At 35.2% G+C, this 72,089-nt stretch overlaps 1 protein-coding gene across 1 annotated transcript; it reads left to right on the forward strand.

The window, feature by feature from the left end:
• The first annotated feature begins 28,527 nt into the window (after positions 1 to 28,527).
• On the forward strand, positions 28,528 to 46,613 carry LOC149408778 (uncharacterized). The gene is made up of 7 exons (XM_089650451.1): positions 28,528 to 28,636; positions 30,962 to 31,083; positions 33,075 to 34,993; positions 36,933 to 37,056; positions 38,578 to 38,922; positions 41,568 to 41,915; positions 45,690 to 46,613. The coding sequence occupies exons 2-6, from the start codon at positions 31,058 to 31,060 to the stop codon at positions 41,875 to 41,877; spliced, it is 2,724 nt and encodes a 907-aa protein (XP_089506577.1). The 5' UTR covers positions 28,528 to 28,636; positions 30,962 to 31,057; the 3' UTR covers positions 41,878 to 41,915; positions 45,690 to 46,613.
• The last annotated feature ends 25,476 nt before the right edge of the window (positions 46,614 to 72,089 follow it).

Raw genomic sequence — 72,089 nt, forward strand, 5'->3', positions numbered from 1 at the left:
ATCCGGGACGTTAATGCAAAATTTGCCACCGCATGACTGACTGAGGACTGAGCAGTGGAGCCCAGCCTTTCTACACGAGCAGCTCCCAGAGCATCCTGTATTGCATTTACACGAAATTTTTCGCAAAAGGGCAGGAGGTGCGGGATCCATCGTGGTGGGGATGGGGGTGAGTCCTTGAGAAGACAGCTTCCACCCCCATTCAGTGGGATTCAAGTTGACTCCCCGCCACTTCTGCACTTGGAGGTAGCACCTTGCTGCATGGTGGCCTGCAGCATCTTCCGTCGGTGGCAAACGGGCGAGGTTTATGTTTGTTGAAGTGACAAACGTCTTATACCTCAGGAAATCCAAAGTATCCCTCGCGATGTCACCCCCATATAGAGCCACGAAGCACTTGATACCTGCTTCACTCATGGCTTGTGGGGTAGAGTCTGGCCGAAGGAAGACCTCCACTTGCTCAGCAAGTGGTTCACTCTTACTCAGAAGTGTGCTGATTTTGGTCTTTCCTTGGCCAAACGGTGCTGAGGTGGTATCGCACCCGGCAAACGCGTGGGTAAATAGTACCGTTCCTGGTAATTTTCGGGAGTCCTGGTTATTGTAGGAGGTCGTAGAGTAGTGACAGCAACCAGCTTCACCCTTCGTGCTCTTCTGAAGATAGACGTTTGTCTCTTCAGCGCCTAAACCATTGAGAAGAACGAGCAGGTCGACATCTTCTCCCACTATGACGACCCGATCGGCATCTGCTCTTTTTAATAACGCCATCATGACGATCTCTCGATCAGCATCTTCTTCGGCAACAGCCACTTCTACTCCCTCCTTCTGAAAAGCGTCACAGAGAAGAGTTATAAGGCGTCTCTTATTGTTTTCATTGCCCAAAACATGCTCTTGAGCAATTTGAATTACTGTGGATTCATCGAAAGTCAATTCCTAGCTGGAATGAGCTGCGTAGCGCCGGAGTCGTTCCGCTGTTTTGGTGTTTTTTTTTGGTAGCATCTTCGGGGTAGCCGTCAAAAACGATGGAGACGTTCTTCCCAAAGTGGTTTCGGACGTAGGTGGTATAACGCGCCAAAAGTGCTCGAACCGTGCTTTTTCGCTGCCACACGACCTTGTGCAAGAGGTAACCAACATCCAAAATGACGTGAGTGCTGGCATCTATCGGCGTGTGGCTGGAAAGAGGAGTGAAGGAAGAGTACAGAGTAGATTTTGTGCCCTTGCGCATCCCTTGTTCATTGAACAGAGACATCGGGAACGGGGCCAACTCATACTTGAAGTCATCCTGTAAATCCTGTTCAGATTTCTTTGCAATACACACTCGCTGAAAAATTGTGAGCGGATCCACAGCCACTCTTCTGTTTTTGTCCGGCAGTTTAACGGTAGAGGTGATCAATGCCAGCGTGGTAACTTTATTTTTCCGTTTTATTACTACCTTGTCGTACATTTTCCCCACAATTTTCATTACTCCTTCCGTTCCAACTCTCTGGGCTGTGTGGCAATTAATTTCAGGACCTGCCAGTAAACCACTACTGATAGAAATTAAGCTGTCAGTTTTGGGAAATGGAGGGAACCAGTTTTTTAGTTTTTCCACATCACTATTATCTCGGATGATTCGAGAAGGTCTCATGTCTCCATGCTGCTCTCCAGTATGACATGATAAGCTGCAAAAACTTTCCAGTTCTTCACAAATGTTCAACATAATCACCATTCCTGTTGTCCACCTTGCCAGAACACTTTCGGAGATTCCTCTTCCTTGAGTCAACCCACCGTAGGTTTTCATGGATCGCATCAGCTTCTGCTCAATTGTTAGGTCTGACCACAACCCAGGCCAAAACTTGTCAGACCGGCAAATGGTGAAGGATCCTTTTGTGAACATGTCGTATTCACTTTTATCCATCCGATCTTATAGAGCCATCATATCCTGAAGATAGAGGTGCGCGCTCTTAGCATACAAAAAATGTCCAGCTGCGTGGAAAAAAGGGAGCATCTTGTGGACAGTGTACAAATGAAGGTTCCAATCACCAACACGCTCTGCCTGGATGAATAGTTTTATCAAAGTGGTCATACGAAAGTATTGGACCCACAACTGTGATGTTGGACCATTCGCTTCAATTTTCTCCAAGGCACTTTTAAATTTTGCCTTTAGTATTTGGTAGGTATCAATTTCTTCTGCTGATATAGTGAGAGACCTTTCAGTGTCTCGCAGCAATTTTTCAGTCTCGTCTCGCTCCTCAGGAGTTATGTCAACCTCATAAAAAACAATGCTGGCCAGTGTGAGGTTTGCCAAAATGTGGGCTCGAACAGCGCGTGAATATGCGTGCCCATTCATATGGGTACCCATGGGTATAGGTACTAATGGGTACTTGAAATTTGAAATAGTCGTAATTATATTATAACCCTAGGATAAACCCACGATGATTAATGGATTTACTTCACAGCACAATAAAACCATAAAAAGACGCGAGAACAGTTTATTTGCATTTCACCCAAAACCCACTTATGACTGTTTTTGGTTATCTGTCATTTTTGAGAGAACCGTTTAGTCTATAGATATCAATCTAGTCTTTAATAAAAGCTTATTAAATTTACAACAACTTTATTTCATACAATATTTGACGTGAGATGCGTATTTTAGAAATTATTTTACAAAATAAGTGACCATTTCGAAAAAATTTCACTTTTTGGAAAAAATTACCTATTTTTGAAGAACTGTATCTTGAAAACCAATGGCTTTATATAGCTTGCTTTGGTCTCAAATTATAGCAAATTTAGTTTACTTTAAAAGTATCCATAAAGACTACACCGGTCAGACCCTTCCTTTGCTGAGATATTGAGCAAAAACTGAAAAAATCCGAAAATTTCCTGGTTTCTTAGGTCCACCGCCGCTCGCACAGCACTTTCGAAGTTGCAAAATTTTTTTTTTAATACTGGTTTAGGTCCAAACAACATTAAAAAAATCAGAATGACTGGACCTTTTGCAAGCACGGATGTACATCTTGACTGGACTACTTGTCAACCAGCGGGCATAGGGTAGTTTACCTGGGCTTCACTTTAATAAATCCAGGAGACCAGGATCCATTTATGACAGCAGTAGTAATTTCTTGTAAATATTTCTGGTCTGTACTGAGATCTGTGGATATTTGTGGAGGTAGTTCACCTTCTATCTTCTCAAAGTTAGCCAACGGCAGTGTTTCACATATTTCTAATGCTTTACCAATTCGACCTGCAAATGATTTAGGTCCTGCAGTAGGGCCATCCAAATAGGTAAACGAATACCTCAATGGTAACTCATTGGCGTGTAAGAGACAAATTATCCATTGCAATGGTCGAGATAGTCTGTTTTCCCTTTATTTGTGTTTGTTCCATCACAGCCAACAGCCATTAAACCATCTAGTGATATCTTTTCAGTCGTTTAAAATCTGTGGATAGTTCTTTCAATATTTCTTGCACTGCCCGATGTTGGAACCCCATACCCAACATAAACAGTACCTGGTTCTTTTATAATCGAAATATGTTCCTCTTGTATAATCACTCTAAGCCTCTTCGATATTTTTAAAACAGTTTTAGCCGTCTTGTCTTTCCTTCCATCGAAATATAATGAAGGAATTTCTGTTACTCGTTCTTCGGTTATAATTTGCTCGGGTCTCATTCTGTCTTATTGTTCTTAGTTTCATCCTATCTATTATGCCTAATTTCTTGTTTGAGAGTACGTAATCTTCTATTCAGCAATTTTTTACTATGGATAAGATCAGTTCTTGCTAAAGCCATTAGTCAGTTAGTGCGTTGGTCTTCTAAAAACACTTGTTCCTCTTTTGGAACTTTTTTTTTCTCTCAAACAAGTACAGCTTACAAATTCTTGACATTTACTTGCAGCTATGTCAAAAATCTTTCTTCTCTGTACTCTGAACTCTTCTAACTTTTCTTCCTTAAGTTTCTTCAAAGACTTTTTCAAATTATAACACTTCGAGTGATAAATTTTTAGTAATTGTAAGATTATTTTGTGTGTGACAATTGGAATAGAAGATTTTATCCACAGTTCTTCAATTTTCGTTCAAACTACTTCGGCAATTTCAAAATACGTAGGTTCTGTTGTTGTGTTATTCCTTATTTTTAAGTCTTATCTAACCCATTCGTAGAATTTCATCTCTTTTTCATATGTAGGTGGGATATTCTCTTTCAACTCTGCACTTACACCAAATATCGGACATTTTATATTTTGTCTTCTAGAAATCAATTTAATTCACTTAAAAAATGTTTAACAATAAGTACTCGTTAATATAATTGACGCGCGACCTTTCACCTGAGACAATTATCTACAGTAGTTTAAACAAAACAATGCATTTTGTGGATTGTCAGGTGCCGCCCCTCGCTTCGTCCCGCACTTTGCACCTCTGTTACAGCGCCAAAGTATATTAAAATAAAGAAATATTTGATTGCAATAGCTATTTAACTATATTTGGATATGTTTTTAAATCAAATAAACCTATTTTAATAAATTCTGTACTATTTTCTAGGCCGCGCAAATATCCCCTAAACTGTCGTTTTTGTAAATTTTCGATGTCTTGGCGGGGGCTCTTACCATTATTTTTAATTGAGGTAATTGATGGCAATTGGCAACTTAATACAACTATTCCAAATCAAAATTAGAAAAAAAAAATTTCGTTCCGCCCTAATGTTGGTATCATGGGTAATGATATTGCGGATGCCTTGGCAAAACAAGGAGCGTCCAACCCTGTTGTTACCCTCGTAAACCACATTCTCTTATCTGACATTTTTTCCATCATCAAAGAAAGATCCCGCAATGTTTGGGCAGAGTATTGGCACATTGCTAGTCAATCCAAGGGACTATTCTCAATACAAAGGACTATTCCATCAAAACCGTGGTTTCAGCAATTCCCTCATTTTTCCAAAAAAGAAATTTCTTCACTCATTCGAATGAGGATCGGACATTGTTCCGTTCCTTCCCACCTTTTTAAAATTCACGTCCTTGACTCCCCAGATTGTACATTCTGTGGTCTAGAAGTGGGAACTTTAGATCACATATTTTTTGGTTGTCCCTCTCTAAACAAATATCCTCTCTTCTATCAAGCCTTAACTAAAATTGCCTCCCCTCCATTCAACATTTCATCTCTTTTGTGTCTGAACTCGACTCCAATTTTCATTATAATTTTGAAATTTGCCTATTTAAATAAAATTAATATTTAAATTCACCTTTCATTTCTCAATAATTTTAAATGATGGCCAAGAACACCCTTGAAGGGTGAAAGCCAGAAATTTTTATTAAAAAAAAAAAACTCCACTCGAACATAAAATTTGATAAATTGTATTCAAATGTAAATCCATTTTAGACAGTTACAGCTGGAAGATGGTAGCGTATTTATTGAATAGAAATTTGTTAATTTTTATGCCAATTTTATGTGAGAGTCAGGTACCTATTAATTTTATTCTCATCTGTGTCTGATTACATAATTTTATTAGATACATTTATATAATATTACGAATTCATACATTCATTCAAAGACGATATGTTCTTGCAGACAAAGTAACAAACAGTAAAATAGATTGAGATAGATACACACTCGATTTTCTAAAATTAACCATTTTGTCCGGAAACGGAACTAACGTGTTTTTGTTTGATCAATTTTAATCTTATCTATTATTATTGCCAAGAGGGGATTGCCAAGGAGAAGGGATTCCAGTTCACGTGGATAAAAAACACCAGGATATTTGTGAGAAAAAATCCCACTTCGCCTCCCATACCAATTTTCAAGGAAGAGGACCTAAAGAAAATAGCCTGAGTCGATCTGCATTCTCTTCGCGTTGTAAAATGGATTTTTCATACATTAATGTGTCTCCCCATACATTTCCCCCCTCCCTTTATCCACTCCTATTACACTCACCCTCCCTCTACCATTTCACCCTCTCCCACAAACTTTCTAATTCTTTTCTCAATCAGTCAACACTTCTCAAGAATCAACCTGGAATACATTTTACCGCATGTTGGCGACCCCCTGCACTCCCGACAATCAGACCTACTCGACGGACAATCACGGTCTCACACACACTAATTATATTCTCTGTCGTGGTAAGCAAATTACCGTACACTCATTTGTCAACAAATATTTCACTCAAATATAAACTGAATAGTATTATTAACCGCTCTTACCTCAAATATGGATATCTACCTCTATCTAATTATATCAACATCAGAATAATATTATCATTAGCCGAGCCAGAGATGCGTATTACAAGATTTTTATACCATTATTATTTTAAACTACTTTATGCACCCATACCAAGAAATTATTGTATTAGATGTACTTACTTTGTAAAACTGCATGACCACTATAACCGAACTCACTTATTGAAGTTATCATTTATATGTATAACTTACCGCTTACTCACTAATATTTATTCGAACACTCCCCATGTCTTTAGCAATATATCACCAGAACTGTAGAGGTCTTCGTACCAAGACTACGACGATCCTTCAAAATACCTTTTCAAACGATTACGATTTAATTGCCCTCACAGAATCATGGCTCACCAAAGGTATCAGAGACGAAGAACTTTTCGATCCTCGATACTATGTATATCGTAGAGACCGCGATTACGCTTCCACCGGTCAGCGTCTTGGCGGTGGTGTAGTGATAGCTATTAAACAGGAGCTGATCAGCGTTGCCAGACCAGAATGGAATTCTTGTGCTGAAGACATTTGGGTCACCATTCGCACCAATACTACACCTCACAGCTTGGTCCATATATGTTGCGTGTACATCCCCGGAGGGACTCAACATCAATATTTAATCGAAAATTTCCTGAACATGTTATCAGACGTAGTATCAAATAACCCCAATGATTCTTTTATTGTCTTAGGTGACTTTAATCTTCCTGAAATTTCATGGATCCAAACTACGCCATCTGCTCACTTTGCAGCTAGTAACTACTCTACTCACGTTAGTAATTACTTCGTAGACTGTATGCATTTTCTGAACCTCTCTCAATATAACGGTGAACTAAACTCAAGCGGCCATATCCTAGATCTGATTCTGTCAAATCTTCTAATCTCCGTCGAATCTAATGACGACCCGCTAGTTCCCGAAGATGAACATCATAAAGCTCTGTCCATTAGTGTGCCATTTCAGGAAACTCCTTCATTGACAAATGCGAAAAGAAAAGTTTTTCTATATAATCGTGGAGACTACGATTCCATTAATTTCGCCCTTGAACAAGCTGACTGGGCTTCCATTTTTTCTACCTCTCAAATAGAACCAGCGCTTGACGGTTTCTATACGTTTTTGAAATACCTCATAAATCTTCATATTCCTCATAAACTTTCGTGGAACTCGAAATATCCTCCTTGGTACAGTGCTGCCCTTATTAAGGTAACTAAGGAAAAATCAAAATACTTTAGCAAATATAAAAAAACACAAGAACCAGGCTGACTATGACGCATTTTCCCTGCTTCGTAAACGGCACAAAGACTTATGTCGGAAAAGCAAATCCCGTTTCTTGAGTAATATTGAAAACAATATTTCCTCAAACCCTAAAAACTTCTGGAGCCACGTCAAATCTTCTAACGCATCCCAAGGTGTCCCAAAATGTATGTATTTTGGAGAGCTGAAAGCCAATAATGGAACGGAAATTGCAAATTTATTTTCAAAATATTTCAGTTCTGTTTTCAGTAAGCCCTCCGATCCACTTACCCTTGATCCAACTGAAGTCGGGAACCATACATCCAATATAAGCAATATTGAGGTGACACGAGAAATTGTCTTAAAATACCTTAAGGAAATTGATACTCGCAAAGGTGCCGGTCCTGACGAAATACCTTCAATATTTATCAAACAATGTGCACACAATCTAGCCTTACCCCTTTCATTAATTTTCAATCGTTCCCTAACCGATTGCACTGTCCCTGTTATATGGAAATCTGCTTATGTGTCTCCTATCTTCAAAAATGGTAAAAAAACAGACGTTAAAAACTACAGGCCAATCTCCAAACTTTGTATATTTAACAAAATTTTTGAAAAAATAGTCTATGACCAACTATATTCTGCTCTTAAGCCCAGCCTGAATACGACCCAACACGGTTTCATTAGTGGTAAATCCACAACCACAAATCTTTTAACCTTCACAGAGTACCTGCAGGATAATTTGGATAACAGAATACAAGTGGACACTGTCTATACCGACTATAGTAAGGCGTTTGACAAGGTCGATCACTCAACCTTGTTGAACAAGCTTTTAAAGATTGGTATTCACGGTAATCTTTATCGTTGGCTCTCTTCTTATATCTCCAACCGTAGTCAAATAGTAGTGGTTGCTGGATTTAAATCCGACTCTGTTGCTGTTACATCGGGAGTTCCTCAAGGCAGCCTGTTAGGACCATTACTATTTAATATCTATATCAATGATATAGGCCACTGCTTTTTATACTCGCAGACCATTCTATATGCAGATGACATGAAAATCTTCTCACCTATAAACTCAATCGAAGACTGTCACAAGCTGCAAAAGGACTTACAACGTTTAAACGCGTATGTTAATGCCCATTCTCTGGAATTAAATATATCCAAATGCTTCATCGTACGCTTTACTAGAAACAAAAACATATTTATACACGAATACTCAATTAATCATCAACCTTTATCTACCAAATCAGAAATTAAGGACCTTGGGGTTATACTTGATAGTAAACTGAATTTCAATAAACATATTGACCACGTAGTCACTAACGCATCTTCTATGCTGGGTTTCATAATCCGTTCCTGTAAACAATTCAAAGATATAACTACCTTCAAAACACTGTATTTCTCATACGTTCGTAGTATCCTTGAATACGCATCACAAGTGTGGAACCCAGGCTATGCTATACATAAAAATAGAATTGAAAGTGTTCAAAATAAATTTCTAAGATACCTTAATTTCCGCTCTTTTCGATCTCATATTAGTAATGAAGACTCTGCAAAGTTCTTCAATATGCAGACGTTAACTTTCCGAAGAAATATAGCAGATTCGGTAATGTTATTTAAAATTACACACAATTTAATCGATAGTCCTGATCTTCTTCAACGCCTATTATTCCATGTTCCCAATCGCAACAGCAGACAGTCGCTTACTTTTAATCTCCCTCACTGTAAGACCAATTCCAAACAAAACTCATTTATCTACAGATCCACACATTCATTTAACTTAAATTATTACCATATTGACATTTTTAACTCTACTTTACGCGACATAAAACAAAAACTCAATAATCAACAAAACTCAAACTAGAAGTTCAATTCCTATATATTCCCGTCCTTAATCCTTATCCTATATTTCCTCCTCCTCACCCCTCACCCTCCTTTATTTTAATATTTTCTAACTAAAGAAGAAATTAATTTAAGAGAACATCTCTATGACATTGTACACCTTACCATTAACTATTCATCAGTGGAAAGTTCATAATTGGCATAATTAACTATATTATAATTGTATCATTGTATAATTAAAGATTTGCTGTCAACTTTTCCTAAAATGCATAAATAAATAAATAAATTATTCGTACCAACTTTCTCTATGTCGCTTGGTGTTGTGTAAATTGTGAATATGTTTTTACATTACCCCTCATAGGAGACCCTGAGGTCTCTGTCCTATGTCATCTTTAATGATGCTGTGTGGAGGGTCTTTTTAACAAAAAGAAGGAGAGGAAATTCTGGGAAGGGAAAAGGTACGAGGAGTGGGTAAGAGCATAAGGATCAGTATGTCCAGGAGTGACGGACGTATGAATCTATTCCTCCCGCTGCGGCGCAAGGCGGTGGGTCAAGAGAGACCAGTTGGAGAGTTCAAAGGGTCAAGTGGGCAGGCGCACCCGATGAACCCGGGCACCCCTGCTAAATCACCAAACGTAGCGACCCACTTGGGGTGACCTATGTTAGACGTGTTGGTTACCCAATAATTGATTCTCGGGGCGGTGGTACCCAACCCCGCCTCCCAAATTGTAATATACTCTACTAAGGTATCTACTAATTCTGTAATATAAATATTATTGCGCCTATAACTTATAATATATAGGTAGTATATTTGTAGGAATGATTCATATGAATTAATTAAAAGGAAGGAAGAACATGTAGGTAATAGGTAATTTAGGTTTAGAAAATCTGCGTAGGTAATCACCCCACTGAAGAAATAACTTTTCGTCAGAAGAGCATCCCCGAACAGATTACCTAAGCAAATGTTTCTACCAAACTAATAATTGGTCATGTATTTAGAGTCAATTTCAATTTGGGTGGTCATTTGAGCTATTTTTATAATTATTCATTAATTGCCACCCACAAAGTATCCTTAGAGATTCACCAGTCTAATTCTCCGAATACAATATATTGGTGGGCACTTCCATCCCAGAGATAGCGGTAAACAAAACATTGCAGGTATCCTTGGGGAAAAGCGTTAATTAATTTTGGCAATCTTTTGTTAAACTGCAATGGACGAATCAAGACATCCTAACTACCTGGGTATCTGCCTATCGGGTGTGGTCAATGTATTATTATCGATTATGAATTCTTTTTTATTTATTTTTTTTATTTTTTATTATTGTACGACAGACAGGTTAGTCCAATTATGGTACAATTTTATTAAAACTAACAATACATGTACATATATTTTTTAAAACATGGTATAGTGATATTAAACACATCTATATCCGCTGGTAGGGCATTTAGTAAGGTCATACCTCTTGTCATGCTATGTCGGGCAATGACATCTGTCCGACCCTGCGGTATACAGAATAGGTCGTGGCTACGATTTCGACAGTATTTATCAGGAACGAATAATCCACAGCATGACAGGAGATATGGGCAATCGATAAGGTTTTTTAGTAACTTTAATTCAAATACCATGAGTCCGGCATTACGCCTAGTCTCCAGGCTTTGGTAATTTGTCTCCTTTAGCAGTTCCACGTGATGCATGAATTTCGGATATATTCCGTATGATCGCATGTAAACACACCTTAGGAATTTTTTTTGAATTTGTTCAATCATATTTATGTATTTAAGTTGATAAGGTATCCAGACAGTACTGGCGTACTCCAGCTTGCTTCTGACCACTCCGTTGAACATGGAGGTCATTGCTTCTTTGTTATTGAATTGTTTGCAAGTTCTAATTACAAAACCAAGAGTTTTGAAGCAAGCCGAGGTAAGCTGGACTATGTGGTTTGAAAATGTCAGCTTGGGATCAAAGATCACCCCAAGGTCCTTGATGATGTTTACGCGTGTAAGTACTTCACCATTCATTCTATACTGGCAGAATACCGGATTTTGTGAACGACTATAAGTCATAACGACTATAAGTCGACTATAAGTTAATCGGTTTAATTGTTGGCAGATGAATCATCTAAATGCGTTTAAGATTGGCGATTGATTGATTTTATTCATTAATTTAATTCATTTAACATATAATATATCCAGCTAACAATAAATCCACCCTAATATAATAGAACTTCCTTCTTCTTCTGGCGTTAGTAAGATTAAATTGTTAATTTTAATTTTAGTTGTAAGTTGCCAAATATGTAAATACTCGTGTATATGTCGTTAAGATAGTAGTTATAGGCCTTAGTCGTAAGTCACTAGATATAAGTCAGTAGTTCTAGTATTAAATATTTAAGAAATATATTTGTACAGCGCCCTTGAGGTGATTTCTCACGAAAACGGCGCTATATAAATTAGCCAAATATTATTATTATAACAACGCATTTTTTAATATTGAAGTTAAGTTTATTTTCTACCGACCATATCATGATTGAATCGAGGTCGGCCTGCAGTTTCGAATAATCATAATCTGATTCGATTTCCTTCATCAGTTTCATGTCATCTGCGAATAGTAGACATGAGCTGTGACGTATGCAATCCTGAATGTCATCAATCAGAATGAGGAATAACATGGGACCGAGATTCGATCCTTGAGGAATTCCTGACAGAGCTGCGAACTTATGGGAGTCGTATACATTTATATTTACATACTGACTTCTATCTTTTAAATATGACGCAAAAAATGTCAGTAAGGGTTGATTAAAACCTATTTTATGCATCTTTTTATAATTATAACTGTTCACTATAACTGGAATTCATAGCATTTTTCGAAAAAGTTTTTAAAATTTAGGTACCTACCCACTCTTCAATAATGAATAACTAAATCCGTATTAGATATTTTGGGATTTTTTTTTAAAGAAAGACAAACACTTTACGAATACAAACACGTTACAAATAACCTGACAATATTTGAAAATCTCCTACTACCACCACGCTAAGCGGAAAATGTTGATTGTGTTGTGATGGAGGACTTAGCCAGCCGAGGAATCACAGACGCGATGTTAACTCGGCCACTATCTTATCAAGTCATACAAAATTACGTTTTTATTTTTATTATATTCCTATAAAATGTACTAATTCGCTGTCGGTGTAGTGAAATTATATAGTGGAATCATAAATGTAGTTTTTGTCCTATAAAAGACACCGGTGATTTATGAAGCATAAAATACATGTTTTAACCTAATAATCAATCAATGAGAGTTTTAGTGCAAAGGAGTCAAATCATACAATGTCCAGTGTGTTTAATAGATATGGTGTATTCTACGCTCTAAGTCATATCTTCTCCAAGCTTAAACTATATAAACGAAGGAACCTGCCAGGTAAGTATTGTTTGTATACCTGTTTCCAAATACGTAAATAGAGTCTAGAAAACCATTTTTTAACACCTACTTTAACGACCTTCCGTCAAACTTAAACAATGCAACGATTGAGGGAAACTTTTAACAGGTAATTCATTAATAATTTCCGATATTAAACACGGAAATCAATAATGGTAAGGTAATAAAAATTAAATGAATTTGGTTTTCATAAAAAATAAGTACCTATATGGAAATAAAATTCATGTATTGTCTGTAAGTGGCTTCAGAACAGTTTGATAATGTCTTCAGAAGCAAAACAACAGCCACGCGTAATAATAATTATACGGCAGAGCCTGTTTAGAAATACGCTGTTTTTTGTGTATTGAATAATAATATTATTGAATATGTAAAAGAAAAACTTAGTCATATTTTTATAGCGCCCTTGTGGTGATATTGTCATAAAAACTGCGTTGTACAGATGATTCAATTATTATTATTTGAGTGATGGATATATGTCTCTCATTGGCAGGACTATGCAATGTTATATGTATCTTATGATGTTATGATATTGGCCACTGGCCACGAGGGCATCGTTTTCAATTCCATAATTTACGACTTCATATTCTGGGCTGCATCTTCTGCTACATTAATGCTCGGAAATACAAATGGCTCTGGAGAAATCTGACGTCGCGTCGGAGACAACATTGACCGTTAATTGCTCATTTGTTGGTATTTTCCATTCGGACACGTCCCTTTCGGCCAGGGCAGAATATACCCCCGCCCCTAGAGGTAAATGCACCTCAGTTTGTGTTCAGGTGTGCAGGTGGAAGCACGTGGTCGAGCGCGAAGCAATTAAGCGTTTTAGCAACCTTAACACGATTGCCAACTTTTTACGAGTTGATCGGGGAAATAAAAAAGTTTGATTGCCAGCATTTTACGAGTTTATGGGAAATTAAAATATAGACTACGTTTTTTTAAAATTATTTATTATTGTGAACAGTTTATAAATCCAGTGAACATCATTGTGAAACTAATTCGTACCGATTTTTCGATTAATTAAAAAATGGGTTGGAATGATCCCAGTGATAACATCGAAGCCAAAATGTTCGACGATAACACATTCCGATGCCTGGCTGAGGTAAATTATTTAACTTTTTACTATTTTTTACTTGACTCATTTCAATGGGTGTCGGAAAGAGACGGAAATATGCAGGTATTCTTCGTCACTTATCTCTCGTCTCGCCAGTTTCTCCCGTTTTATGACTCTTATGATAATATCCCAGTTGACGTTATTATTACGTTTGCAAATTATTCTCATAATGTGACTTCATCACAAATTATATTTATCTGCTTATTTCCGAAATAGGTGAGAATAAAATTTACCTACAACTATTTATAGATTGAGGTTTTTTTAATACATTCGGTAAAATTGAACACTTTACTTGCATTTTAAAAATATTTTAATAGACCAGCGCCGTTAAAAGTATATATGTACGTATTATAATAATATGAATACTAATGTGTCAGCTTGCGCACAGTATCAAACTCATATTGTAACACTGTTCTTGTATTATAAAAAAAACGTCTCGGTTATAAGTATCTATGTACATATTAAAATATTATGCATACTAATGAGTCAGCTTGCACACAATATCAAACTCATATTGTAACAGTGTTGTTATATTTTTTATAGCACGTATTTGCCACATTAATGGTTTAATAGTTAGGTTAGGTTTACGTAGTTTACCCTTACCAAGTAGTAATTACGTGATTTTGAGAGAATGAGAGCGCGAATGCTTGTGCGCATGGTTTTAATAAAGGCGCCATTGCTATTCTGTGGTTACGGGTGACAGTCGGGTGTATGTAAAGGGCTTATTACAGATATATATAACGTACGTTATGAATCGGAGCTGGAATTCTTAATTACTTACCCTAATATATAAAGGATACCACAATTAATCACCATAGTTTAATTGGTTAATCTGATGTTCCTCTAAGATCAATGTTGTTTATATTTTACTGGCTAAATTCCCCAGCAGAAATCTTCTTCTTGTTTTGAAGGTCAAGTGTGCAAAATTTCATCAACCTCAGAATTACATTTTTAAACAAATCATATCCACGAAATTTCAATAATACATAGTTTGTATATTATGCTGTCCGTACATACTTATCATGAATTTATGGACATCATTGTTGCCTTCCAAGCAGTTGACCGAGTTCAATTATCGGCCATGGCATTTAAAAAAATATGTATTTTATCTTTTACTTTAAAAGTTGTGTTTAACTTTATATGGCGTGATTTTTCACGGATCTAGGAATTCAATCGAAAAACAACAAAATACCAACAACTTGTTTGTGGAGAATTTGATTACAAAAATGTTAATTATATGTATGATTGATGATGTTATTTTCTTTCGTAACAAAATTGTAAATTTTTTATTTTTTTTATTATTTTTTTATTTATTTATTGTTTTTGTGTTTAGTTCGTAGAACTCCATTTAATTTTTTTATAAATTTAATTTAGATTAAATTTGATAATATTATTATTAAGTTCTGCAAGTGTTTTAGTTTTTTATTATTGTGACAGCTGTTTCGGCTTACAAGGCCATTTTCAAACTGTGGTTAGTCCACATTGAGACGACGTATTTATGCTATTTCAAATGTAAATTTTGAAGGTGATTTATTACTGGTTACACCGATGACAATATGATCTATTGTTGATTAAACCAATCTATGTTTTCTCCTCAGTAAATGGTAATGAGTTCTTAATTATTTACTAATGACTTTATTGCTATGAATTATTTTGCTTGGGTTTTGTGAAAATACTGAGAAGTGGTGAGTTAATTATTTTCCGTACTTTATTAATTAGTGTTAAGTTTTTAGATCTGACAATTGGTAAAAGTAATAATAAACATACCTTTGAAATATTGAGAAAACCAACTTTTACAGATACAACAATAAATTCAAATCATCCTTGGTCCCATAAATTATCAGCTTACCAAAAATTGCAAAAGAAATTAAAAAATGTGGTTTAAATATAGCTTTTCGAACAAACAATAATTTAGGAACAAGCCTTAAAAACTCTAAAAGTAAAATCCCTATACTCAATAACAGTGGCATATATGAATTAAAATGTGACCACGCCGATTGTAACGCCACTTACATCGGACAAACGGGGAGGGCATTCTCAACTAGATTCAAGGAACATATACGATGTTATAATAATAAAAACACATCCTCAAAATTCGCAGAACATCTCCTGGTGAATAATCATACCCCACTTAACAACAAGGGTCCTAAACCATTGCATATAGAAAAAAAGGGCATTAGATTAAATTTACTTGAACAATTAGAAATAAATAAACGAACGAATGACCCAAACTTAACACTAATTAATAAAGTACGGAAAATAATTTACTCACCACTTCTCAGTATTTTCACAAAACCCAAGCAGTATAATGCACCCAAATAATTCATAGCAATAAAGTCATTAGTAAATAATTAAGAACTCATTACCATTTACTGAGGGGAAAACATAGATTGGTTTAACCAACAATAGATCATATTGTCATCGGTGTAACCAGTAATAAATCACCTTCAAAATTTACATTTGAAATAGCATAAATACGTCGTCTCAATGTGGACTAACCACAGTTTGAAAATGGCCTTGTAAGCCGAAACAGCTGTCACAATAATAAAAAACTAAAACACTTTCAGAACTTAATAATAATATTATCAAATTTAATCTAAATTAAATTTATAAAAAAAAAAAAAAAAAAAAATTGTAAATTATTTTTGCAGGGTAACATAAGTATTGTACCTAATTAGCTGAGTTCTATGTCGCAAATTTTGTATTATTTTCCTTGAATACATAGGTTTTTATAATTAGACAAATGTATTTTTAACAAAATAGTCACAATCACTTTATTTCGTTTCATATAAAAATAATTAATAACAGTAAAGTTTTATATTTTTTTCTCAAATTGTGGTTGGAACCTTTGGTTTCATAGAGTTGTACATTCTAATTCGTCCCTGGTTAAGATTTTAATACCAAATGTAAATGTATTTACTCTTCTACATTTTAATTCGTCCCTGGTTAACATCTAACGGCTCGCAAGCGTATCCGCGCCATTAGGTATTTAACCCTAGAGGTTTTAAAATGTTTTTACCAACAAGAATGCTCCCGAGGTACCTATCTAAGATGTTCTATATTTTGCTTATTTTTAAAGTTGTCGTTAAAAGAAATACCATTTTAGAAATTAAATAAAAATACCTTTGAAATGTTTCTACTTGATGACATTTGATAGGTATTTCTAAAAAATATTTTTTTAAGATGAAAATGTTAACAAAAAAACTTACCGGAACATTTTGACTCAAAACGTCCTCAATTTTGATAGAATTCGATATGTTTAAAACACATTTATTTATTTAGTTTTTGTCGTTTGTTCGTTTCAGTAATTTTAATTTAGTGTTTTGACGAAAAAACGTAAGATTGACCATGTTAATTTTTTTTCGTTTGTTTTCAAAAAGTATGTCTATTCCTAACTAGCCAACGTGTACCCGGCGTTGCTGGGGGTTATCTTTAGGAGATAGACATAAACCAAAACGGACTTTTCTGTAGGCATTTTTAAGATATACAATTCCGCGGTACATTATTTCGTTATATTTCATAAGGTTTAGCCAGCGTTAACAATGTTAAATATATTTTTTACGACTTTTCTATACTTTTTTATAAATATAATACCTATGCATGTATTGTATATATAAACATTCCGGAAGAAATTCTCTAAATGTTAGTGAAAACTCTATAAAAATCCGTTGCGTAGTTTAGAAGAAATAAGCGCAGAAACAGACATACGCGAATAGCGACTTTATTTTATACTATTTAGAGATAATAAAAATTAAACTCCTCTTTCATCACCTTTCAAAAACAGATTTTAGTTGTTGGATACGTTTAGAAATATTAAATTTATTTCGGTCTTTAGGAAATATAACGGTCAATATTCCAGAGGACTGAGGGGTTAACGAACATAAATAAGAATTCAAAACATACAAATCTACAGGAAAATGTATTTAGTTTTGTTTAGAATTATATTTTCGATTTGTTTATTTTTAATCTTCGTTTGCTTGTAGGGCAGGTAAAGTAATTGTGGTAGTGACTCATCCTTATATTGGATTTTCACGAAATAATTATTATTATGTAGTTCACATTAACAGTGGCCATTAAATTGCAGTAAAACCCATGGCTTTCGTTAAGTAGGTACCAACCTTTTGTGAGTTTCTGTTATGGTTATAATATCTTTCGGCGAAATTTGGTTCCTACCTAATTAGTATTGGACGCATTGCAGTTACCGAGTACTTAAGTGCATAAATAAAACCCACCATATTATAATAAGGCAGGTATGAAATTCAAAAAATTAAGTGCATTCGTTTGGTAAATCACTTTAATAAAAGTATCTATTTTAAGCCTACATTATTATTATTGGATAATTTGTATAGCGCCGCTTTTGTGAGATATCACCTCAGGGGCGCTTTACATTAAGTACTTATTATTATTAAGTACTTACCTGAAATGAATATATTTTTAAGATTATTAGCATTAAGATGAAGCTTAATGCCAAATCACTATTTTGATTAATCTCTGTAACGAATTGGTGTACATTATGAATACCATTAAATATGCAAACTACTAAAAAACATATTTTTTTTATAGAAATGTATGAACGCACAAAGGAAACAACTTTAAAAAATACAGTATTCTAGCTAAGATTATCTGTGACAGTTTCACTTGATTAACTTTTTTTCTTTCTTATAAAATTATTTACGAAAAGAATTAAAACTAGTTTTGTTGTTTGTTTTTGGGGTGTTATGCCGTGTTGCGCTAACTCCTTCTTTAGCCGACGTTTCGGACAGCGTTGCAGTGTCCATCATCAGGGCAGATCCAGTAGATCCGAAGATGTGTAAAGAAGGAGTTAGCGCAACACGGCATAACACCCCAAAAACAAACAACAAAAATGCTTTTGGCCGTGAGAATCTAAAAACTTACCAGAATTTAAACTAGTTTTGTGCTTGAAATCGAACGTTTCTAGACTCCTTTTGTCAAGCGATTGTGATGCCGTATTACCTACGATATAAGGTATACCAAGAATATACACATTTTTGGCTTGTAGCTCCTCTTAACTCCGCAAAGAAGACCCCGAGGAAAGTAATTTCCCTCAGGGCCTATGTCATCTCTGGGATGCTGTGTGGAGGGTGTTTTTAGTGGAAAGGAAGGGAGAAAGGATTAAATTATTGTAAATAGCTGTCATCCCGTACAACGAAATCGAATTTTCATTTTACTTAATTGAAAATTAAAATTAAAAATTCCCAAATGTATATAGTTGCCTTTTATAGTAATTAAGGTGCATCAAAAAGTTTTATTATTCATTATTTTATTAGGAGCCAGTGAGACTGTGACATTCCCAATTGGGGTATGTTTTGAAGGGTGATCGGGTATCTCATGAAAATGACAGTTCATCACTTTTAATGACTATATCACTTTTTAAAGGTGTGTTGTCATTTTGATGAAATATCATCGAACCGTTTTGAAGATGAGGGGGTAGGGATGGGAAGGAGATAGAGAAGTGGAAGATTGTGAAGCATTTTGTTACTAAACATTGCTTAAGGCGATGCACTACGTCGTGTAATATTTTAAATTGAGCCGCTATCAATAATAACCCCTACGTAGATGGCGATAAGGTTTAAATTCCCGCTTAACACCATCCGCCTGTTTTGATTTATGCAAGAAAAAACATGGCCAAAAAGTGCCTTTTATTTTATTTTGTGGATGTTCAGGCATACATATATTTTTTCCGATCATTTTATATAAATAACTTAATTTGCCACATTATACAATAAAATCATAACCAAAAATGGGTTCGTAAGTAGGAGATTTTGAACTTAAAAGCAGTTTTCATAGGCCTTATACATTTTTTTTTCTGGGCTTATAAAAAGACTTACCTAAAAAATACTCGACTGTTTCAAAGGCCAATATGTATTTTACTCGCAGTATTTAATTAAAGCATCTGAAACATTTTCAAACAAAAACATATGATTTTGCATTACTACGTATGGCATCTCCTTAAGTCATTGCCACTCACCAGGGGGATGCTAAGAGTATCACTCTGGAACTCGATACATAAATATTTCGTACACTATATTATTGATAATATAACAAAAACAAACACGAAAACAAAAACAAAAAAAATCTAACGCCGGGATTCGAACCCGTGACCTCTGGGTCAAAGACCAAGGAGCTATATCGGATAATATTTTCATCTGAATATATATTTTTTCATACGAATTATTTGAATACTACATTTTTGCAATTCCGATCGCAAATATGCGTGTTCGCCGTCAATGCGACATGTAACGTCATCAAAATGTAACATTTTTAACTAGCGATTTTATGGGCAAACATATAACTTACAAAATCTCAATATAAAATATTATCAAACAATCAAATTCCAAATGTATTATTTCGATAGTGCGCATTTTTGCCGCTATGATCGCCAACTTGAAATGAGATCCCTGAGGCGTATGTGTGGTAAAACCATGTTTGATCGTGTGAGGAATGTGGAGATCCGCAAATAGTGCAAGGCTGATGTAAGCGTAATGAGTAAGATTAAGAAAGGGACGCTTAGATGGTTTGGGCATGTAGAGCGAATGAGCGAAGATAGGAGTGTAAGGAGGATATATGATGCAAATGTGAATGGTAGCAGAAGTCGGGGACGCCCGAGGAAGACATGGCACGATCAAGTGAATCAGATACTCGAGTCGGGCCATGTCAAGAGTCAGAATAATAGAAGAGTATGTATGAGACGATGTATGAATGTGAATGAGGCAAGGAGTGTGTGCCAAGACCGAGTTGTTTGGCGGTCCGTCCTCTCTGCCTACCCCTGCGGGGAAACGGCGTGATGGTTAGTTAGTTAGTTATGATCGCCAACGTTGAATGTAGCTTACAAGTTTCGCCGCCGCGGCGCTCGAAACGGGATTAAGGCTGTCATTGGCACACCTTTCCAGAAATATCATTAGGGCTGTCTCCTGAGTTTACCTTAGAAGGTTCGCGCCCTTACAAAATCAGTTTGAACACAGAGCTCGTGTAGTGAACAACTAAACATCTCAGTCATATATTCAGTGCTTAATATCACAATTTAATATCGTAAACATGTGTTGTTTGTTTTAAGAATCAAAATAATGGTAAGTCAAAATTATTATTTTCTAGTAATTATTTCATTCAGTGTTGTATATTTTTCGTAAATTCATTTCTCTTTTCTACCCTTCGAATCAAATCTATTACATTTATAAATAATTTGATGAATTATCTAGTATTTTGCGTTGTTTTGGTTTATTTTTTCGTTTAAAAATACATATTATTATGATTTTATAAATTTTTTTTATATATTTTTGAAATCCTTTGTTGCCGGTATAGATTTCCTTTCCGGTCAATTTCACACATTTTTAAATGAAATTTACAGTTTTAGTTTAATTGTTTAAAATTGTGTTATTTCTTTTATCTAAAATCGTTATAATTAATCAAATTATTCCCTCAACGGAATATTTTAAGCAATAATTCTAATAAATTTAAAAATAAAAAACTTTACTACCTTAAATAATTTGGCTAATTTGAATCATGGTGAGATCTCATAATTTTATTTTATATTATATTATTACAAAAAAAACAAAAATATTTTCACTTACATACATATGTATGTTAAGTTTTAATTTTTATTTTTTTCCCTTTACACTCGAGTGTTAGACTCTCGTAATGGTAAACATGTTTAATTAGTATTTGAAATATTTTCGTATTATGTAAAGTTAAATAATTATATTGTATTTTATAAAATAAATTTAAAAAATCCAAAATTGTTAATTTGTTTACGTGAAAAAAAAATTATATTCAATTAATTGATGTAGTGATAAACTGAGAAGTAAATGATGATAAGTGTTTCAATTTTGTTTTTTAACATTTTGACACTAAGTTTTAACGTATTTTAATCATTTAGACAAAAATGCCACATAAACAATTTTGTAATAATAGATGTATTCGTATATAATTATTTTTCTTTTTGCATATTATAATATAAGTTTAAACCTCTCAGGCCTCTTGCATTTTCCTTCCGAGTGTATATGAATATATTTCTGCTTTGCAATAAAATCCTGATAATGAATAAAACATATTCGAAAACTGTTGAAAAGTGATGAAATGCACTTTCGAATTTTTTAGGATTAGAAAACAACCAAAAAATTGAATTCATAAAATAAAACAGGACATCTTACATCAACATTGGTCATCTTACGTTTTTCATCTTAAAAATGTAAATCACTGACAACGAAAAACAAAAAACACTTATTTAGACAAATGTATTTTTTTACAAAATAGTCACAATCACTTTATTTCGTTTCATATAAAAATATTTCACACACACTCTCTTAACATAAATTATTACCATATTGACATATTTAACTCGACTTTACGCGACATAAAACAAAAACTCAATAATCAACAAAACTCAAACTAGAAGTTCAATTCCTATATATTCCCGTCCTTTGCCTCTTAATCCTTATCCTATATTTCCCCCTCCTCCCCCCACCCTCCTTTATTTTAATATTTTCTAACTAAACAAGAAATTAATTTAAGATAACATCTCTATGCCGTTGTACACCATTGTAACACCATTAACTATTCATCAGTGGAAAGTTTATAATTGGCATAATTAATAATGTTATTATTGTATCATTATATAATTAAAGATTTGCTGTCAACTTTTCCAAATAAATAAATAAATAACAGTAAAGATTTATATTTTTTTCACAAATTGTGGTTGGAACCTTTGGTTTCATAGAGTTGTACATTCTAATTCGTCCCTGGTTAAGATTTGAATACAGAGCATGGTATTTTTCTTTTCTACATTATAATTTGTCCCTAAGATTTTAATACAAAATGTAAATGTATTTACTGTTCTACATTTTAATTCGTCCCTGGTTAAGGTTTTAATACAAAATGTAAATGTATTTACTGTTCTACATTTTAATTCGTCCCTGGTTAAGGTTTTAATACAAAATGTAAATGTATTTACTGTTCTACATTTTAATTCGTCCCTGGTTGTACGAGAGCCCACGACCAAAACCATGTCTCATAGCAATACGGCAAAAACCCTATAAAATCGTTAGATTGTATGATTCTGAACCCGACTAGGTGTGTAGTAACGGTCGAAAGTGTAGCAACTGCGTGGGAGGCCATTTCTGCTGTGTCAAAAAAAAGACAGTCGGTATTATAGCAATACGTCTGATAGTGAAAATTTACATAGATTTTATAATTGTATTACGAAAAAGTTTGTTTTCAGACATTTTGCGCGTAGCATATAGCCTGAGCGCATTTTTGAAAATGTCAACAAATTTAGCCGACCTGTATCATAGCTGTTAAATAACTGTTATTCTGTTATTTACAGACTTTGTGGAACACAATAATTATAACGCGTGTTCCAATATAATGATTTATTAACAATTAGTACGGATTGTCTACGTCTTATCTCTGAGCTGTCGGTTTGGTAAAAGAGAGCGAGTAGATGCATCCGTCATCTTTTATACCCCTATCAGTCATCTCGCTCTTACGCATTCAACAAGCAGGCGTACCACCCAAAACCTTTCTTACATCCTCCCCTACTTAAAATTGAATGCCCCTATCTATATATATCATACCCTATTACTACATATTTCATTTACAATTTTATTTTATATATTTCATTTACTAAACAATTAACATATTTTTTTTAATAAAATTAACTATCATATGCCGCGTTTCTTTCTGCTTCCCTTCTCTTGTCTCGTCGCCCGTCCACTCCTCCTCCTGGACTGCGAGCTCCTCATCTTGGCCGAAGTCTTCCCTGCCATGGGTTAGACCTGAAACATGGAGAAACAGTATTAGAGTCACTTCTATTACGTAACATACCTGAGAGATTAACTTCATCCGTCGACAGTTCCCTAGTGTCAGACGTACCGACTTCCGGCTTATCTCCCTCCTGCCATGAAACATGTAATTTCTTTATTTGGTCTAAATGTCTTTTCCACACCATATTAGACTTGTTAATTTTTATGATATATATTTTTCTACCTTTTTTTTCAACAATAACCCCAGGGACCCATAACCTATTACCCTGAGCTCTGAAATCTCTAGTCATCACTTTCTGACCTATATTCAAATCTGACTTATTTCTACCCTTATATTGTCTTTTCTGATTGACTTGACTCTGAATAACCTTTCTTATTACTTTTTGTTGACGAGTAGAACTTGAAGTATTCGTTCTTTCCTCAACCTTCCTAGGAATCAGAGAGTCAAATACTGTTCTAATTTTTCTTCCCATTAATAATACAGATGGTTCACACCCTGTTGTTGCATGAACGGTATTTCTATAGTCAGTTAAAAAGTTACCTAACTTTTCTTTATAATCTGAAGGAAATCTATTATTTTTACAAATTTTTTTAAGAAAATTTTTACAGGTTTTAACAGCATTCTCAGCTTGCCCATTGCTACTCGGGTGGTTAACTGGACTAGTAATATGTTTCATACCATTTTTCTTACAAAAATTTTCAAAATCCTCAGAACAAAAACACGTACCATTATCACTAACTAAAGTTGCTGGAAAACCAAATTGTGAAAATAATCTATGAAGTACTTCAACATTTTCTTTTGAAGACAGACTGTTCACTTCCAGACACTCGATCCACTTCGAAGAAGAGTCTATCACAATTAAAAAGTTTTTATTATGTAAGCTACCATGATCAATATGCACCCTGAACCATACTTCAGGTTCATAAGGCCATACTGCTAATGAACTCTTTTGTGATTCTGGTTTAATTTCTAAACAATCTCTACAATTTTCTGTTATTTTCTCCAAATCTAGATTAATTTTTGGCCACCAGACAAAGCTTTTCGCAATGCCTTTAGTCTTAAAAACCCCTAAATGAGATCTGTGTAACATCTTTAAAACTTCTTGTCTTAAAGACTCAGGAATAACAACTCTATGTTGATATAAAATACACCCATTTATCAATGACAATTCCAACCTTTTTTCCCAAAAAACTCTAATAAAATTAACATTTTGTGCCTTTTTTACTGATGCTGGCCAACCCTCGATAAGAAATTGTTTTACTTGACTTAAAATTTCGTCCTTTTCGGTCTCACTTCTTATCACGTCTAAAGACAAATTAAACCCGTTATTTTCAAAATAATTAATGTAACCAGACTCTATATTATCTTCACAGCTAACCTTTTCAATTGGACACCTGCTCAGAAAGTCTGAACAATTATTTTTCGACTTGACGTATTCAATCGTAAAATTGAACGATCCTAACATAACTGCATAACGCTGTAATCTTGACGCCGCAATCTTAGGAATTTCTCTATTCTGACCGAAAATTCTGACCAAAGGCTGGTTATCTACAGCTAAAATAAATTCTCTGCCATACAAATATTGATAAAACTTCTTAATTCCAAAAATTATAGCTGTTGCTTCAATATCCAAAATCGAATAATTTTTTTCCGCTTTATTTAAAGTTCTGCTTGCGAACCCTATTGGTCTTTCTACGCCGTTTTTAAATACATGGATTAACGTTGCTCCGATCCCATTCAAACTTCCATCCGTGACAAGTTTCACAGGAATATTCTCGTCGAAATGCGTTAAAATCCTATCCGAAGTTAATATTTTTTTTATTATCGCAAAACTGTTTTCTTGTTCTGTATCCCATTGAAACTTAACATCTTTTTTAAGTAAATCGTATAATGGTGACAATATATCTGCCATGTTTGGAATAAAATTACGATAATAACTAACCATACCTAACAAACTTCTCAATTTATTTAAATCACTAGGCGCTGACGCGTTTAAAATGGCTTCTTTATTCCGCTGACACGGTTGAATTCCTTGCTCACTTATTTTATAACCTAAAAATTCAATAACTTTTAAATTGAATTCACACTTTTCACTATTCACCGTTAAATTACAACTTTTTAACCTATCTAAAACGAGACACACGTTTTTTTCTAAGTCGACTTCATCTTTTCCTATAACAATAATATCATCCAAGTAGAACGTCATGTTCCGTAATCCTGATAAACAATTTGCCATTGCTTTAGCAAAAACTGCTGGCGCTGGTGCTAACCCAAACACTAAACGTTTATATTGAAACAATCCCAAGTGGGTATTTATTGTTGTGAAACGTCTACACTCCTTTTTCAAAACAAACTGATTATATGCGGATTTTAAATCAATTTTAGCAAAAACCTTGCCTCCATTCACTTTGGTTAATAATTCCTCAATTCTAGGTAACGGATACTTGTCAATTAATAACTGATTATTCACTGTAGATTTATAATCACCACATAATCTAATGCTACCATCTTTCTTAATCACAGGTACGATTGGACTCGCGAATTCACTATACTGAACTTGTTCTATAATACCGTTAGAAAGTAAAATACTTAATTCTTTTTCAACTTTATCCTTCAAAGCAAACGGCATTATTCTGTGATTACGAAATATCGGTACAGCACAATCTTTTAAGGTTAAATTCACTTCGTACTTGTTAAACTTTCCTATTTTATCCGTAAAAACTTCTGGAAATTTTTTTACTAATCGCTCTTTTAATGTGTTCTGTTTTACACAATTAACGATCCCCGTTATCCCCACGTTAAAGAGATTCATGAAATCACGTCCTAAAATCGAAAGTGACGAACTACGCACGACAATAATCTTTAGTCGGTGTTGTAGACCATTATACTCTAGTATCGGTGTGAAAGTACCTACCACACCAATGAGCGTATTATCAAAACTCCGTAAGCTCACGTTTTCGTGCAATAACTCAATACTGCTGAATTTATTGAGATAACATTCTTCCGGAATTACACTACAAGATGCTCCAGAATCTACCATGAATTTATTATTTATTCCGTCGAGTGAAACTTCTATATAAAATGGCTCAATACTTAGTACATCACCAACCATTCCATCAGATAACAAAATATTCACGTTTTTACGTGTTGTCACCTGTTTACACCGTTTTGCCAAATGACCTTTAGTACCACAAATTTTACATACATAATTTTTGAATCTACATTCTACCGCCGTGTGATTATTATAACCACAAACCGTACAATTACGCTTTGAAACATGATGAAACGGCGAACGAGCCCGATTACAGCTACTGCTTCGCTTGAAACTATATTCATCTCTCTTTTTCACATGCGTATTAGGTGAGACACGACCTCCGCCGACTGTTAAATTAGCTAAAACTCTGTTATCAGCTGATTGAGATTGGGTTGATGCTACAAGTTCAATACACTCTGCTACTTGCACACATTTTTCGAAAGTATATGATTCACTGTCGAGAAATAATTTTTCTCTAATCTTACCGGGTTTACAACCTAATACAAAGAAATCTCTTAATTTCTCTGATAAACTATTCCCGAATTTGCAATTGCTAGAAAGAGATTTTAAACGAACAGCAAAATCGCGAACTGATTCGTCATTCCTTTGTTTAGCTGAATAGAACTGTGACCTTTCTTCAAAGAAACATTTTGTCGTACAACAATATTCATTGAGCTTAGATATTAAATCTTTTAAATCAACCTCCGTTACTTTTTTTGGAATACACAAATTTACCAGTAAAGAAAAACAATCATCTTGCAAAGCATTTAGGAAAATAGCTCTTTTTTTAACATCCGATGCGTACTTTTCATCATTCACAAGGAGGTACTGCTCGAGACGGACCTTGAAGTTCTCCCAGTTACCGTCACGCAAACTGAAGGACCCCAATCCTGACTCCATGCTTCCTCTACCCAGAAGGTACCCACAAGACAAGAAAAGAAAAACAGAAAAAAAAACTTCCCAAAGATTTCTCCGCTCTCCAATCTGCTCCTTGGACCCTCTCAGGAAACCGCTCCTTGACCCTTGTTGCTGGATGGCTCTTCCCAGACCGCTCTGAGACCTGGCAACACCGATCCTTGACCCTGGTGCTGCTGATGGCTGCCCCCAGACCACTCTTGTGGCCCGGACCCCTCCGATCCTTTGACCCTTGGAGATGCTGCCGCTTGACGCCCTGGACCTTCCGTGCTTCCCCCTTCCGAGAAGCTGGCTGGCTCCGGTGGCTTCTTCTTCTTCTTCACTCCTTTCAGTGAAGAAAACAATATTTTCGGTCCGGCCTTTTTTACCGACCCGAATAATATGTTGCAATCCGAACTTTTCGATAATATCGCGTATTTCCTTGAGCGAAATCTCGCGCGTTGATTCTTTTAATCAATGTTTTACTGATTTCCGTAGGCTGCGCCACTGTTAAATAACTGTTATTCTGTTATTTACAGACTTTGTGGAACACAATAATTATAACGCGTGTTCCAATATAATGATTTATTAACAATTAGTACGGATTGTCTACGTCTTATCTCTGAGCTGTCGGTTTGGTAAAAGAGAGCGAGTAGATGCATCCGTCATCTTTTATACCCCTATCAGTCATCTCGCTCTTACGCATTCAACAAGCAGGCGTACCACCCAAAACCTTTCTTACAATAGCAATACGGATAATTTTTTTTTTCAACTTCTCGTATTGATGCCATGATTACCAAAAACCTGTTTTCAGCAAAATTAAAATATAAAATGCATATATTTTCGTCTCCCCCGACATAAAAACTCACCTTTCGTGATAATAAACCTAAATCTAACTGTTTGAATATGAAATATTACTGAAATTATAAACATGTTATTTTACGTTATTGATATTATTGCTTACTAGCAACACTTAATTTTATATATCTTTGGTTATTTTTCTATGGATTTACTGTCAAAAAAACGCATCGGCAATGCCGTTGTATATTGTTTGCATCTAAAATTTTTAAGTCGTATATTTCAGTTTATATTGCTTGCCCCAACCTAATTCTTTCGGATTCGGATTCCCCGTCCCAAAGTTAGTATAAAGATAACTATTTTTATTGTCAAAAAGCGTTCAAAATGGCCAGTTAAATTTTTTGTGCGCCGAAATTTTAAAGTCGTGTAATTCAGTTAATATTGCTTGCCGCCACCTAATTCTTCCAGATTCGGATTCCCCGGCCCAAAGTTAGTATAAAAATAACTAGTTTTAATTTTTAGGAATTTCACCCATAAACCGAAGCTTACCCCAAAATTTAATGCGTTCACATTTCCGTCTGAAAATTGTTTTGTTCGCATCAAATAACCAAAATTTACTAATAAAAAAGATTTTCAGACGTATTGCTATGAGACATTTTTTTTGTCTCATTTTTAATTTTTTTAAGTGATTTTACGGGTTTGCGCTACACCACTAACATCTGAAAAATATGTTTCCGGTATCTCAGAACTATCATTCAACTACAGTCTGCAAATCAGACATACCTATTGCTATGATGCAGTTCGGTAAAATTCTTTGACAATTTTGAAAATTCGGTCAGATCAAACGCTACGCGGAAAATGTCTGATATTGGTATTTTCGAGTTCAGGATAATCGTATCTATCGATTTGATGCGGTTTTGGCCATATTGCTATGAGACAAAAATTTTGGTCGTGGGCTCTCGTACTAATATTAACGGCTCGCAAGCGTATCCGCGCCATTAGGTATTTAACACAAGAGGTTTTAAAATGTTTTTACCAACAAGAATGCTCCCGAGGTACCTATCTAAGATGTTCTATATTTTGCTTATTTTAAAAGTTGTCGTAAAAAGAAATACCATTTTAGAAATTAAATAAAAATACCTTTGAAATGTTTCTACTTGATGAAATACACATTGATAGGTATTTCTAAAAAATATTTTTTTAAGATGAAAATGTTAACAAAAAAACTAACATTTTGACTCAAAACGTCCTCAATTTTGATAGAATTCGATATGTTTATAACCATAGACATATGAATATTCCTATGTCTGTGTTTATAACACATTTATTTTGTGTAGGTAATGAGTAAGAAAACTGTCACATCACTTTTCATACCGTTTATAGAATAAAAAATATTAATATTTTGTTAACTTTCAACTCTCAATGAAAAAATCCCACCAATTCGTAATCACGCACTTTGACATTTTATTTTATCTTATCAAATGTACCTAATAATTTATAAATATTTGACACAAACTGAGAAGAATAATTATTCATCCTTTCAATGACGAACAAATCAAATATCTAAGCATTTTTATAATTAATTATTACCAGAACTTACCAATTTAATAAATCTTCATATTCCGTCTAGATCAACCCGACAATCTGATTTATTTTATCTACCCTCGTGTAGAACAAACATTCGAAAAAATTCCCCAATTCCTATTATATGTGCATTATTCATATAAATACATTTTTTTATTAAAATATGTTGTTTTTGTCGTTTGTTCGTTTCAGTAATTTTAATTTAGTGTTTTGACGAAAAAACGTAAGATTGACCATGTTAATTTTTTTTCGTTTGTTTTCAAAAATTATGTCTATTCCTAACTAGCCAACGTGTACCCGGCGTTGCTGGGGGTTATTTATAATATTTTTTGACTGGTGTAAATTTTAAACACTTTGTAAAAATGACTTAATCTGACACTCTACATTAAATGGGACCTAGCATTAGGACGAAACATTTGACTTTTGTCATCTTTTCTTATCCCTTTTGTTAATATTTTAGACATCTTTCCTTATCATGCAAATGAAAATATACTTTTAGTTTGGGTTTACGTTTCGTGGTTGGTGGTTGCTCTGTTACATTTCACTTTCATCCCCCTTTTCGTAATAAACATTTTAGTTTTTTTTTTGGTATTTGGTATTTTAAGTTAGCTTATCTTCTTTACATTTATTTGGTATAAGTAGACAGTTTTTTTTGTTTAAAATCAACTTAAAGTGAACTTTTTGTAGCAAGCAGACGAAACATATGTTTTATTTCATCTACCTATTATACAATTACAATATTTAAAAATCCTTCAATTGGATGTCAATTTGATACAAAATTAAGAGAAAATTGAAAACCCTCTTAAGATGTTTTCCTGCTTAAGAAGTTTTTTTTGCCGGTCCCTTGGAAAACCTCTTAAGAGGGTTCCAATGTAATCCAAAAATGAATCACGATAATGATCTCATAAAAACCGTTGCCCAACATGCAAAGTATTTTAAACTCATCTTCCTACCTGTCGGACCAAGCTTCTAATTTTTCTGCCAGTTGGGAGATGTTTATTATTGCTAAATAGATTAGCTTCTGATATCGATTTACATCTTTTAAAACATTGAAGAGTTTTAACTGTATTACTGTCTTCAGGGTACAATTGAAGAGAAGATCTACGAAAGATCTGTCACCAAACAAGCCGTCGCCTTCCGGGTGGTGGACGAACAGCAAGTGGACCGGCATTACAACATGGCGGAGCTCAGTGAACTCTACTTGTAAATATTTGAGATACAGATACAGTAAAGCCAAAAACAAATACAGTGGTGCCTCACACAACGAACTTAATTCGTTCCAGGAGCAAGTTCGTTATGCGAAAAGTTCGTTATGTGAAACGCGTTTTCCCATAACAATACATGTTAAAAAAAATAATTCGTTCTGTAGCATAAAATATGGTAAGATGACATAAAAAAAAGATAATTTTTTTGTTATTATTTTTATTTAGATACATCTAAAAACATAATGAAAAAAACACACATTTTTTAATTTTAAGAAATAATCGAATCTTGCACATCTTCATCCATTTTCCGCCGATGGTGCAGTGAAAAACCTGTCCAAAGTCGTTTGTTTCTCTCTTTTCTTCAACATCTGCCGGAAATAACGGACAAGAGTATCGGAGTACAGGTCGTTGATCCTGTTTGCTTCAGCGGAATCCGGATAGTGGGCATTGGTAAACTCCTGAACTGCTTTCACACTGTTTTACCCCACATTCACTCCTTCTAATTATTTCCTGTTTCATTTCAAGAGAAATCACCTTCCTGCTTTTTTTAGAACCCATCATATAAAAAAATGTTGAGTTTATCTTAAAAGGACGACTGCCGTGATACGTGTGCGATTTAATTCGTAATGAAGAACGATTGCTGCGATACGTGCGTATGTAAAGCGTACTACGCAGTGACTAACGAGTCTAACGACTGCCTGCGCGGGAGGATGCAATTAATCGGCAGTGATCGTAGAAGATCGGGCGACTTCGTTGTGTGAAGCGAAGTTCGTTGTATGAACCGTGAAATGAACGAAAAGGAAGTTCGTTGTGTGCAGCATTCGCTGTGCGAGGCGTTCGTTGTGTGAGGCACCACTGTATGTACAAATCTCCTTTTTACCTCTCTCCATGCCACATTTCGGTTGTCTGTTCAAAATCACCTTAATTAGCAGCAGACACATACCTGGACGGATGACGAACCTCGTGCTGGCACTGTTGGTGGCGCGGTGCACTCTTTCGCTGCAGTAGCTGGTCCAGTTTCCTCACCACCTGGGATTCTTGCTGCAGAGTCTCCATCCTCTACCTTCGTCGAATGTCACAGCGGTGCTGCCAAGGTCTGGAATCCATGAGAGGACATTGTATCAGCGCTCATACCTAGCAGCAGACACATACCTGGAAGGATGACGAACCTCGTGCTGGCACTGTCGGTGGACGCGGTGGACTCTCTCGCTGCAGCAGCTGGTCCAGTTTCCTCACCACCTAGGATTCTTGCAGCAGACTCTCCATCTCCGTGTCACCTGTTTCTGTACATCATTTTATTTAACTTAATTTCAATTTGTAATATTTATATTATTTTTTTTGTAATATCTGCATTAACTGTACAGCGCCCCTGAGGTGATATTTCGCAAAAGCGGCGCTATAAAAATCATCCAATAAATAAATAAATAACCCTGTCGGCCTCAGAGCCCAAATCAGACACCTCTGGGAATGCTGTATGTGAATGGGTCTTTTAAAGAGATGAAGAAGTGTGAAGCCGTGCTTTAAAGAGACCCGTGCTGTAGGAAGGAGTAAAAACAGAACCCGCCAAACCGTTTCAGAGTAGAGCTGTTGAACACAACTGGTAAAAATTATCCTTTCTCGTATGGTGACTGTCAACCTTGTACAAATGTGCTAGGCTCGCGTTCGGCATGTTTCCCCGTTGTGCGTGCACAAGGGAATTCTTTGGAGCATCTTCCATTAATATGCCGGTAAAATGTGTATGTTGTAGGAAGAAGAAAACACAACAGCCAGAAAGTCGTTCTCCAGCTCAATTGTTGAGTTGAGCTGTTTCATTTAGTTTTTAACCAAGTATTGGGCATGTATTTATTTTGAGTATCTATCAATTGTCACTGCTTCGCTTCAACTATGCCATGTGAAATCTTATTATGCTCACCGTCAGATATTTCAACTTTATTTTGTAGATGACCTTTTTGATATGGGATTTTATTATTTATTACTTTTTATTTTCAGTATTAACCCCATTCCAAACGGACCGCAGCCAATCCCAAGCTTCCCATCTGATCATGTTCTGGCCAGAGTATTGGCCGCCACCCGCTTGGAGAGTAAACAACGTAATTCTGAAAACTTTAAAGGAACTGATTGTTGGGCCGCTGCCGAAGTGTCTATCGTTGACAAAGTAGCCACAGAACACAACAATAATCCTATAAACTTCAATGACAATACTAACATGTCTAAAGACGATATTCTGGCCCCGGATAACCCAACAAATGCCTTGCACAAAAGTAAGATATGTGACAAAGATAAGATATCTTCTTCAATGGTCATGCTTACTAACCGGTCAGCCAGTGAACCATTATCCATCTCTAACAATCTGGAGAAGATATCATCTTCGATGGTCACTTTGACTAACAGAGCGTCCAGTGACAGTCAAGTAACCAGCTTGAATGGTCCTGAGAGAGTATCTTCTTCGATAGTCATGTTGACTAACCATGCGTCAGATGACAGTCAAGCAACCAACAACACTGAGAGGATATTATCTTCAATGGTCATGCTTACTAACCGGTCAGCCAGTGAACCATTATCCATCTCTAACAATCTTGAGAAGATATCATCTTCGATGGTCACTTTGACTAACAGAGCGTCCAGTGACAGTCAAGTAACCAGCTTGAATGGTCCTGAGAGAGTATCTTCTTCGATAGTCATGTTGACTAACCATGCGTCAGATGACAGTCAAGCAACCAACAACACTGAGAGGATATTATCTTCAATGGTCATGCTTACTAACCGGTCAGCCAGTGAACCATTATCCATCTCTAACAATCTGGAGAAGATATCATCTTCGATGGTCACTTTGACTAACAGAGCGTCCAGTGACAGTCAAGTAACCAGCTTGAATGGTCCTGAGAGAGTATCTTCTTCGATAGTCATGTTGACTAACCATGCGTCAGATGACAGTCAAGCAACCAACAACACTGAGAGGATATTATCTTCAATGGTCATGCTTACTAACCGGTCAGCCAGTGAACCATTATCCATCTCTAACAATCTGGAGAAGATATCATCTTCGATGGTCACTTTGACTAACAGAGCGTCCAGTGACAGTCAAGTAACCAGCTTGAATGGTCCTGAGAGAGTATCTTCTTCGATAATCATATTGACTAACCATGCGTCAGATGACAGTCAAGCAACCAACAACACTGAGAGGATATTATCTTCAATGGTCATGCTTACTAACCGGTCAGCCAGTGAACCATTATCCATCTCTAACAATCTTGAGAAGATATCATCTTCGATGGTCACTTTGACTAACAGAGCGTCCAGTGACAGTCAAGTAACCAGCTTGAATGGTCCTGAGAGAGTATCTTCTTCGATAGTCATGTTGACTAACCATGCGTCAGATGACAGTCAAGTTACCAATAGCACCGAGAAGGTATCATCTTCCATAGTCATGCTGACTAACCCAGCATCAGATCACAGTCAAGTTCTCAAGAGCACCGAGAAGGTATCATCTTCCATAGTCATGCTGACTAACGCAGCATCAGATGGCAGTCAAGTTACCAAGAGCACCGATGAGGTATCATCTTCCATGGTCATGTTGACTAACAAAGCATTCAGTGACAGTCAAATAACTAGCTTCAACAGTCTTGGGGAGACATCTTCTTCGATAGTCATGCTGCCTAACCGAGCTTCCAGTGACAGTCAAGCAACCAACAACACTGAGAGGATATCATCTTCAATGGTCATGTTGGACAACCAACTGACCGGTGGCAAAGGGAAGGCGGTAGCTGGTGGCAATGGTACTTGTCTGCCGTATGTTTGGAGCATGCCCGAACATGACTCCCTTCTGAGGGACCTCTTCGAGGAACAGTTGGACGAGGACGATAGGAAACTGGCGTGGCTGGAGTATGAAGCGGAAAGAGAACAACAAAGTAAGTAAATATGTAATAATATATAGTAGACATTGTCACGACCGGGGTTCCATGACAAAACAGAACAGTGACAATATTATAATGTGAAGATAAATTGAAGGAAAAAAAAAACAATCTTATGCGATAATCGCGCAGACTATCGACACATGGGTTAGTTAGATTATAATGGTTATAATCTAGGCAGGTATGTGCCTATGTAAATTAACGCTCTGTTCGCTGAACCAAAAAGATAGGTATTCGCTAATGTGACTTACGGAAGAGTTGGTTGTGATGTTCGATGATATGGTTCTTTTGGCAGCGCTCGTATGGTGGAGGAATTCACAGGCACTCGTTTAAGATTGAACTAATTATAACTCCGGCTAGAAATTGAATTGACACATCGGTTTTTTTCTCAGTACGGTGCTTTCGTCGACTGTCATTAGCTGACGTTTTCGCTACGGCGTGGGGGCGGCTCGATTCAAATCAAAGCAACACTGCGCAGATTCAAACCAGTAAAATTTGAATCCTAGCCTCCTTATTGGTTCGAGCGGAAAAAGCGTTTAAACAATTCAGAGTCACGAAACACCTAATCTTTACTTAACCTGACCCAAACTAACCTGCTATTTTATTTTGTTCTGTTTTATCCAGTAACCACATAATTGATGTCTAGTATGAAAGAGACGGCGTAAGAGGATGAGAAGAATGGACTATAAAAGAGTGTGACCGATTGCCTCTTATAATAAATTTTGTTAATTTCAGTCTGTAAACTCATCGCTCTAGTTCGTTTTGGTCCACAACAAGTATGCAATTTTTCTCAAAAAGCATTTATTTATACGATACAAGTGAACAAAAAAAATTGAGAAATTATTTTTAATTTGTTTTCAAGACGCAGTTTGTCCACCAAAATCAACAACATTCCGAGCATGTTTATCCAAAACACTTTGTCGTACCTACATCCATATTAAAAACGTGTTTTCTGCGTAATTTTAAATATTTGGATCGAATTTTACATAAAAATTATAATTTCTATCACTTTAAGGACGGGTTGTTTCGGAGAATCTGAACAATTCATCAAAGTTCAACGTTCATTTTCAAGTTCTGTGAAAGATTTTTTCAAGTTCTGTTTTTATTTCAGTTTTGTCAAGCAACTAGCCTACAATGATATAAAAACAGAACTTGAATAAGTCTTTCACAAAACCCGAAAATGAACGTTGAAATTTGATGAATTGTTCAAATTCTCCGAAACCACCCGTCCTTAATCATTTTAGTAAGCTTATAATTAAGTTAATTTCATTGTATATGCATTTTTCGTAAAAAAATCTTTGAAGCGCTATTTCTCCCGATTTACCTTTTTTGTCTGTTGGATAAAAATGAACTAGAGCGAAGAACTGTTATTCCTTCATTTAAAATTGTTTTCTAAAAATTACTAAAAATATAAATATGTGTTATGGTTAAGGTTTGTTTTCACAGGTGTAACATAGTCCTTAAAAGGACTTTTTAACTCCTGACGTTTCGGACAGATCTCACTGTCCATCTTCAGAGGCCTACTTGTACCTAAACTTCTGGACCGAACAGACACGCGAAAGCGTTCAGTTTGAGACAAAACTCAAGACATAAGGCCTCTGAAAATGGACAGTGAGATCTGTCCGAAACGTCAGGAGTTAAAAAGTCCTTTTAAGGACTACGTTACGCGGGTAACTGAGAAAATTATTCTACACATAAACAGTCTTAATATTAATTTAATACACAGCGGAGAATGGAAAAGAAACAGACCAATTATAAATGTCCACAGATAGTTGAATTGGTAATATACGACTAAGTATTTAGTGAATGTAGACTAAAATATAAATAATTGTTAATGATAAAGTTCGTGAGAGCCCCTGCCTAAAATATTTTATCTGCCTAATTTGGTGTTTGAAAAGTTCTCAAAAATTAATATTAAATGCTTATGTATTTTCAGGAGTGGTGAAAGCAAATGGTGTGATGATTGTACCAGATTTAAAGATGTCCAAGAAGAACTACAAAGTGCCGCCACCATTTGTTTCTCAAAATGTTTTCCCCGTCAGCAATATAATGGCATCCAGGTGATTTCACATTTCATTTCTCTTCTCCTCTTAACTCTTCTGTAGCGTACTGTATTTGAAAATACACAGATTTCAGATTTTTTTCTTTTCTATGTAGAGCCTATAAAAATTAGCAGTTTTCATTTTCCAATTGCTGGCATTTGCGTGTTTTTTTTTAAATTGTATTTTTGCTAGCCAGTTTTGGTGAAATTGAAAATTAATTTGGGCGACTTTAAGCTATTGTAGTTGAACATTAAAAAAATATTTTAATTGATGGAGATAAGATATGTTCACTCGGAAGGAAACCTGAAATTAAAAATTCATAGCTCCCATCACTTAAATCAGCGGTCGGGGAACTTTTTTAACCATTACCCCAAAATTTTGTTGCTTAAGTCGATATTACCCCTTCCCGCCATTTCGAAAAGAAGACAATCAATGTATATTTAAATAAACATTATTTATTGAATTAATTTACACGGAAAATAAAAAAAAAGTTACATGAAAATAGTAAGTATGTAATAGACAAACAAAATAAAATTCTCAAATTGGATCAAACAAAAATTCATATTTACAGGTTTCCCTTTCAGTTTTTGGAGAAATGATGTTGCTTCATGTTTGATACAATTACTTCAAAATTGGGACTTTTTGATGTAATTTCTATATAGGTACTATAATAAGCCAGGTTTTGAAGTTTCCCGGTAATTGTTTGGTTTTGGTTTCCTTCTTATTGTACTTTTATGTCCACCTATTATATAATATTTTAATGTTTTCTTGGTTGTCGAGTTTGTGCTTATTTATTTGTGGCCTGGGCCCGTCCAAGTGCGAAATGCAAACGGAAGTGGCGACATCTTTTTTGGCGACATCGACATCTCGACTTTTTTTTTTCTTCATATGAAGCGGTTACTTTGTGATGTGACATTATAATTTAAAATTAAACAGTAACTTTGTAAACATCACTTATGGGTAAATACTTAATGCCGACCGGGTTTCGCTACAACCGTAGCCTCATCAGGGCAGTATAATACTTTTTTTTTGTTAAATTTTTTTTTATGGAGATTTTTCAGTTTGGGGAGGCAGTGCCTGTATCGGTGATTCAATCCAATATTGTTTTTGAACGACTTTCTTAAAAGAATTGAGTTTGTGTCTATTTATTTGTATTATGTATTTACAGGCGTAGACAAATAATTCATCTTAATAACGCGTAACTTACAAAAAAGTTTTTTTTCCCAAAAATAATTAAATTAGCGTCATCGACGAAAGAGCAGATTATGATTTAAGATTTTCACGGCCAACAGTATTTTTGTTATTTGTTGAGCCGTGTTGCGCTAGCGCAACACAGCATAACACCCCAAAAACAAATAACAAAAAAAAGAGCAGATTATGAATTCTTTAACCATTATTCCCTTAACCATTTATCTTTCTTCTGATCTCTATAATCTTTAACCATTACTTTTTTATTTTACTTTTTATGAATAGCAGTATTTCTTTTTTGATTCAAAAATTTACTATTAAAAAATATACTAACTATTGTGTTGTCCGCAGATTGATACCGATTACTAATCACAATATGGTTAACCACTTTGGAGGATCTATCTTGCCCGACTCGGGTACCGACAGCATCTTCAAGCCGCGTCCGTCAACAAGTTACTCCAACAAGTCCCGCTTCATCAATCCCAACTTCCAACATCCCAACTCCGGAAGCAGCCACACGGCGGCTCGTGCGGCTGTTCGCCAGCCGTACGCCGTGGGCAGGTATGGGTCGCTCAAGCCACCCGACCGCATGCGGCCCACCGTGATGGCCAACATGGCGTTCCAGAACATTCAGATTAGCAACCTAACGAGTGCCACTTCCAGCCAGCCTCCTAACCCCAATCAGAAAAAGAAAAGGTAAATAGCGATGCGCTAGTTAGTTTATATTTAAACTCGTCTAATTTTTCTAGGCTAATTTAGCAAGGCTAGCAGTCCACAATGGAGTGCTATGCCTATCACGATGTATGGCAGTGAGGCATCGAACGGGCAGAGAAAGGATTGAATGCTGTTGAAATGAGATTCCTGAGGTGTATGTGTGCCGATTCCACCATGCAATACTAGATTTATTTCAGTGCTTAAATTCTGGGACTAACTACCATTTGTACTCCTCATTGTTCAGAATACTTATGGGGGGAAATAATTATACAGAATCAGTGGACATCCTTAATTTACCACTTAAGATTGTTACTAAGGACGGGTTGTTTCGGAGAATTTGAACAATTCATCAAATTTCAACGTTCATTTACGGGTTCTGTGAAAGTCCTATTCAAATTATATTATTATAGGTGTATCTTCCAGAATGCGACGTTTACTATTGCTCAATAAAATTTAGCCTTCAGGCGCATTCCCACAGTTCGTATTTTCAAAGTAAGTGCAGTTTCCCACATTTGCACATTCGACCCTACAATAAAACAATTCATTGGCCTGGTATTTTTATAAACATATTGCCTTGTTTGTATCATTTATGATTTAAGAATTGGTGACATTTTACTGCAAGCGGCGGCAGTTTTCAAATAGAGCTGTTCGCCTTCGATTTTATGATGACCCTAGTTAAACCATTATGCCTAAAAATATTTGCCAATACCTTTCCCACCCCTGTCCCATAGTAATAAAAACCCCAAATAAAGTTTCATCTCCCTCAAAATAATTCCTTTAAAATATTTCTATTGTTTAAGTCACGTTTGTATCATTAAGAATAGTTAAATGCATTTTATTTTATGTTAAGAATGTTGTTTGCCAACGAGCGGGTGGAACATCTTTATTTTGGTAAAATGTCCTTCAGAATTTAGTTTAAATACAGATACCTCCCAGAAAAAGGACAGTATTGCAGTGTTGCTATAACGGGTAGGTACAGACGTACCTACGCTGTCAGTCGTGAGATAATCACTAGGTTTATGTAAACCTAGGTAAAACTGAAGAATAGAGGAAACTAGACCTTTATTTCTTTCAGTTTAAGTTTTAGCAGAGGAAAATAAGATCCTCTGCGATTATATTGTGAATTAATAAATTTATATGTCAAGAAGAAGAAGTGTTTTCCTGCATTCCATCTGACGGCGTGTTCTCGTACCACGATAGCAGAAACAATAGGCTAGTTGATTGACAGAACTGAAATAAAAACAGAACTTAAAAATATCATTCACAGAACTTGAAAATTAACTTTGAAATTTGAAGAATTGTTCAAGTTCTCCGAAACAACCCGTCCTAAGACAATTAAGTTATGTATGATGAATACTGTACAATTTTTACTATTCATATCATATGAATAGTAAAAATTGTACAGTTCCTCATGGAAGCGATGGCATGGTTAATTAATAACTTGGGACAGCCACGTCAAGAGTCAGAATAACAGAAGAGTACATAATATGTTATAAGATGATGTGATGTGAATTAGGCAAAGAGTGTGTGCTGAGATGAAGTTGTTTGGCAGTCCACTCTCTCTGCCTACCCCTAATATGTAACTATGTAATTGGACTTGGCTACTCAAACTTTTTGACTCATCCACACATTCTTCATTTTACCCACAGAATTTTTCAAAATACATTAACCCTTAAATATTCAATAAATAAAAAATATTTTTATTAAGACCAACATAAAGACAGACTCTACTTGATATAGTTACATTTTGATGTTTGTGTTTAACAAACACAGTAGAAGTAATATCCAAAGGCAAACTGAAGGTGTAAGGTCGACACTGCAATTGTAGTGCTTCGTGTAGTGCGTGGGCACAATTCTTCAACACTGCAAATGCAGGGCTCCGGCTCCTAAGGGTTAAAGCCACATTATTTGGGAATGTTACTTTTCAGTGGTTTCGTATAGGATAGTCTTCGAAGTACAACATTTTAGAGTAATTTTTGCTGATTAAGGCATTTTTAATACTAAAAACTAAATTTGTTGAGAAAAAAAAAATGTTATTTCGAGAAATCTGTAGATGAAATTACTCAACCCTCAAATAACTCACTTACAAATAGCATTGCAATATTTTACATCAAAATTTGGAAAAAAAAATAACCACTTTCATATTGTTAGCAATAATAAAACGCCAAGTAAATGGTTATGATGAAATATAATTTGTCTTCACGGTCCATTACAATAATAACATCCAATAAGGAGTAAGGTTATATCGTGCATTGTGCAGCTTAAAATCCCAGCCGTTGGCTCTGGCAGTTCGGACCGTGGGCTGCCACTTCTCGCGTGTCCAGCAGGTCCAGCTAATCCACTCTTTACCTGCCGATATGCATGACAGCTGGAGTAGTTTCCCTGTTGGCCGACAGAGCGCACCTCTGGCGACATAAGAGCGAACCAAATTAATGTGGCGCCAATATTTAAATATGCAGCTAAAAACATAAACTTCAAGACTTTTAATTAGTTTTACGAATCTGTAAATATTCGTCTTTATCGTCTCCTGTAAAATTTTCTTTTTGTGGCTTGAAGCTTTTTACCAAAGCACAGTCGATATTGATTCTGACACAAAACTGTATTATAATTTACAAATTATTTTGCAGGAAGAAGAAAGTACTGCGATACTTCCCGACTGACAAAGCCAGCACCTCCAACGGCCCAGTGATGGACCTGACCTCGCTCCCCGACACTCCAGACAAAGACAAACCCCCTGGGAGGCGGAGAAGCTCCTCCGCGAAGAAGTCCAGCAAGAGGACTCCCGGTAAAACGCCAAAGAAAGCCACTCCTCGGCGATCATCCGTTGAGAATAAGTCCTCACCGAAGAATCTGAAGCGCAATTCCACCAAGAAGCTGGCGAAGAATTTTGACGAAGACTCTGACTGTGATCTCCGGCGAAAGCAGCACCAGATGTGACAATTCCCAGGAGGCTATTCTTCGGGACCAGTCAAACGGTAATTGTAATTACTTTATCAATGGGCTTTATAAACTTTAAAGTAAATTTTAACGAAATGCTATTATTTTTCTGTGTAGTGAAATTACCAAAAGCTAAAGAGTACCATCTTATTCGCATAGCAAGTATTAACACACTTCAGCCGGGTTTCTTTGCCTTTCGTTTACATCGGTATTTCAACAAAAGGATAGTATGTAATTTGTTATTGTAATAATTCAATTCCTAGAATGAGGGTTTTTATGACCCTGAAAATCTACTTCTGTTCCGCCCCATTCAACTCCTATGTGCAAGGGAGCGAGAGATGTCGGGTGTATTTAAAGAAAACAGGTATGGGCAAATACCGATAGGCGGACTATAATAAACATATTACAAGTTTTTTTTGTTGTTTGTTTTTGGGGTGTTATGCCGTGTTGCGCTAACTCTTTCGCTATTGTTTTTGGGGTGTTATGCCGTGTTGCGCTAACTCTTTCGTATCGTTTCGCGCGTATATTGCATCAATTCAATCGTCACAATTTTGCCGCTCCATTTCCCTTGATACGTGTACTCGCTCTGCAGTTCCCGCGTAAACTGGACGTAGGTCTGGCGAACTACACACGATTTGCGCCCGTATTTTTCGCGCGATACTTGTGGACGCAATGTATTGGTGCCCAGTACCTCACCAATGAGCATATATATTCGCACGAAAAAATTCGCGGTGAATTCGCCCCTTCTGAGTAATTAGTTGTCATTGAGCCATTAGTTTTCGCGGGCCTGATTGATGAAAATGGTCATAAGATGTCGCGGGCCGGATGGATGACACTGGCGGGCCGGACACAGCCCGCGGGCCGTAGTTTGGAGACCCCTGGTGTAGGGCATAAATAAACCAATCACGTGTAGGGTGTAGGGGTCGACTCCGACCTAAATTTTGGTCCTAGAATGGTGGCGCTTTGGTGACGTCGCACAGTGTTTCGTTTCATACAAGCTAGACGGAAAAACTCTTTTATAATTATAAAGTGTTTGGAACCCTCTTGTAGGGAGTATTTAATCTGAATGTATTGAAAATTTGGGTTGAAAGTGATTAATTTTATTTATTTCTAAAAAAAAAAAAAAAAATCGGAAAAAAATCTTTTAAATAATTAATAACAGTATTAATACCGTATTTGAGGTTTTTAAAGAAAACAAATTTAAAAAGTTAAAAATATGTCTATTTTGAGAATAATAAATATGTAAAAGCACAGTCAAAAAATATAATACAAATCACGAAACAATTGCGAAAGTATAAATAAATGATAAAAAATAATCAAAACAATCATTATTACTAATCTAGGAAAACAATTTTAGTCATATTTAGCAACAGAACTTAATAAAAACAAGTATTAGTTGCAGAAAGTACAGTCAGAAAATAAAATAATAATATCAAAAGTTATGCAAGAACAGTAACGAAACAAAAAATTATTACTTATCTAATAAAGTGCTATCTGAGTCATTTGCGGCGAGAGAAATTAACTGCACATAAACATCTTTAATTTTTTTAAGACAGAGTACAGAACCAATAGATTTGTGAGAAAGTGCTTAAACATAATGCTTATTGAAACTAGATGCTATCTAAGTTATGTTGTACGCAAACATTGTGTTCTTGACTCGGAATTGGGTGGAACAAGTAAATTTAACACTTCAGAGGGAAGTGAGCTCGATTTTTTTCTTGGAACCTCTCTAAAACTATTTATTATTGGATCTGATGTAATTAATAGCATGGTTAACATATCTCTGTTTGTTGATGTTCGGTCGATTTTTCTGGTGTGCAATTACCTAAATCTTACAGTCTTTATTTCGCGCCATCGCGCCTCTTCTGACAGCTGCCCAATAGGTATAATGCACGAACTAATCACATCAAATGAATGGTATAGTAGTTTATGAACAGTTGTTGGCATGGTATACCAATCATATAGGTTAAGATATAACTCCTTAGTGTCATGCACATACTGTTCAAAATGTTCGATGTTAATGCTATACCCAGAAGCTATTGTACTCAAAATTATGCAAAACCTCTTGATGAGCCCCGCATCTACACCCGTTATCTCGGCACTCTTTTCGTCATAAATGAACCACTCACTAGATCAATATCTTCGGGTTTTTAGTACTGAGCCCATGGGTCCTAATGTTTGCCATAGATAAAAGTCAGTAACTGAAAAATATACGTCACTACTACACATACAAGGCCTACTACAGAACAGGCCTAGGCGCGCTACCGCCGAATTACGAAGTCAGTGCTGTCATATTTTAGTGTTCGTATGCGACACGGGAGTCGATTTTCGCCATGAAGTTTTTATGTTTTAAATCGAAAGTTTTACGAAAATTAAAATGTTAAAATTATTAAAATGAGCACAGTTAAAAAAGGAAAAGGAGTAAAGAAATAAATGAAGTCATATATTTTAATAAATATGTATTTTTTATTTAGGAAATGACATAACATACAAAACACATGTAGGTTTATCTCTAATAATAATGGAAACATATAACAAATCGTATTTTTGTAATTAAATTAAATTACATAGGTATTATATTCACACAATAATGGACACATTACATTATGTAGGAAATAATTGTTTCTAAAATATATTAAATATTACTAATTTCTTAAATTCCTCATGAAAGTAATGTTTATACTGGAAGATTGGAAGTGAAATTTGAACACATATCAGATAGACAATTTAGTATAATAATATATTATGTATAATTGGAAATAAGTTTCTAATAAATTCCTCATGAAAGTAATGTTTATACTAGAAGATTGGAAGTGAAATTTGAACACATATCAGATAGACAATTTAGTATAATAATACATATGTATAATTGGAAATAAGTTTCTAATAAATTCCTCATGAAAGTAATGTTTATACTGGAAGATTGGAAGTGAAATTTGAACACATATCAGATAGACAATTTAGTATAATAATATATTATGTATAATTGGAAATAAGTTTCTAATAAATTCCTCATTTTTTTTTTTTTTTTTTTTTTTATTATTTTAATATACATCATATGGGTTACATTAATACATACATATTTTGCAAAATATAATATTAAGGTTCATATATGGTCATGTATACCTTATCAGAAAAGAGGAACTCTTGTGCCTGATAAGGGAGCCACGATTCTTACTTAGATTCATAATTCATAATGAGATATAATAATAATAATATAATAATATATATTATAATAATAATATATATATATATATTTTTATTTTTGTTTTATATAAGTTTTTTTGGAAAAAAAGTTTGATTTTATTTATTTGTTCTTGTTGGTTCGTAATACAGCGCAATTCGGAAGGGAGATTATTGTAGTTTTTTATGGCTTGGTAAATATAATGGTTTTGCATTTGAGTTGTTTTAAAGATTGGCGTAATAAATTGATTTCCATTTCTCATGAGTTTATAAAATTCTTGATATTCTGTGTTATTTTTTTCTTTACACATTTTTATAGTGGAAGTTTGCTTAAATATATCATCAATATTTGGTACTGGAAACAATTTAAAAAGCAATTTTGTTGGGAAAGTAGAGTTTTTTTTAAGTATTACTTTTATAATAATTTTTTGCGAGACTTTTACTGAGTTTAGGTTGTTTTTATAAGATCCTCCCCAACCTATGATTCCGTAAATAAGCAGGGAGTGGACAAGAGCATAATATACATTTTTTAGTATTTTCACATTTAAAATATTTCTTAACCTAACAAATATATATATACATTTCCTTATTCTCTTTACTAACTCCCTAATATGGCTTTTCCATTTCAGATTTTCATCGATGATCACACCAAGATATTTGATTTCAGAAGAAGAGTTGATTACAGTACACATAGGATTAAGTAGTTGACAGTTGATATTGTCACAATTTTCATCATGGATTATGATATTTACTTCGTGTTTAGGTATTTTTTGTAGTGAAAATAATACATATGTTGTTTTTTTAGCATTAAGTGTGAGTAGGTTATTATCAAACCATGATTTTAAGATATTAATACATTCATTTGCAAGTTTGTTAACTAGTTCCCATGTTTGACCTTTTATTAATAAAACAGTATCATCAGCATAAGAGATTAATTCACCTTTGATTTTCTGTTGGAAAATGTCATTTACATACATTAAAAATAGTAATGGTCCGAGGACCGTGCCTTGAGGAATGCCAAATGTACTTGTTAGTGGTGTACTAAAAGTTTGGTTTAATTTTACAATTTGAGGTCTCTCTGTTAAGTAGCTTTCTATCCATTTAAGGGCTAAGTGGTCAATGCCATTTTGTTTTAATTTTAATATAAGTTTTTCATGGGAAATGCTGTCAAATGCTTTCTTTAAGTCAATAAAAATTCCTATACATTTATTTGATTTGTCCAGGGTACTCTGAATACTAGATGAAATTTTTGCAATGGCATCTTGGGTACTTTTTCCCTCTGTGAAACCGAATTGATTTTCATTTATAATTTTGTTTTTATTTAAGAATGCAGTTAGTCTTTTTTTAGCAATTTTTTCAAAAATTTTCGATATATTAGATAAGAGTGAAATGGGTCTATAATTAGAAATGTCCTCCGGGCTACCGGACTTAAATATTGGAGAGATTATGGTTTTCTTATACGAGCTCGGGAAAACTCCTGTCTTAAAGCTATTGTTTATAATATGAGAGATTGGTGTAGAAACATAATTTTTAATGATTTTTAGTGTTTTTACGGTGAGACCGTCAAAACCCGGAGCAGAACCACCTCGCATTTTTGATATAATTTGTACAATTTCAGACGGATTGGTTGGTTCGAAGAGTTCAAGTTTAGTTTCTATATTCGGAATATTTTCAATATACATATTATTTTTTTTTTCACGGTAATTTTTTCTGCTAGACTCTTTCCTATATTTGCAAAGAAATCATTAAAAGCGTTTGCTCCTTTTTTAGGTTCTTCAATACAGTTAATTATGTTATTGTTTTGTATTACACTCTTAATAGTATTACTTTTGGTTTTTTGTTTATTTTCCATGATTTCATTGATTATATTCCAAACTTTCTTACTGTCATTTTCAGAATCATCAAGTTTGTTTTTATAATAAATTTCTTTCGTGTTTTTTATGAGCGTGGTTAATTTATTTTTGTATTCTCTAAAATGAACATTTAATTTAATGTCTAGTGGTTTTTTTTTGTTTCTTTATAAAGCCATTCTTTGTGTCTTATGGACACAACAAGCCCATGTGTTATCCACGGTTTGATTTTACGAAATTTTGCTGTATTTCCTTTTGGAATAATTTGTTTTGAATCATTTATAAAGTTTGTTAATCTATTTTCAAATATTTTACAGCACTCGTTGACGTTTTCACTTCGGAGAATATCTAACCATAATTCCGATGACAATTTATTTTTCAAAGATTCGATATTAACAATAGATATTTCTTTCTTATTATTAGCAGTTTGTCCGCAATGTTGGTTTATCGCCTGAGGTATTATTGAATTGTAATGTAGCAAAGTCATGTAATGGTCGGTAATTGAGGTTTTTATAATTCCCGAGTTTAAATTATTTATATCCTTGATATTTGTGAAAATGTGATCAATGCATGATGGACGTTGCCCATTGACGTTTCTGGTGTAAGAGTTAATACACGACACATAATTCAATTCCGCCATCATATTTAAGTAATTATCTTTATCGTTCGATGTATAATCGTGCGATATATTTAAATTAATGTCACCTAAAACTATTGTATTCGCGTTTCTGTAGTTTAATAACACATGTCTTAATTCTTCTATAAACAAACCTACAGTAGACGAGTGCGTTCTGTATAGAGAGATAATATCAATTTTTTTGTTATAACACTTCATTTGTACGTGTAAGCAGTTTGTTCCATTCACATTAATTTCTTCCTCGCACAATATGTCACAATTATTTTGTAGGAACATAACGATTCCACTGTTTTTGTTAATTCGGTTTGTAGTAGATACACAGGTATATCCCGGTATATAGTACGCCACTTCGCCACTTGAATGTGTTTCCGTTAACACAATGCAAGCGGGCTTCCTGAGATCATTATTTACTGTTGTCAAAAATTCATCCATGTTTCGTTCCAAACTTCTTATATTCATGTGTAGAATTAAAGGACTGAGATTGAGATCGTTTTGGTGGGTACGATATTCTTGATAGCTGCTATATGTTTTTTCGTCAATATTATTTTTTTCGTCTAGTGCGTTATATAAAAATTCTGTCATTTTTCTTCGAAGTCTATTCTGTCTCTTGCTACTTTCAGCATTTTATTTTTGTACGAACATAAGTTATTGAAAGCTGTGTGGTCTGTTTTATTTTTCTCGCCATATTTCTTATTTTGCGATGTGCAATTTGCACAAACCGGTGTTTTTTCTCTTTCAGGGCATTTAGCAAAAGTATGATCACCCGTGCAATGCGGGCACACCGATGGATTCATTCGATTTAGGCATCTGGCGGCTGTGTGCATGAATTTGCAGCAGTGGTAGCACTGGGTTAAAGGATCACAATCCACTATGTTAACCCTTTGGTACTGGATATTTATCTTTTCTAAGGATAGCAAATTTTTTCGTGTTGTACCGCTGGTTTCCACGATATAGTTCGAGAATTTGTTTTGTTCTTCATCTTCTTGATCCCGAGTACCACGTTGGTATTTCTTAGAATGTTTGTATTTTATTTCAGTAATCAAATTTATTTTATTTTCTTCGTTTTTCGTTACAATGTCTTGAATCCCTTCGTTTTGTGTGAGTATCCCATTTATTATTTCCTCTTCCGTCAAGTTCGATTTGAGTCCTTTCAAAATTATTTGGGTTTTTTCTTTTTTATTTCATTTATTTCTAAGTTATAATTGAGTTTTTTAATTTCCTCCGTAAGAGTGTTGGTATATTCTTTTTTTGGGCAGGATATGATTACTTGCTCTTTATTTGTTTTTCTTAATCCATTTATTCCAATTTAATAAAAGTAATGTTTATACTGGAAGATTGGAAGTGAAATTTGAACAGATTCAGATAGACAATTTAGTATGATAATATATTATGTATAATTGGAAAGAATTGTTTCTAATAAATTCCTCATGAAAGTAATGTACACATACTCACCATCGACTAGGATAGAAACTATAAAAAAGGCGTAACCATAGACAATATAATTCTCATTCGGAGCCAACCCATTGGCTAGCCTAAAATCGGCCAATGACAGCGGCCTAAAAACATGCATGAAGTTCGTATTGGTTTGTGGAAAATATACGTCACAAGTCACCCATAGAGATAACCGTGTCTTTTTTTTCTGACCCACTTTTTTCTCGGAGTTATACCCCCCTGCTTTTCGTGCTCTCGAAAAAAACAGTGTTTGTGTTGCCAAACCCAGGTTTTGGCTTATCTACAATTAATCCCATTTCACTTTTAAACCGTTCCTGTAATTCTTTTTTTCTAGTACTTAAAATAAGTTTATTTGCATCCCCTCTGACTTGCCAGAGTTGTATTCGATAAGCGATATGCAAAAAACATTCAAAAGTTTTTATACAGGCATGCAATGTAGATAAGCCGAAGGAATAAAATTCTTGCCGTGGAACTCTATTGATAACCGTAGTATTCATTTCACTGGGTTTGGCACCACAAATATAACACGACATAGTCGACTTGTTTCCAGTCATTACATTGCAAATTTTGCCATCTACCATAGTTAATAACATTTTAAATTTTATATTCAAATCTACATCTTTAATGTTAATTCTAAAATTTATCAAATCCGAGAAGCTGCGATCCACTTTTTGGTTACATTCAAAGATATTAAGTGTACTTGGCTTTTCAAATTTTTTTCACTGCATGCAATGAGATTTTGACGTTCAAATTTACTTAAAATATGATTATATATTCCCTGAAACCTTTCTTTCTTGGGTAAACTTCTCCACGTCTCGAACAATTCCTACCTGGAAATCTGGTATGTGGTGCCTGTGAAATGACAAATTATGATTGGTGAGCATTAATGAGCAAAAATATCGAAACTGATTTGAATAGAAAATGAATTGTTCAATCTAAAAAAAAAAATCACGGAACCTTATTGATGCTTTATCCGAAAAAAAATCTCGAGAAGTTAGAAATTGAATATTTTTAAACCACATAAAAATACACAAGTTAAACATTATTTTTTTAAAAAACTGTAATGTTTTATATTAAAAATTTTCAATTATAACATACGACGTAGATTTTGCAACAATAAAATTTGGCTGTCATCAGTTGTTTTGTTCTGCTCTATCTAAAATTAATTTTTTACCATTCTTTTTTGTTTTCTGGCAAAAAAAAGTGTAGTGTGTTGTGCCTTGAGGTTTCTTCTCCCTCCTGATCTTCCAGGAGTCACTTTTCGCTGCTGATTTCCAGATATTTATAAACTTTTTTTACTTCTGTCATTTTCCATACTATTATTGTAGTTGTTTACTGTTGTGAATAATTGAGGAAGATTTCCCTCCTGGACCCCCTACAAAGCCCCCAGATCCCTCTCCAGACCCCCCAGAAGGGGAAAATGGCGAAATTTCTGACAGTGATTCTGTCATTTTGACTTCTACCAAAAAAAGGAAATTAACTCCTTCTTTCCCAATAAAACTTGACTCTCCTTCGACTTCACAGTCCCCACCAGCACTTTCTCAACTTCCTCCAACAAACTTTTATTCTCCTCATTCCCGTGGCCCATTCATAGTATATGCCCAAAAAACTGAGCAAGGAAAAACCATCCACCTTCTTGAATTTGGCAAATTCCTATCAAATAGCAAGAACCTTTCAATCAAGCCTGGAGGTTCTGCTTTCTCCGACCGTGTAATGATATGCCCTTTCTACTTCAAACTTTTCCTTTTCTTCTTTCTACGATAATTTTTCTTTAAAGTCCCATAGGTAGCTTTTCCATAAGGCTTTGCATATGTGTTCGCAGGGATGGAAAATTCCTCCCCTGCCGTCTCTACAAGCCTTTGCTCCTCTCTTTATTACACACCCCTTCAAGTGTGTACATCCTAGTTTGTCCACGTGACGTACGACCTTGAACGTACTCATCTCACGTGACGGTTCAGTATAAAAAGGCTTCACCGAACGTTGTGTTGGTTTTTTGTTTCTCGGTTTAGAAACCTAGTTATCTATGTATGTGTGGTATCCCTTGGTTCTTTTGAGATAGAGTGAGTTGATTCCATTACCGCTGTGTTTTAAAGCAATCTCATAAACCTTATTTTTCTGAGTCGCCTGCTCTTCAAACTAGCTACGTGATTCTACCTGTCATAGGGTAATGTGAGTATAATAAAGTGTTAGATTTTATATATGTGATATACATACGATAAATTTATGGTGTTAGTTGTCGGCGCCATCCATGTATATATTTTGGGAGGGGAAGGAGAGGAAAGGAAATGAATTTTTTTTCAAGCTAAGATTGACTCCTCCTCTTACCAAACAAAACTGATGGATGATAATTTGAGCAAGGCTATCGATATCTGCGTGTCTGGATATCACAACCGGCCGGGTCTCCCCTTGTTCCAAATCGGCAACCGTCACGCCAGAATAAAGAAAACCAGGTCTCATCACCAATTTCAGAATTGCCCCAACCTCAAACACCTCCAGGAAATCTACTTTACTGAGTGTAGAAGGGGAAAGCCATGACATCCCTTGTCACGAATCTAGTCGTGAAAATGTGACACGCAAGGTCCTAAGTTACGTGCCACCTCTAGAAAACGTTGTAACTCCCACGCCGTCGGGGATTTACATCCCTTTCTAGGTCAATACATAGATAACACACGACGATCTTGTCGACATTTAGCCTGCTTTTTAACGATAGGTTGTGTGCCTACCCATTCAGCCAATTATCATGTGAGATATATGTAAGGTCTACTCGAAATGCCAAATTTAGGATGAGGACTGTCTGTATTTTAATATTCGGTTCTAGTAATTATTTTATGAGGTTACTAGCATCCTCGTGTATTAGGTATGGGTAACTCCTACTGAATACCTATCCTCTCAGGTAGGTATAAACGGATAATTGGTTTGATTTTTGCATTTAATTTAAAGAGGCTGCCTACCTCTCGAAAGGTACCTGTTGAGAAAAGTTGTTCGGTTGGTAGTTTTATTTCGGAGATTACCATCTCCCTCTTTTGACTTTAGATTTGTTTTTGTGCATCCCAATTCGTAACTTAGAAAGTCAAACAATAGATGAAAAGTATTAAATTAGAAAGTCAAATAACAGAAGAAAAGTTTTCATTTTGTTCCGTCTGGTTGCATCCGATCGCTTTCAATTCGGGAGGGCATACGCTAGCAAAACTTCCCCTTTGACTGACTGTACACCGCGCCTCTCGGCCTATATATGAAAAGGTCATTGGCCTGTCTCCCACTCACAGCTGATTGACAATGCGTCTAGCGTATTCCTTCTTATGGGAAGATTATTTGGGTTGCAGGCGTTGCAAACTAGGTTCCTGTACCTCGGTTGTATCCTATTATTAAAAGGGTCCTCTGAAATTTAATAAATAATATAAAAAAACTCACCCTGTTAGTCACCTCCAAATCCTCGTGTGAAACTTACCTGGTTACACTATATAGCTAAATCACTTTTATTTTCGACCTCCTCCCTACGCCTATAAAAGGGTAATTAAATAATTCTGTAAATACAATTGTACCTCCCTAATCTCTGTTGGGATTCGAACCCGAGTTTATAATTTGTTTGATCCTCTGGTTTTCGGTCTCCGTGGATAGATCTCGCCAAATCAATTCCTCCCTAGACCGATTAAAACTTGCTGCCTTTATATACTATGTTTTAAAAACTCAATCATTATTATTATTATTATCATGTTTTTAAGACAAGTAATTTAGTTTGAACTACACATTTACGAAATCACGTTTAATTTAACACATTTTATATTATAATCGCGATCGCCCAACCCTTAGCGCCCCTGGGGTGATCTTTCACAAAACGGCGCTCTACAAATTATCCAATTGTTATTATTGTCATTATTATTAATTGTTTTCTCACTGAGTCCAACCACTTTCACTTTACACAACCACTAGTTCAATAATATTTCACTTTAATTCAATATACAACAAAGCTTTCTAACACTATTTGAATTCACTAATCAACTGCAATTTCACACAACACTTCTGATTTGAATTCATTTCTTGGAGCTCCCAACGTACCCACGTTCAAGAACTGACTGCCTGTATTTTATCCCTTCCTGTGGAATGTGTTCACTTAAGGCCTATCTATCCCATGTTGCTAGTCTAGACAAAAATTTTTGGAGCACGTTCGTTTATTATTTATCGTTTATTTAAGTGGATATTCAAAACATCACAACCGAGATGGTCGAAGTGTGATGGTTTTCTTAGATCAATCCAACCTTTTCCGTGGATCTCTCGATATGCTCAACTAGTCTGGCTTCTCTCTCCTCGTGGGCGGTGTCCCCCGACCCTTGCTCCAGTGATCATTTCCCGATCACCATTACTTATCAAACTTCTTTCCAATCGGACAAGTCTCATATTTCGACAAAGATTAAAACGAAACACACCAAATGGGATGAATTTAACTCTCATATGGACAAGTTCCTACTAAATTTACCCAACACCAATATATTTTCCGTCAAAGATGACTATAATAACTTTAAATCAATGCTCATAACTGCAATAAATAAATCAAATCCTCCCCCTAAAACTAAATCTCTTTTAAAAAAACTCCCTCCAACTCCCTGGTGGGATGAGGAATGTTCCAAAGTAGTAAGAATTCGGAAAGTTAAATCTCTTTCCTATCGTTACAATATGACTATGGAGAACTATCATACAAAAACGCTGAATCCAATGCCAAAAGGGTATTGAGGTCAAAAAAAAGATCTGGGTGGTACAATTTCTGCAGTTCAGTATCTCCGAACACTCCAATTTCGGAAGTTTGGTCTATGATCCGAAGATTTCGATCCTCCTTCAGTTCACCATCTCCTCGAGCGTCTCATTCTAAAAGGATAGATGAATTTTTGGACAAAATTTCCCCCCCTTTATTTAAAAATTCTCCAATCCCCAACGCTTCTGAAGTAAAATTTTTGGGAGTAACATTTGATAGGAAATTTAAATGGTCTTCCCATATTAATAATTATGTTACTAAATGCGAAAAAAATTTAAATATCATCAGATCATTATCTGGCGTTTGGTGGGGAGCTCACCCTACTTGCATTAAGTTGCTTTACAACGCACTTATTCGAAGCCATCTCGATTATGCCTGCCCACTTTTTAGTACTGCCTCAAAAAATGTACTTGATAAATTAGACAAAATTCAATCTAAATCTTTGCGAATTATAACTGGAGCAATGCAATCGTCACCCATCAATTCCCTTCAAGTAGAATGTTGTAATGATCTGCCCTTTCTACTTCAAACTTTTCCTTCTCTTCTTTCTACGATACATTTTTCTTAAGTCCCGTAGGTAACTTTTCCATAAGGCTTTGGTTATATATATATATCCGGGGTAGGAAGGTCCTCCCTGCCGTCTTTTCTTTATTACACACCCCTTCAAGTGTGTACATCCTAGTTTGTCTACGTGGCGTACGACCTTGAACGTACTCATTTCACGTGACGGTTCAGTATAAAAAGGCTTCACCGAACGTTGTGTTGGGTTTTTGTTTCTCGGTTTAGAAACCTAGTTATTTATGTTTTGTGTGGTATCCCTTGGTTCTTTTGAGATAGAGTGAGTTGAATCCATTACCGCTGTTTTTCAAAACCATTTCATAAACCTTATCTTCTAAGTCGCCTGCTCACCCCCCCCTAGCTACTCGATTCTACCTATCGTAGGGTAATGTGAATATAATAAAGTGTTAGATTTTATATATGTGATATACATACGATAAATTTATGGTGTTAGTTGTCGGCGCCATCCATGTATATATTTTGGGAGGGGAAGGAGAGGAAAGGAAATGAATTTTTTTCAAGTTAAGATTGACTCCTCCTCTTACCAAACAAAACTGATGGATGATAATTTGAGCAAGGCGATCGATATCTACGTGTCTGGATATCACAACCGGCCGGGTCTCCCCTTGTTCCAAATCGGCAACCTTCACGCCAGAATAAAGAAAACCAGGTCTCTTCACCAATTTCAGAATTGCCCCAATCTCAAACACCTCCAGGATAAACTACTTTACTGAGTGTAGAAGGGGAAAACCATAACATCCCTTTATCACGAATCTAGTCGCGAAAATGTGACACGCAAGGTCCTAAGTTACGTGCCACCTCCAGAAAACGTTGTAACTCCCACGCCGTCGGGGATTTACATCCCTTTCTAGGTCAATACATATATAACACACGACGATCTTGTCGACATTTTGCCCGCTTATTAACGATAGGTTGTGTGCCTACCCATTCAGCCAATTATCATGTGAGATATATGTAAGGTCTACTCGATATGCCAAATTTGGGATGAGGACTGTCTGTATTTTAATATTTGGTTCCAGTATTTATTTTATGAGGTTACTAGCATCCTCGTGTATTAGGTATGGGTAACTCCTACTGAATACCTATCCTCTCAGGTAAGGTATAAACGGATAATTGGTTTGATGTTTTGCATTTAATTTAAAGAGGCTGCCTACCTCTCGAAAGATACCTGTTGAGAAAAGTTGTTCGGTTGGTAGTTTTATTTCGGAGATTACCATCTCCCTCTTTCGACTTTAGATTTGTTTTCGTGCATCCCAATTCGTAACTTAGAAAGTCAAACAATAGATGAAAAGTATTAAATTAGAAAAGTCAAATAACAGAAGAAAAGTTTTCATTTTGTTCCGTCTGGTTGCATCCGAACGCTTTCAATTTGGGACGGCATACGCTAGCAAAACTTCCCCTTTGACTGACTGTACTCCGCGCCTCTCGGCCTATATATGAAAAGTCATTGGCCTGTCTCTCACTCACAGCTGATTGACAATCCGTCTAGGGTATTCCTTTTAATGATAACATTATTTGGACGGCAGGTGTCGTAAACTTAGTTGTATCCGTCTTTTAAAGGGGGTCCTCTGGAATTTAATAAATAATATAAAAAACTCACCCAGTTAGGCACCTCTCATTCTCAGCGTGAAGCTTACCTGGTTACACTATATAGCTAAATCACTTTAATTTTCGACCTCCTCCCTACGCTTATAAAAGGGTAATTAAATATTCCTGTAAATAAAATTGTACCTCCCTAATCTGTTAGGATTCGAACCCACAGTTAATAATCTATTTGATTCTCTGGGTTTCGGTCTCCGTGGATAGAATGCCATCTCGCCAAATCAATAACTTAGCCCGATTAAACACTTCCTGCCTTTATATGTTCACTTTGTTTTAAAAACGCGATCATTATTTTTATTATTTTCATGTTTTAAGACAAGTAATTTAGTTTGAACTACACATTTAAATCAACACAACTTTATAACACAATCGCGATTGCACAACACCGGGCGCCCCTGAGGTGGGTTTTTACAAAACGGCGCTCTACAAATTATCCGATTGTTCCTTATTGTCATTATTATTAATTGTTTTCTCACTGAGTCGAATCACTTTCACTTCACACAAACACCGGATCAATAATCTTTCACTTTAATTCAATATTCCGCAATATTCTCTAATACCATTTGAATTCAATAATTAACTGCAATTTCAAACAACACTTCTGATTTGTATCCCTTTCTCGGGGCTGTCAATCCACCCAAGTTCCAAACTCGACTGTCCGTCCCTGCGCCCTGTTCCGTGTGAATGTGTTTCTTCAAGGACCGCCTGTCAATAAATCTTCTCATATTCTAAACAAAAAATTTTTTGGAGTATGTTTGTCTCGTTTATTTTATGTGAGTATCCAAACATCACAGCCTCCCTTTAATTCTAAGCCCAGCGGGTAATCTCGCTTCCTCGTGTTAGTCGATGGGATTAGAAATAACTATAGGTAATTTACGTTTCTCGAACACCTCTGTATTTATTTTTTTTATTTTTATTTTAAATTTTATTTTAATTCTTCCAAAATGTTGAGCGCCCCTGTTCTTCGGTTTTTTCTTCGCAACCTACCATCTGTTTATTTTTTGGTTTCCGTGATTATCGGCTTGTTCTACTGGTGAGTTTTTTTCCGCCCTCAGCTTTTTCAAGTGTTTCGTGTCGCTATGGGTAGAAATTCAATATGTCATGTCACACTTGTTTATTTTAGAATTTTAAACTCCGAGTTTTGTTTATTACATAACAGTACTTGACTTAACTTTGTGTTTTTTTTCATCTCAATGCGTTATTTGTATTATGTTCGAGTGTTATTTATTTTCATGTTGATTTATTTTGTGTCCTCGGCTGTGATCCGATGGTTTTTTGTCCGTCTGTGTTATTTATGACTTAAACATTCTCTGCCTTTTAGATCTGGAATAAACAATAATTGTTTACAGTTATTCTAATATCAACGGTATAAAATATGCCATATACTTCACGATATCCGATGCAATGTTTATTTTAGATTTGTCCCAGCTATCTTATTCTTGTGTTATAATTAATCCGATTTCGATGTTTGTTTATCCTTTGGCTTCGTTGTTTATGAACATTTAAGATGTTTTTTGTCGTCACAATGAATTCAATGTTTTCCGGGTCTGTCTGTTTATTCTATTTTGACTTTGAAGTACGATGTCTCTGTTATCATTTTTGACGATAGATACCATTTCTTTTGCTGTTAATGTGAATTAATAAGGTTTATGAAATCCATTTTTTTTTTCAACAACAGTAATGAATTCAAACCAGCTTGTATATCTATCTCTCCTGGTTTGCGGCATCAGATGTAATGATCTGCCCTTTCTACTTCAAACTTTTCCTTCTCTTCTTTCTACGATACATTTTTCTTAAGTCCCGTAGGTAACTTTTCCATAAGGCTTTGGTTATATATATATATCCGGGGTAGGAAGGTCCTCCCTGCCGTCTTTTCTTTATTACACACCCCTTCAAGTGTGTACATCCTAGTTTGTCTACGTGGCGTACGACCTTGAACGTACTCATTTCACGTGACGGTTCAGTATAAAAAGGCTTCACCGAACGTTGTGTTGGGTTTTTGTTTCTCGGTTTAGAAACCTAGTTATTTATGTTTTGTGTGGTATCCCTTGGTTCTTTTGAGATAGAGTGAGTTGAATCCATTACCGCTGTTTTTCAAAACCATTTCATAAACCTTATCTTCTAAGTCGCCTGCTCACCCCCCCCCTAGCTACTCGATTCTACCTATCGTAGGGTAATGTGAATATAATAAAGTGTTAGATTTTATATATGTGATATACATACGATAAATTTATGGTGTTAGTTGTCGGCGCCATCCATGTATATATTTTGGGAGGGGAAGGAGAGGAAAGGAAATGAATTTTTTTCAAGTTAAGATTGACTCCTCCTCTTACCAAACAAAACTGATGGATGATAATTTGAGCAAGGCGATCGATATCTACGTGTCTGGATATCACAACCGGCCGGGTCTCCCCTTGTTCCAAATCGGCAACCTTCACGCCAGAATAAAGAAAACCAGGTCTCTTCACCAATTTCAGAATTGCCCCAATCTCAAACACCTCCAGGATAAACTACTTTACTGAGTGTAGAAGGGGAAAACCATAACATCCCTTTATCACGAATCTAGTCGCGAAAATGTGACACGCAAGGTCCTAAGTTACGTGCCACCTCCAGAAAACGTTGTAACTCCCACGCCGTCGGGGATTTACATCCCTTTCTAGGTCAATACATATATAACACACGACGATCTTGTCGACATTTTGCCCGCTTATTAACGATAGGTTGTGTGCCTACCCATTCAGCCAATTATCATGTGAGATATATGTAAGGTCTACTCGATATGCCAAATTTGGGATGAGGACTGTCTGTATTTTAATATTTGGTTCCAGTATTTATTTTATGAGGTTACTAGCATCCTCGTGTATTAGGTATGGGTAACTCCTACTGAATACCTATCCTCTCAGGTAAGGTATAAACGGATAATTGGTTTGATGTTTTGCATTTAATTTAAAGAGGCTGCCTACCTCTCGAAAGATACCTGTTGAGAAAAGTTGTTCGGTTGGTAGTTTTATTTCGGAGATTACCATCTCCCTCTTTCGACTTTAGATTTGTTTTCGTGCATCCCAATTCGTAACTTAGAAAGTCAAACAATAGATGAAAAGTATTAAATTAGAAAAGTCAAATAACAGAAGAAAAGTTTTCATTTTGTTCCGTCTGGTTGCATCCGAACGCTTTCAATTTGGGACGGCATACGCTAGCAAAACTTCCCCTTTGACTGACTGTACTCCGCGCCTCTCGGCCTATATATGAAAAGTCATTGGCCTGTCTCTCACTCACAGCTGATTGACAATCCGTCTAGGGTATTCCTTTTAATGATAACATTATTTGGACGGCAGGTGTCGTAAACTTAGTTGTATCCGTCTTTTAAAGGGGGTCCTCTGGAATTTAATAAATAATATAAAAAACTCACCCAGTTAGGCACCTCTCATTCTCAGCGTGAAGCTTACCTGGTTACACTATATAGCTAAATCACTTTAATTTTCGACCTCCTCCCTACGCTTATAAAAGGGTAATTAAATATTCCTGTAAATAAAATTGTACCTCCCTAATCTGTTAGGATTCGAACCCACAGTTAATAATCTATTTGATTCTCTGGGTTTCGGTCTCCGTGGATAGAATGCCATCTCGCCAAATCAATAACTTAGCCCGATTAAACACTTCCTGCCTTTATATGTTCACTTTGTTTTAAAAACGCGATCATTATTTTTATTATTTTCATGTTTTAAGACAAGTAATTTAGTTTGAACTACACATTTAAATCAACACAACTTTATAACACAATCGCGATTGCACAACACCGGGCGCCCCTGAGGTGGGTTTTTACAAAACGGCGCTCTACAAATTATCCGATTGTTCCTTATTGTCATTATTATTAATTGTTTTCTCACTGAGTCGAATCACTTTCACTTCACACAAACACCGGATCAATAATCTTTCACTTTAATTCAATATTCCGCAATATTCTCTAATACCATTTGAATTCAATAATTAACTGCAATTTCAAACAACACTTCTGATTTGTATCCCTTTCTCGGGGCTGTCAATCCACCCAAGTTCCAAACTCGACTGTCCGTCCCTGCGCCCTGTTCCGTGTGAATGTGTTTCTTCAAGGACCGCCTGTCAATAAATCTTCTCATATTCTAAACAAAAAATTTTTTGGAGTATGTTTGTCTCGTTTATTTTATGTGAGTATCCAAACATCACAATGTTCTGATCCTCCTCTTTATTTAAGGCGTCAACTATTTGCTGACAAATTTGTTCTTAAATGTTTAAATTCTAAATGTCATCAGGTTATCCCCAGCGTCTCGTTGTTCATTGACTCAACCCATTCATCTACAATCAAAGCTTCAACTAAACCTCTTCCTGACATCTGTAAAATTTTTAAGTCTCTCTCAGAACTTCACATCATCCAAAACGATCTACTTCCCCTTATACAAATTAAAATATAGTCACGTCACCCTATCCCCAACAATATTTAAAGGGATCGGAATCCTTAAAAGTCATTCCAATCTCCCGGCCCGAACTGTCAATAATATTTTCAATGACATTATTTCATCTAAATGGCCCAACTTTTCTCTTTTATTTACTGATGGATCCAAATCTCCCGATTCTCCTAACTGTGGTATAGGTATTAACGTTTACCACAATAATTCTAATGACAGAATATTTCATTCAATTTCAAATCAATTTTCAATATTTTCAGCCGAGTGCATTGCAATAATAGAATCTCTCAAATATATAATCAAAAATAATTTTGAACATTCCCTCGTTCTCTCTGACTCTCTCAGTTCCCTCCAAAAACTTAAATCCAGTCCTCTTCTTCATCCTGATGATCACTTTGTATGCCTTATTCGAGAGATGATAGCCTCCATTCAAAGCTCTGGTAAAACTGTAACTCTGATTTGGATTCCTGGACATGTTGGTGTCATGGGTAATGATATTGCGGATGAATTAGTTTATTTGCATCCCCTCTGACTTGCCAGAGTTGTATTCGATAAGCGATATGCAAAAAACATTCAAAAGTTTTTATACAGGCATGCAATGTAGATAAGCCGAAGGAATAAAATTCTTGCCGTGGAACTCTATTGATAACCGTAGTATTCATTTCACTGGGTTTGGCACCACAAATAAAACACGACATAGTCGACTTGTTTCCAGTCATTACATTGCAAATTTTGCCATCTACCATAGTTAATAACATTTTAAATTTTATATTCAAATCTACATCTTTAATGCTAATTCTAAAATTTATCAAATCCGAGAAGCTCTGATCCACTTTTTGGTTACATTCAAAGATATTAAGTGTACTTGGCTTTTCAAATTTTTTTCACTGCATGCAATGAGATTTTGACGTTCAAATTTACTTAAAATATGATTATATATTCCCTGAAACCTTTCTTTCTTGGGTAAACTTCTCCACGTCTCAAACAATTCCTGCCTGGAAATCTGGTATGTGGTGCCTGTGAAATGACAAATTATGATTGGTGAGCATTAATGAGCAAAAATATCGAAACTGATTTGAATAGAAAATGAATTGTTCAATCTAAAAAAAAAAATCACGGAACCTTATTGATGCTTTATCCGAAAAAAAATCTCGAGAAGTTAGAAATTGAATATTTTTAAACCACATAAAAATACACAAGTTAAACATTATTTTTTTAAAAAACTGTAATGTTTTATATTAAAAATTTTCAATTATAACATACTACGTAGATTTTGCAACAATAACATTTGGCTGTCATCAGTTGTTTTGTTCTGCTCTATCTAAAATTAATTTTTTACCATTCTTCTTTGTTTTCTGGCAAAAAAAAGTGTAGTGTGTTGTGCGCGTCCCCTTAAGAGTTACATCCCAGTTTTCAAATAGTATGTGGGCTACGCTAGGTTTGTATAGACTGGTTTGTGATTTAATTCTAATACATATTTTCTGTAACAAAAAATTGCCCCTTTAATAACGCCTGCTCGCGTCCCCTTTAGAGTTATATCCCAGTTTTCAAGTAGTTTGTGGGCTACGCTAGGTTTGTATAGACTGGTTTGTAATTTGATTCTTAAACCTATTTCCATGCTATTTTCTGTTACAAACAATTGCCCCTTAAATAACGCCTGCTCGCGTCCCCTTTAGAGTTATATCCCAGTTTTCAAGTAGTTTGTGGGCTACGCTAGGTTTGTATAGACTGGTTTGTGATTTGATTCAAATACCTATTTTCCATGTTCTAAGCTAACCTCACCTAAACTACATAAACAGATTACGTTTAATCACATTTTATTCTATTTGGTTGTTATTCGGGTTATTTTATTTAATTATATGTTGATTATTTGTTATAAATAATACATTGACTCACGTATTAATATGGATTAATTATACACGATGATATTATTTATTTTATATGGCAATACTTAATTTTTTTTGGTTGGCAGCAGTGTCTATGAAATATTTTGTATCGCGTAATTGACTATGAACGAAATTAAAATTAAAAGTGCGTATTTTTCCGTCTCCCCCGACATAATAAATCATGTTTTGAATTAATAAAGCTAAATCCATTTATTTGAAAGTGAAATATTGCGTAAAGAGTGAAGCGAAGTGTGAATAAAAATGTTTATAAATGTAATATGTATGTTTGCATGTGCATGAACCAATGAGTGTGTGCCCACAAATTTATTCAAATATATGTATTGTTACAACTCTACTTAAGGGAAGTTAATAATTAATATTATTCATGTAAAAGAAAAGGAGGAACGAGTAAAAAGAAAAGAAGTTACTTAAGTTCGAACACGATTAAAATTTATTTTAAAAAATATATAAAGAAGGGTTAGTCTTAATCTAGCTTAATGATAGTTTTAAATTGTAATTCTTAAAATTAATTGTCCTTTTTCTTAATCCTAAATTATTGTTCATTCAATGTCTTAAAAGTTGGGTCACGTTACGAGATAAATATGCAAAAATTGTTCAGGCACTTCCCTTTACGATGATTCTGGAACCGCGTACTCCACGTTCGCACTTATCACTGATACACAAAAAGCGGCAACTTGGGCTGGTTCCGAAGGTCGGAATCAGTTCAGCATGGGCCAAGGCTCCGAAGGGCGGAGTCGGCAGGCAGCGACTTCTGAGAGGGCAGCTTCCTGGGCGGAAGTCTGGCGACCACTCTGGCTTCCTGGGCGGAAGTTCGCGGGGTTATGGGGAGAGCCTCGGTGACCGCTCCAAGGGGGAGGGCAAGAGGTTTCTCGGCGGACGCGAGATGGTGACTCCTGAGAGGCGAGAGCGTGACTGTTGAGAGCTGAATCCGTTATATTCACCCGCGCAATCCGGCGAGCGTAGCGCGCCTGTGGTGGGTGCTGGAACTATAGAGGTTCCGCTTTACACCACTTCGGTGCGTTGTTTGAGTCCGTGGCGCTGGCATCGCCATTCTCACCGCTAGATTGCGCTGTCTGGCTGATTCGTACTAACTTACGGTTCAAAATCTTAATATATATTTAAGTATCTTAACATTATGCATGCATACACATAATTAATATCTGGTTGCAATTAAATTTCTAATCTAAGTTGACAATTACTCTTACATCTAGATTTATACTTAATGTTCAATATTTTTAAATTACGTTTTTAAATATGACCTTCAAACAATTACAATTTAGCCTAGCCTTGGGCGAAGGTTTGTTTTATTGCCGGGTCGCTGGCTTAACGTTCCCATTTCAGAGTTACTACTTAATGAGGGTCTAGAGATAAATCTGCCGACTAATGGATGTATTTCTTGAGTTGGCTTTCTAAATTTTTATTGCGATTTCCGGCCGGGCCCTTTACTAAATACTTAAGGTCTAATAATATCCGACTGCCGCCTCCATCTGCGTGTAGAATCACAGAGACAGATGCAGGCGCACGTGGTTGCTTTGGCCTTTCTGTGAATTCAAGTCACATGGATACCTAGGGACATATCAGTATGTTTGAATGTATGTGCCTAAAATGAGCTTTTCGCCCGTTGCAGGCAACTAATGGGTAAATGTACTAAGCCATTTGATGTTTGGGTGTAGATGAGACGAAGAGTGTGGGACTACAAAATTAAAGAAAGAAATATACTGATCATTTTTTCACTACGGGGCGACAGTACCTATATGTAAAAACTTTTAACTGAAAAAAGTTTATTTAAAAAAAAAAAAAACAATTGAATAAACCGTTTTTAATAGTAAATTACTTTCCCAAACGTCTGTGCTCCTGGTAGATTACAGCGTCACCGAGCTTATTTTTCGCAGAAATGGCTTTATAAGAATTATCATTAATTTAATTAAAAAAAATAAATATATGCAAAACGAAATATGTTACCTACTGGTTAAAAAAATAAAGGGATCATGCTATGTATGAATGGCTCCCGGGGCGACGGTTCTCATGACCGCCACCCTAAATTAAATGATTATTATTAATCGCGAAATGCAAAAACCTTTAATAAAAAAAAAAATCGTTACTTCAACCTACTTAATATTTATAACGCAAAAATATTATTCGTTTTAAAAAAAATCAGAATGTGAATGAAGCATTACCTATGTTATTTTTTATTATTAAATGAAAAATCTTTATCATTGTACGTGGACCCAATTTATTGGAAAACGTTTTTAAGTTTGATTAGCCTTAAATATTTTTCTCAAAACACTGGTTGTTCATCGATCATCGATCTATTTTTTCATCGATCTGTGGTTTACATATGTCATTTGAACTCAATATTTATGTTTGAAGTGTAGGATGCGCATTTTTTTGCAGGTTAATAATAATTATTTCATAACACTTCGATTTATTTTATAGTTTCTATGAGGCTGTGCAGTTTAATGTTTATTATACCATAATTTGCAGCAAAAGCTTACGGGAAATGCACTGTGTTTCAGTAAACTCTTTGATACAAAACGTCAAATTCGTGCACATAAGGAAGTCTTTTTAAACTTTAATTTAATAAAAATAGAATTGAAATGCATCTTTTACAATGTATTCAAAATTAATATGTCGTTTCGTGTCATAATTACGTTTTAACGTAGTGTGTATTCCAAAATCTGAGCCATTTAAAGGTGAACAATATTTACGAAAAATAATAATCCTTGTTTCTCCCAGGGTATTTTCATAAGCATTTGCAGGGAGAATAATCTACCATAATACATACGTAATTTTTTTTAATAACCACAAACATATCCAAATAAAGCTGAAACTGAAATCAGCGTTCAACGCAACCAAAATTGCTTGAACGGCTCTCTGATGGCAATTGAATGTTATATTTGAATTTCTATAAAACAACTGGCTTTTAATAATAAAAAAATAAAATTTGGATGATTTGCGTAGCGATGAACAGACTTGTAATATATTTCTACCATCTGTCTTACAGATTGCATTCACCGACTTGTCGATCATTAATACAAAACTATATGTAGGTACAATGTATTTGACCAACAAATCTATGCTGTGTTAAGATTTACACGCTACTTGTAAAAGTATGGATTGTTTCACAGGACTTGAACAATTCATCAAATGTAATTTTTTATTATTATTTCACTGGGAGAACTGTACGCAATACTTAAATAATAACAGAATTTGAATATTATCTTTGAAATTCTTCAAATTGTAATTAAAATAATGGGTCGCTTTTCCTCCCTCCTACAACATGAGTCTCTTCAAGGCCTGTATTCACTCTTTTCTTTCCTCAAAAGACCCTCCTCACTGCATCCCCAAAGATGCCATAAGCCCCGAGGGAAATTATTTTCATTCAGGCCTCCTGTGCATTTAGTGTAAAAAGGGGGAAAATAAAATAACAGATTCAATAATAACAGAGGAAATAAGTAAAAATCAAACAAAGTTTTAATTTCATTAAAGTGTATTTATTTTTTTAAAATCTGATTTAATATAAGTAATATGGGAAGAACCAGAAAGAAACCCATATATCATATTAATTGCGTTTCATATATTCATATTTCATGTCAAATATCAGCTAGAATAATAATATATAATATACAGTGGAACCCTCTTAAGAGGTTTTCGAAGGGACCGGCAAAAGAAAACTTCTTAAGCAGGAAAACATCTTAAGAGGGTTTTCAATTTTCTCTTAATTTTGTATCAAATTGACATCCAATCGAAGGATTTATAAATATTGTAATTGTATAATAGGTAGATGAAATAAAACATATGTTTCGTCTGCTTGCTACAAAAAGTTAACTTTAAGTTGATTTTAAACAGTCAAAAATTACTGAATTACAAAATAATATCTGAATTAAAAAAGCTAATTACATACTTGAATTTCCGGTGTCAATCTCACTGAAAACACTATTTTTAAACATTTTTGCAGCATGTAGACAATATTTGATAAGATATTTTGTTCAGAAAATTTTTTGTTTGAGTACATTTAACACTAAAATTTTTTTGGGTAAAGTTTTCTAATTCCCACAGACACTTTAAAATGTTTTCTGGCACTCTATCCACTCCACTTAGATAACATCTATAATTGTCTAGAAGCTGCAAGGCCTCTCCGCATTTGGGTATCCTTTTCTCGGGCTCCGTCTCACCTTCACTATCATCTTCAACACTTTTGTCTGCAGTCTCTCCTTCACACAATTCGTCTAGATTTTGAATGCCACACGGCAACAACTCCTGGTCCACACTCACAAAGTCATGAAATGAAGTTGTTTGGAGATTCATTTTTTCTTGTAGATCTCTCCACGTTGTCTGTATGAAACAATCATCATCCGCTTGCTCTTCGATAGGTAAACATTCTAAATTTGAAAATCCAGCCTTTCGGAAACAATTTGATATTGTTTGTTGTGTGACACTATTCCACGACGAACAAAGGAAGGAAATCGCATCAAGGATATTTATTTTGTATGTTTTTGATGTCTCCGTTAGCCTTTGGAGCAGCCTACAGACCAATTTTTTCCTGAAATGTTCTTTCAGAGAACGTATAATTCCTTGGTCCATAGGCTGCAGAACTGATGTGGTGTTTGCCGGTAAATAGGAAACCTGCACATTTTTTAGGTGCGACACATCTTTAGGATGTGCCGCACACTGATCCAAAAATAGAATAACTTTGCGGTTTTGGGCAGCCATCTTCCTATCCATCGACAGCAGATATTGGTGAAATATTTTGCATGTCATCCACGCAGAAGAATTATTTGTGTATGTACACGGTAGTGTCCGTACATTTTTAAAGCAGCGGGGTTTTTCTGCTTTGCCCACCACAAGTAACGGCCACTTCTCCGACCCATCCATGTTGGCGCAGACGAGAACAGTGATCCGTTCTTTGCTCCTTTTGCCTCCATGACACTTTTCTCCTTTAAAATCATACGTCTTGTCTGGAAGCAAATTAAAAAACAATCCACACTCGTCAGCATTAAATACATCCTGTGGCTTATATTGAGCCAGGATACTTGGGAGTGCCGTTGTCTTCCATGAGTCCACTATTTCACTGTCTACACTTTTAGATTCTCCACTCACACTTTTGTACACAAGACCAGCACGCTTCTTAAATCTGTCAATCCAGCCATTGGAAGCCGTGAACTCCACATTCAATCTTCTGGCGATATCCTCGGCCTTTTCCCTAATGATGACTCCACTTAAGGGGAGGTTTAAGGCCCGTTTCTGCCTGAACCATTCAAGCAGAATGGTCTCCACCTTATCATATTTGCCAGGCTTCTGCTTTTTTCTGTGCAGTGGAGTGGCATCCAAACAGTGGCGGATCCAGGGGGGGGGGTCACGGTGGTCATGACCCCCCCCCTGGGCCCCAACCCAGGGGGGGGTCATGACTACCTAGGTCCTGGGCCCATCCAGGACCTAGGTGGACCACTAATTAAAATTGTTAAACATAATGTTTTTTATATATTTTTTGTCACAATATAAATTTTATTTAAGTACTTTCAATATTTAATTAATTTAATATAATACTTTGTTTGACGGCAAAAGCATTATTCGGGAACGAACGCATCGAAAATTCGAATGTTACCGCGTCACCGCGCACCGCCACCGGCGCGCGCTTCGGCCGCCACCTTTCATATTATTATGACACATTTCGTGTAACCACGTGTGACGCTTGCGCGCGCTTTGTTTCGACTAACGTCTAGCGTCTAGCAAAACCTAACCTCAATCGGAACGACTAAACTTTATTAATAAAGTGTTTACTTTTATTTGTTTACTAAGTTAAAAAAAATAAGTTCCAATATAAGTAATAGTGTTCTTAAAAATTGTTGCTGCAAATTCAATTCATTACAAGAAATGGTAAGTAATCTAATCAGTTTCTTCATTATGCCAGTGTATATGTGTTTAAACTCAAATGTTATTTGTTAATGTTCTAAGGCTGGGGTTAGACTCGTAAGTTTTTTTCCTGTAAATCGCTCTTGAAGGCGAGTTTGGCCAAATTCCCAATGTAAACGACACCAAAAGTCACTTAACGTAATTTTAGTAAGTTACAGAACTTATTCTTTCGGAAGTTTTTTGACAGGTCTGGACAGGTCTAACGCGCCCGCGCGAATTACCAGCCTTCCTATACTTCCTAAAGCAATTCTTAAGGCGAGACACAACCTCGTTCATCGAGGTTTTGCCCAAGGCTAACATTTTAATTTATTTCGGCGAAATTATAATTGAATTTAAAAAAAATAAAATTATGCCGCACGAGGGATGCAAGTTATTTATATTTTAGATTAATAAAACAATACCTTACAATCAATATATTTTACGTTCAACGATTTTAAAACTTTATAACCCGTGTATAACTATAAAGTTAGCGGACTTAGCGGTAAGTACCAGATTTTATTTTTCTAGATGATGAATTAATAACTTCGGAAGTGGACACATTTTTAATATTTGTAACAAATTCTTCAGAATCAATTAAAATGAAGGCTAAAAGTGTGGATAGATTTTTTTATCAAGATTACGAAAACGTTAGTAATTTTTTTTAGAAATGCATAGTATTATTTTTAATGATGGATTTTGAATGATTTACATGAAAATGTTCCGTCTCCGATTATGTTCCCTTAATTTTGTAAAATTCCACACTGATTATTTTTTTTATACGGCAACACTTTGATATCCGGCGAATTTTTGAATTTGACGTTTAACGTTCACTAGATTTATTGTTTGTTCTCTGCGAACTTAACCACTTAACCCAGGGGCATTTAACTAAGCTTTGGCCTTGGAACTCATTTGAAACCGCCACGCCCACCTCAAAATTCTTATAGAAAACGAATAATATGGCTAAAAGCTCAGATCTCATTGGTGAGAACAGAAGGATTGGTTTGATCTCTCGCTCTCTACCATAATGACTCGTGTAACAGAAAGAGATGACGGAATTTTTCCGTTTGACAGTTTCAAATCATTCAAACAAAATGAGAGTGGTTTATTTATACACGCGGGTTGTCATTTGCTGCCGAAATACTATCATTTCCGTCGAAAATATTGCGTGTTAAAGTTGTTCCGTGATAAAAATACAATATAAGCCAGTATAGTGTCAGCGAGTTACAAACATATTATATTCAACCTACCTACGTAAGTTCAAGTTTAAAGTGAATTAACAGTTTTAGGTTATTCGTTCGGTCTTTTGAACAATGCTTCATACTTGACATATGTCTTCCTCCACAACGTATAAATGTTATTTATTATATCGATAAACTTATTCATGTTATTGATTAGTGTTATCCTGTATTATCTTATTGTTTTGGTGAAATTAAAGATTTTTAAACATATGTAACCATGAGTTCATGAGGCTGAAAAATGTCGGAATTTTTCGTCGTACTGTCGGACAATCATGTTTTGGAAATTTTCTTCATTGTTTTTGCAAATTTCTTGTCATTTTGGGTTTCTTCTTCTCAGATTAACAAGTTTCATCTTAAGGAAATGCACTGTAAAAGTTTATTTTCTTAGTCAGATGAACCTTGCCCTTGGAAAACATTTCGACATTTTTCTGCTTCAAGGACATTTTTATTTTTATAATAGTTTTTTTGGGCTAGTGAATGAATAGAGTAGGCTGAGAGCAATTATGTTGTCTATGTTCGCATCTTTTTTTAAATGGCCTTGAGTTTCCTCTACCTTGTCTACTACTCTGCTCCGCACGGTAGGTACTGCTTGTATATCTGTGGTTAAGTACTGTATAATTCTGTTGGATACAAAAAGCCGGAAGATATCGATCTAGAGAGTGGTATATTTATGTGGTTTGGTATATTTATGCTTTTTTCTAAAGATGGCGGTGTTTTGACAGATGTTATGAACAGAACTCCGTACAATTTCATGCCATTTTTGTGACATTCGTGTTGAAAACGTTCTTTTTTAAATGACTTTCGGCTAGTTAATTACCCTTTTTATTCTACTCTTCGATAGACTGGATAGACACTTCATACCTACAGTGAATATTACAGTGGAACGATTCAAATTCTTTACCAGGAAGCAAAGAAATAACGGTCAACAAGCTGTTATTATTTGTCTATTTTGTCGTGACAAGCAAAGTGTTACAATAATAATGTCGAGTCAAATTCTGCAAATGCAGAATGCTACGGATATGGTTGGCGAGTGGAAACGTTTTAAGCAATCATTTCTTTTATATATGATGGCGAATAACTACAACGAGGAAAAGGAAATTCAAAAAGTTGCAAGATTCCTACACACAATACTATGTTGAAGACACACCTGACAACATGTTATATTGTGGTGAAATAAGAACACGATTAATAATTGTAATCTGTACTGAATTGTACGAGTTATTGTTGGGTTATTCGTAACCCGGGAATGTTTGTCTTTCTTTAAAAAAAAAAAAAAAAAACTTGACCACGACTACGTGACCCCCCCCTGGCGCCAAAGCTGGATCCGCCCTTGCATCCAAAGATTGCTTTGTTATTATGGCACGTTTCGACATAATATTATTAAGAGTTGTTACTGGAACACCAAGATTTTCCGCGATTTTTACACGTGTTGTATTAGGAGAACTATCAACTTTTTTAATAATTTCGAGCTTTTCCATAAACGATAGTGGTTTCCGCTGAATACTTTTTGCTTTCATTATAGGATTCATTATAAACAATAAGGGTACCTACTACTCACTATCTAACAGAAATAACAATAACAGGATGATTCAAAAACTAGAATAAAAAATTTAAAAAAGTAACAGTATAAAAATAAAAAAAACGAATTAAAAAGTTTTACTTAAAAAGACAGAGAAGATAATTTATTTTTTAACGTAAAAGTAATAATTAAAATAAAACTATTGAATTAATATACTTTTACACACTTAAAAATAAATCTACAATCTAAATAATTTTTAAAGAAAATTAAGATAAATAATAATTAAAAGTTAATAATCAAAACTATAAAATATCTACTAAACTATGTACCTAACTATCTACTATGTTCTAAACTACTGGAAAAAAGGAAATAAATAAAACTAAGAGAATAGATAATTAAAAGTGTAAGTAATCAAAACCAGAAAAAAAATTAAAAGAAACTTATATGTATGTATGAAACTTATGTACAGAATTACTGAAAAAAAAAAAAATTAAAAAAAACTTAAGACTAACTTATTTATATCTACTATGTGCTAAATTACTGAAGAAAAAACTGCCTACTTATACCAAATAAATGTAAAGAAGATAAACTAACTTAAAATACCAAATACCAAAAAAAAAACTAAAATGTTTATTACGAAAAGGGGAATGAAAGTGAAATGTAACAGCGCAACCACCAACCACGAAACGTAAACCCAAACTAAAAGTTTATTTTCATTTTCATGATAAGGAAAGATGTCTAAAATATTAACAAAAAGGATAGGAAAAGATGACAAAAGTCAAATGTTTCGTCCTAATGCTAGGTCCCATTTAATATAGAGTGTCAGATTAAGTCATTTTTACAAAGTGTTTAAAATTTACACCAGTCAAAAAATATTAGTATTTTAGAGATTCCCCTGACACAGCAAAGTTATGCGATAATGGGCTCTAAAGCCTGTAAAGGAAGACAATTTAGAGTCCATTATTTCATACATTCTGAATTTGGAAATTCCCGTTGGACAATGGACAATGCTTGTTGATAATGGCATTTATTTTGCCAAATTAGACAAAAGTGGTTTTATTTTGAGACTGCATGATAACAAAAGAAACCCGCATGGCCAGGGCATTTATTTTAGATGCCCTATGTACTTACAAAGAGATAAGAAATTCTCCGGCTTAATTTCAT

Source organism: Hesperophylax consimilis, unplaced genomic scaffold (assembly GCF_061612785.1).
Source record: "Hesperophylax consimilis isolate HC1 unplaced genomic scaffold, BYU_Hcon_1.0 scaffold_71, whole genome shotgun sequence".
In the NCBI taxonomy this organism is placed as follows: domain Eukaryota; kingdom Metazoa; phylum Arthropoda; class Insecta; order Trichoptera; family Limnephilidae; genus Hesperophylax; species Hesperophylax consimilis.

Coding starts and splice junctions, on each gene's coding strand:
- LOC149408778 (XM_089650451.1), top strand. CDS start 31,058: ATGGCGGAGCTCAGTGAACTCTACTT. Junction 37,057..38,577: donor AGCAATATAATGGCATCCAG/GTGATTTCACAT, acceptor TGTTGTCCGCAG/ATTGATACCGATTACTAATC. Junction 38,923..41,567: donor CCCAATCAGAAAAAGAAAAG/GTAAATAGCGAT, acceptor ATTATTTTGCAG/GAAGAAGAAAGTACTGCGAT.